Consider the following 70,138-nt stretch of genomic DNA (forward strand, 5'->3'; position numbering starts at 1 on the left):
GGCGACCCCTCTGATACTGTGAAAATGTTGTGCCTTGTTTCCGGTCTGAGTTTGTCTAGCTCCAACTTCCATCTGTTGGGTCTGGATACACCTTTGTTTGCTAGACTGAAGAGTGCATTATCAGAACTTTGTTCCCCATTGTAATGGACTGGGCAGTGGGTTGTCTGGCCTAGTGTCACTGCTGGGCTGGGGTCCACACATGAAGGATGGTAGTTGGTGAGCAGGATCAGAGGAATTGCTAGAGCCATGTTCAAAAGCAAGAATGGGGGTCAGAATCAGGCTGGGATCAGAGACTGGAGATCAAAGCTAATACCAGGCTGGAGTGAGGGTCAGGCTGGGGTCAGAGACTGGAGATCAGGAAACAACCTGAGGTCTGGAGTGAGAGCAGGCCTGACATCTGTGTAGTTACCCAGACAACTTCTGGGGCACCTTCCAGGGTTAAATAGTGCGCTTGACCAATCAGAGGGCCGCAGGGTACTATCACTCTGGGTCCTTTGGACGGTACTTCCTGTGGTGCCTACTCACTGCAGTGCTCCCAGGAGGTGGCACTGCATGCCCTGCCAGTGGTGCCGTGGGAGTGTCGGCCCTCCCAGGCTTTGCAGCTCCAGGTTCTAGGGCATGGATCCTTATGCCCATGTGGGATCAAATCTCTCTTTTACCGTCTCTCTGTTCAGCTAAACAGATTCTCTCATGATTGGGGTGTTGTCTAACCCTGCAATTGTTCTTGTGCCTCTCCACTGGACCCTCCTTCTCTGAAGGCCAGGACATGGAATTGAAGCTGCTTTGGTGGCACTCATGGATGATCTCCCGCTATCAAGGGGTGAGAACAGACATCCATGCTCATCCTGCAGCACCTTTCTGCACCACTCGACCCTTTCACATGTGCTATTCTGACAGCTGAAGGCCAGACCGGACCATCAAATCACCTGGACTGGCCTCCTTATAGCACAACCCATTACATTTCACTCAGTTAGACCTGTACTGAGCCTGATAATCTGGGTTTGGCTGAAGCCTCTTCTAGAAAGACATCCCATCTGTATCTGAAGGCCCTGCACTGTAAAAAAGATATGGGGAGATTGGAGAAAGTTCAGAGGAGAGCAACCAGAATGTTTGGAAAACATGAGCTATAGACAAAGATTGAAAGAACTGGGTGTGTTCCATGTAGAGATGATAAGACTGAGAGGGGATAGAACTGCCTTCAGATATGTCAAGGGCTGCTCTAAAGAGGATGGGGATGAGTTGTGCTGCATGTCCGGCGGTAGTGAAGGAGATGTAGGTAGGAAATTAGTGACTAAGATATCTAACTCTAAGATAGCTCGGCACTGGAACAGGTTACCCAGGGAGGCTGTGGAATCATCATTGTTGGAGATTTTTAAGAAGTCAGACAAACATCTCTGGTGCTCCATCGAGGGCTGGAAAATGCACCCGTCCCCTTGGTAATTGCTTCCAGTGGTTACTCACCTTCACACTTAAAATACTGCCCTACCAGTGTCCTGCCTGAGAGAAGTGGGAGAGGTCACGGGGATGGTGCTATAATGGTGTGACGCTTTCTGAGAGGGACACACCCAAGGTGTAGTGGTGGGAAACTGTCCCTCTCCTGTCAGCCCCCTCAATTGTACAATCCCCCAAGGACTGACTCTTTCTCCATCCTATTCAACATCAACATGCAGCCACTGGGCTAAGTGGAGATGGCCCACAGCTCTGCCTGGCCTTCATAGGAGCAGACCACTCTCACAGGCTGAGAGGTAACTGGCCCTATTGCCCCTTCATCCATCTCAATAGACCCTCCCCTTAAACCTCTAGCCCTCAACTCCCTTGGGGTGAGATCCTGCAATGCTCTCCTTCCAGATGTGCAATTCCCTCAGCAGATCTGACGTCAGCGCCAATTCTGCTGTCTTGTTCGCTCTGGTGGCCAGGACTGGCTTAAGTTCGTCAAGCTAAGTACCATTGGTTCAGAACAAAAGCATCCTCACAGCAAGAAGATATCTTACAAAAGAACATATGTCTGATAGGCAGGTCTGAGCTCATGAGGTGTCACTCTCCTTCCACCCGGAGATCCTGGCATATCTAAAATCCTTCCAGATCACTTACAGGGCCTGGTTCTGTTGGTGAAAGTATCTGGTCTTTCAGTTCTTGGATGGGGTTTCTCTGCCTGGATCCAGAACTGTTATCTTATCCAGGTTCAAGTCCTCTGTCTGCTAGGCCTTGGGACCAGGTCAGACCAGTCTGGGGGTTGTTTCCCCAGCGGGTGACATGTCTAAAGATTTCTTATCTGCCTAGGGATTTGCATTAATTATGTCCATTGCCATTAGTTCCTGCAGGGAGCATTCTTATCTCACCCATTGCATCAGGAATACAATCGCGAGTTGACCAGAAAGCTATATTGGTTATTTATACTGTAGTCCTTGATTTGTTCATAGTCTCTGTCTAAACCTGGGCAAATGATAGTTGGGATTTTTTAAGTTTAATGGCCAAACTGGAAAACAAGAAAAAATATTCTGTATTTCTCAGCAAAATGAAACACCAAAAAATGACAATTTGGGCAGAAAGAACTGTTTCTTTCTGGGTGCTTTGAATGCCTTTTTTGATTTTGGCTAAATCTGGCTAAATTTGAAAACAAAAGGTCCTTTGGAAAGGAGAAGTTGAAATATTTCATACTGGGGACACTGGGGCATTCTTTATCCCTATTTTGTGTGGGGTTTTTTTTGGTAGAGTTCTTTATTAAATCTGGCTACATCTTGAAACAAAATGTTGTTTCCAAATGGGAAGCCAAAATATTTTGGTTATGGGTGATTTTTACCCTTTTTGGGCGGTATTTTGAGAGGTGAAATTGGTTAAATTTGAAAACAAACCTTCATTTGGAAACCAAAAGTCAGAATATTTCATTTTCGGGTGGTTTTGACCCCTTTTTGTGCTTGGTTTTTTGGTTCAATCTAGCTGAATTTCTGTCCGAAATGTCATTTCCAAATGAAAAAGCCGCAGTATTTTGTTTGGGAAATATTGAAAGGAAATCTTTGGCATTGTTTGGAATTCTCCACATTGGCAAGGAGCTTGCCTGAAAAATGTATTTTGGGGACAAATAAATTGTTTGTGGGAAATAATCCACCCGGCCCTGCCTCGGTCGTATTGCAATAGAAGAGTCTCTGAGTACCCCGTGCGTCTGTAGCATTGCAGTGTTGTAGTCATCACAGTCAAGATGGCTGTGCTCTGGGAGGACGGATCAGCTCCTGGAGGAAGAATAGCTGAATCTGAGGAAGATGGGGTGAAGCTGTGGGAGAGTGGAAAGCATATGGAGTGGTTTGAAGCCACTGTGCTGTCTGTTTTGGTTCAAGTTGCAGACCCACTATTAGTCAGGTCTGAGATGCAGCTGTCTCTGGGGTGGGGGGTGGGGGATGTTTATACAGGGGCTCCTTGCCTGGTACTGACATATGCCACCTTTGGAGCGGGGCAGAGAAAAGCCATTGAGTTGAGGTGATGGCGCTGCTTTGCTCTGTCAATAAAAACATAAGCATGATCTTTTCCTATTTATTCATAATTACACTTAAAATTTTCTATCCCTGGCTCTGGGAGCGGAGTGGTGTCTAGTGGTTACAGCAGGGGGGCTGGAAGCCAGGACTCCTGGGTTCTTTGGGAGGTAAGTGGGGTCCAGCATTTTAGAGCAGGATGTTGGCTGGGACTCTGGACTTCTGGCTTCATCTCCCCCACCCGCCCCTTCCCCCTTCCCGTGGGAGTTGGGGCAGGACTCCTGGGCTCTACCCCATCAGCGATCCCTTCCAGAATAGGTGGAGCAGATAATTCCTTTGCCAGGTGATCTGGGAAAGGGCGGGGAGCTGGCTGTGTGGGAAGATGTTGATGTCTTGGTGACATATCTGGCATTTCTCTCTGTCTGCGGCTTCCCCGGGATGGGGAGCCCATAGCCCGGAGAGATAGAGGATCCCAGGACGGAGGAGAGAAAAGAGTGACAGAGAGGAGAGAATCTCAGACAAAGGTATCAGGGAAATAGGGTATGCGTGAGGATGGGATGGGAATCTACTGGAAGCTGGGCTGAGCTGAGACAGTGAGAACAAAGGAATGAGAATAAAAGAGTGGGGGTTCTTGGGGGCAGGGACTGCCTCTCACTGTGTGTCTGCGCAGTGCCCGGGGAGACGGGGACCCTGATCCTGGCCTGAGGGGGGTGGAGGGGCGTCTGCACAGGGCCCGGGGAGACGGGGACCCTGATCCTGGCCTGAGGGGGGTGGAGGGACATCTGCGCAGGGCCCGGGGAGACAGGGACCTGATCTTGGCCTGAGGGGGGTGGAGGGGCGTCTGCTCAGTGTTCAGCAAAGTGCTGGGCCAGACCTCGGTCTTGGCAGGTAAAATCAGTGCAGCACCTGGAGCCATCGGGTCCCTGAACTTGGTCCAGGTCTGTAGGTATGGCCATAATAAAAAATTATTACAATAATGGGAAGAATGAATGAAACAAAGGATGAACAGAAGAAGGAGGTGAAATGAAGAGAAGAAGGGAGGTAGAAGGAGAGAAAGGAAGTTTAAATGGGAATTAATTCAGGGCTGGTCTCTGGCCTGTGCCATGCAGGAGTCAGACTAGATGACCCCAATGGTCCCTTTTGGCCTTAGAATCTAGGAATCTAAGGGCTTGTCTTGAAACGTGGGAGTGTCACAGCTGTAGCTCCTCGGTGTTGACACGACTGACGCCTACGGGAGGGGTTCTCCTGTGGACCTACTGAATTCACTTCCCAGAGAGGCGGCAGCTAGGTGGAGAGAAGATTTCTGCCCTTGACCTAGCGCTGTTTAAAGCCGGGGTTAGGTCGGATTAACTACGTCACTCAGGGGTGTGCAGCTATGCTGGTGTCCGGTCTCAGTGTAGCCCAGCCCTGGGACAGACAGAAAGAAAGAACCCAAAGAAATGAAAGCCGCTAGCTATCTCCCCAGCGGGTGGCATGCTGGTCGTGTTACCATCCCCTCCTTGTCCCCCGTGTCACTCCACACCATGCCTGTCTCCCGCCAGATGATCATTATCTCGACGCTGGTGAGCCTCCTGCACCCGGTGGTGTCGGCGTTGTCGGGGGCTGTGCTGTGGCAGGGCCTGTCACACTGGTACTTCCTGCTGGGCCTGCGCTTGCTGGCCATGTACTTTGCCAGTTCGCCGTGGGAGAGTGCACACCAGGATATGGCATGTGCCTGGAGCCCCGGCCAGGAGGCGGAGACCCGGACCTTCTGCACCTCGGTCTGCTACAACCGCCACTTCCTGGACCCCGTCAGGCCCACCTGGGGCTTCTCCTTCCTCATCGCCCTGCTCCCCATCACCATCATCAGAATGCTGTACCCCAAAGAGGATGCTCACGGCAAGGGGGGGCAGGAGATTGTGGCGTCGGCCACATGCAACAAAGCCACCGAGCACAGGTTGGCGGTAGAATCCTACATGGCTGCCAGACCCAAGATGGGAGGGGAATCCAACATGGCCACTAAATCCAACGTGGCTGCCATGGTCCGGCCAGCGGGAGATTGCAACATGGCCGCCATCCCCAAGCTGGTTGGTGCGACCAGTGTGGCTGCCAGAGACAACACAGTTGGCCTGAGTGGTGTGACTGGGTCACCGGCAGGACCCGACATGGCTGCCCAGCCGCCCTGGTGTGCCGGCGTCATCACCGTGTGCATCGCTGTGCTGCTGGCCACGGAGGTCGGATTCCTGTGGGCCCTGCTGGCCCGGCAGCTGCCCATGGTATCAGGGCCCATCTTCCCCTGCTTCCCCGGCACCCCGGCCTGCCCCCCTGTCCTTGAGTGCGCCGTGCGGGGCCAGGCCGACAAGCACATGGCTCTGGTCATCTTGGCCCTCACGGCCTCCTTCAGCATCCTGATCTGCCTAGGCTATGGGGGTGTGTGGCTAGGCCAGGCCACCTGTTGCCGTGGGAGACAGGAGCGGGAGCAGAACCCAGAGGGGGGACACCTGAGGTGTTGTGATGGGTGGGAAGAGAGGGAGATGGGGGAAGGCAGGGTGCTGAGGGGGCCCTGGGAGTGTGGGGAATGTGGGGTGGATGCCAGGACAGGGGTGAATGGGGAATGGAAGGGCCGGGGAGAGGTGGACAGGGGACTGGAGAATGAGAGGGGGGACCAGGAATGGGGCATACTGGGAGGAGGGGGGAGGGGGCTGGGGAGGGGGGCAGGAGGGGAGCAGAGGTGGAGGAAGGGAATGGGGATAGAGGGGGGAATCAGCATGGGGAGTGGAGGGCTACAGGGATTGGTCTGAGGTGGAAGGAAAGGGGGTGGGTGGATGGGAGTGGAGGCAGGAGGAAATATTGTGGGACGGGCAGAGAAAAATATTCAACACGCCCTTTTTGGGGGAGAAAATCTTGTGACTAGGTACAGAGATCTGCGTCTCATCGGCCGGGAAGCACTCCAAGGTTCGTGATACTATTTTTGAAGGGCCTGAAATTATTCTAGGGAAGATACCCTGTTAGTCAGCATTATTAGGGCCAGGATTTCCAAGGCTGTTTTGGTGGCATGGGTGGGACTGGAGAAGTTTATTTGTGGGGAGTGGGGTCTAGTGGGTTAGAGCACGGGGGGCTAGGAGCCAGGACACCTGGCTTTTTTCCCCAGCTCTGGGAGGGGAGTGGGGTCTAGTGGGTTAGAGCACGGGGGGCTAGGAGCCAGGACACCTGGCTTCTTTCCCCAGCTCTGGGAGGGGAGTGGGGTCTAGTGGGTTAGAGCACGGGGGGCTGGGAGCCAGGACACCTGGGTTCTCTGGGGGTGGAGTGAGGTCTAGTGAACCTTCCTATCAGCCTGTATTGAAGCTGCAAAATTTGCCACAAGGAGCTACTCAGGCAGGTCATTTTTTCACCAGTCCTGAGTTTTTACGACCTTCCAGAGAACGAAGCACCAGGGGTTGTCATCCTGCTTGGCTGAGATCATCCCCCTTGGGGGAAGCCTTCTCCAGACAACCTGAGCCCAGCAGCCCCTCCTTCATTCCCGGAGCTCATCAGGAAGTTCTGGGCACTGTAAAGGTGTCCTCCTAAAGACGCATGAAACCGAGACTGACTTGGTGTCCCTGGCTTCCTATTGGAATAAGCAAGCCTCGCTCCACCACTGAATGGAGGCTAAAGGTCACATGGCACTAAAATCCGAATTGGTGCGGAAAAGGTGTAAACAGATCGTAGCACGATGAGGTAAATGGGCTGTAGGCTAAAGGTCACATCGGAGCGTTGGCGGGAAAGGGAGGTGGTAAACAACAATGATTGACATATAATTGTTAGTGAATAGAATGTAAACAAGTCTAAAAATAGAACGGGCCGTTCACACCTAGAAGGTGAAGAAGCGGGATGATGTCATGTGTCCAGTGCCCCCTCAGCAGTCACTTGGGTGGGGAGAGGAAGGGGCGGGGCCAGAGCTGGAGAGGAAGGGGTGGGGCCAGAGCCAGATAGGAAGGGGTGGGGCCAGATCTGGAGTGGACAGGGCGTGGCCAGAGCCTGAGAGGAAAGGGCGGGGCTAGAGCCAGAGAAGAAAGGACAGGGCCAGAGCCAGATAGGAAGGGGCGGGGTCGGAGCTGGAGAGGAAGGGGCGGGGCCGGAGGTGGAGAGGAAGGGGCGGGGCCAGAGGTGGAGAGGAAGGGGCGGGGCCAGAGGGAAGGGGCAGGGCCAGAGCTGGAGCAGAACCAGGTCCAGAACCAGAGAGGAAGGGGCGGGGCCAGAGCTGGAGAGGAAGGGGCGGGGCGAGAGCCAGAGAGGAAGGGGCAGGTCCAGAATCAGAGAGGAAAGGGTGGGGCTAGATGGAAAGGAAGGGGCAGGACTAGAGCCGGAGAGGAAGGGGCGGGGCCAGAGGGAAGGGGCGGGGCCAGAGCTGGAGCAGAACCAGGTCCAGAACCAGAGAGGAAGGGGCGGGGCCAGAGCTGAAGAGGAAGGGGCGGGTCCAGAGAGGAAGGGGCGGGGCCAGAGCGGGAAAGGAAGGGGTGGGGCTAGATGGAGAGGAAGGGGCGGGTCCAGGGAGGACGGGGCGGGGCCAGAGCGGGAGAGGAAGGGGTGGGGCTAGATGGAGAGGAAGGGGCGGGGCCAGAGGGAAGGGGCGGGGCCAGAGCTGGAGCAGAACCAGGTCCAGAACCAGAGAGGAAGGGGCGGGGCCAGAGCGGGAGAGGAAGGGGTGGGGCTAGATGGAGAGGAAGGGGCGGGTTCAGGGAGGAGGGGGCGGGTCCAGAGCGGGAGAGGAAGGGGTGGGGCTAGATGGAGAGGAAGGGGCGGGGCCAGAGGGAAGGGGCAGGGCCAGAGCTGGAGCAGAACCAGGTCCAGAACCAGAGAGGAAGGGGCGGGGCCAGAGCTGGAGAGGAAGGAGTGGGGCTAGATGGAGAGGAAGGGGCAGGACCAGAGCTGGAGAGGAAGGGGTGGGGCGAGAGCCAGAGAGGAAGGGGTGGGGCTAGATGGAGAGGAAGGGGCAGGACTAGAGCCGGAGAGGAAGGGGTGGGGCCAGAGTTGGAGAGGAAGGGGTGGGGCTAGATGGAGAGGAAGGGGCGGAGCCAGAGAGGAAGGGGTGAGGCCAGAGCGGGAGAGGAAGGGGTGGGGCTAGATGGAGAGGAAGGGGCGGGGCCAGAGGGAAGGGGCGGGGCCAGAGCTGGAGCAGAACCAGGTCCAGAACCAGAGAGGAAGGGGCGGGGCCAGAGCGGGAGAGGAAGGGGTGGGGCTAGATGGAGAGGAAGGGGCGGGTCCAGGGAGGAGGGGGCGGGTCCAGAGCGGGAGAGGAAGGGGTGGGGCTAGATGGAGAGGAAGGGGCAGGACCAGAGCTGGAGAGGAAGGGGTGGGGCGAGAGCCAGAGAGGAAGGGGTGGGGCTAGATGGAGAGGAAGGGGCAGGACTAGAGCCGGAGAGGAAGGGGTGGGGCCAGAGTTGGAGAGGAAGGGGCGGGGCCAGAGCTGGAGAGGAAGGAGTGGGGCTAGATGGAGAGGAAGGGGCAGGACCAGAGCTGGAGAGGAAGGGGTGGGGCGAGAGCCAGAGAGGAAGGGGTGGGGCTAGATGGAGAGGAAGGGGCAGGACTAGAGCCGGAGAGGAAGGGGTGGGGCCAGAGTTGGAGAGGAAGGGGTGGGGCTAGATGGAGAGGAAGGGGCGGAGCCAGAGAGGAAGGGGTGAGGCCAGAGCGGGAGAGGAAGGGGTGGGGCTAGATGGAGAGGAAGGGGCGGGGCCAGAGGGAAGGGGCGGGGCCAGAGCTGGAGCAGAACCAGGTCCAGAACCAGAGAGGAAGGGGCGGGGCCAGAGCGGGAGAGGAAGGGGTGGGGCTAGATGGAGAGGAAGGGGCGGGTCCAGGGAGGAGGGGGCGGGTCCAGAGCGGGAGAGGAAGGGGTGGGGCTAGATGGAGAGGAAGGGGCAGGACCAGAGCTGGAGAGGAAGGGGTGGGGCTAGATGGAGAGGAAGGGGCAGGACTAGAGCCGGAGAGGAAGGGGTGGGGCCAGAGTTGGAGAGGAAGGGGCGGGGCCAGAGCGGGAGAGGAAGGGGTGGGGCTAGATGGAGAGGAAGGGGCGGGGCCAGAGGGAAGGGGCAGGGCCAGAGCTGGAGCAGAACCAGGTCCAGAACCAGAGAGGAAGGGGCGGGGCCAGAGCTGGAGAGGAAGGGGTGGGGCTAGATGGAGAGGAAGGGGCGGAGCCAGAGAGGAAGGGGTGAGGCCAGAGTCTCTCCCCAGCTGGGCTGGGACATGCCAGGCACCTGGCTACACTGCGGGGAGCAGCGACTGAGAGTGGCTCTGTCACGCGCCCTAACCTGGGCTGGCTGCCAGGGCCGGCGACCAACCGTGTGGGGTGGCGGAGCCGGCGCAGCGGGTGGACAGAGCCCCTTGCACCCACAGGTAATGTGGGGCGAGGGGAGCATGGGGGCCCAGGCCTGGGGGTGGGGCAAGGAGGAGACCCATGGGGAAGTCACGTGCCCTCCCTTTAGCTGGTGCCCCCCAGTGTGGGGCCGCACCCAACGCTCCGTGTGTGAAGATGGGTCGGAGGGAAGGGTATAAAAGTGAGTGTCTGGCCATGGGGGGTTGGCGGGTGTGGGGCTGCAGAGTTGGGCGGGTCAGTGCGGCAGAGCAGACAGACTGGGGGGTTCGTGAGGCGCACCGCCGGGGAGACGGGGCGGGGGGCCGAGCGGGCAGCACACTGAGTGAGCCTGTCGGTTAGAGCTGTAGTTTGGACACAGTACAGGGCAATGTTAGCGTGTCTGTGTGTGTACCTGGGGTCATGAAGTGGTGTGTGTGTGTGGGGGGGTGGGGTTGTGAGAGGGATTTCGATGTGTAACACTTAATGAACAGTTAAGCACTGCTGTCACCGACCTGTGAACAACTCATCACCGTAAGCAGGGCACATCACTTCACCAGCGGCAGAAGTGCCCTAAAAGTGAGGGGGGGCATGTCACAGGCACCAGAACCTGCCTCCACACTACCCCTTCCCCCGAGACCCCTTCTCCCCAAGGCCCCACCCCCCACTTACACCTCTCCAGCCCTTCCCCCCGTTGGTCCACCCTGTTGCTGATAAGAAGTGGGAGGGCATAGCCCCTGCATCACCGAGTATCATTTCAAACAGTATATGGGAATGTGGCTTGAAGTACTTTAACTTGTAAGGGATTTGTGCTTAGAGTGTTATTGTGTCAGGAGTTGTTACTTGGAGCAATAAAAAGGGGCCCTGTTTTGGAAAGAGTACTGCGCAATCACTTATGGAGGGGTGTATCCGTGTCCTCCAGGTATTCCTTAGCCACCCTGCAGCCCCAGACCTCAGGGAGAACAGATTAAGAGGGCAATAGGTGGTGTATTCATTTCTGGGGGCAGCCCAAAGCCTGATTTATGGGGTAACATGTGGAAGCTAATATCCTAGCCCCCAGCACAGCCTGATTCGTAAATGTTAAGGTCAGACGGGACCCCTGTGACCACCTCGTCTGTCCTCCTGTATAACCCAGACCATAGTACTGCCCTGAATTAATTCCTTTTGGAAGTAGAGCTAATAGAAAAATGTTCCATCTAGATTTAAAAATGGCCAGTGATGAACTATTCACTTCGCCCATCATGGGTGGTGCATGAGCCCCCCCTTTGGAAAGGCTACCCATGTGATCCTGCTCCTTCCACCTGAGGCCCGGCTGCCCCTACCACCCCCCATTTGCCGGAGGGCCCTCTCCCCCCCATGGCTGGAGGAGCCCCTGCTGAACTGACCTGAGCTGCTGGCCAGCCCCAGCACTGGGTCATCCCTCAGCCCCAGTGCTGGCCCCAGTGCCTCGTTGCCTGCCAGCCGGCCCCCACCACCTACTGACCTCCGGCCGGAGCTGAGCTCCCACTGGCTTTTGGGGAGAGGGCAGAGTGTGGGTCAGCCAGCCTTCCCTGGCCTATTATACCCTTCGTCTATGGTTATACCAATGGTTAAGTCCTCTCACTGTTAAAACTTTGTGCCTTATTTCTAGTCTGAATTTCTCTAGCTCCAACTTCCAGCTGTTGGATTTGGACACATCTTTGGGTGCTAGATTGAAGAATTCATTATCAAAGCTTTGTTGCTGTTTCTAAGGAACCAGGGCGTAGGTGGTCTGGCCTAGTGTCACTGCTGGGCAGGGGTCCACACATCAAGGACAGTAGTCGTTGAGCAGGAGTTGGACGAATCACTAGCACTGGGTTTAAAAGCAAGAATCAGGGTCAGAGTCAGAGTCAGGCTGGGGTCAGAGAGCGGAGGTCAGAAGTAACGCCAGGCTGGAGTCAGAGAGCGGAGGTCAGAAGTAACGCCACGCTGGAGTCAGAGAGCGGAGGTCAGAAGTAACGCCAGGCTGGGGTCAGAGAGCGGAGGTCAGAAGTAACGCCAGGCTGGGGTCGGAGAGCGGAGGTCAGAAGTAACGCCAGGCTGGGGTCGGAGAGCGGAGGTCAGAAGTAACGCCAGGCTGGGGTCGGAGAGCGGAGGTCAGAAGTAACGCCAGGCTGGGGTCAGAGGATGGAGACCAGGAAGCATGGCGAGCTTTGGAGTCTCAGCAGGCCAGACATCTGTGTAGTTATACAGACAACCTCCTGGGGCACCCTCCAGGGATAAATAGTGCGCTTGACCAATTAGAGGGCCGCAGGGTACTGTCACTCTGGGTCCTTTGGGCGATACTTCCTGTGGTGCCTACTCACTGCAGTGCTCTCTGGAGGTGGCACTGCATGCCCTGCCAGTGGTGCCGTGGGAGTGTCGGCCCTCCCAGGCTTTGCAGCTCCAGGTTCTAGTGCAGGGGTGGGCAAAGTCCGGCCCGTGGGCCGGATCCGGCCCCTCACAGCTTTGGATCCAGTCCACGGGATGGTCACCCCTGTGGCACCGCAGGCCCCGCGCCGCTCCCAGAAGCGGACGGCACCACGTCCCTGCGGCCCCTGGGGAAGGGGGGGCAGAGGGCTCTGCGCGCCTTTGGGTATCTCCCCTGAAGCTCCCATTGGCCGGGAACGGGGAACCACGGCCAATGGGAGCTTCAGGGGAGGTACCCACAGGCATGCGGAGCTCTCTGCGCCCCTTCCCGCAGGGGACGCAGGGATGTGGTGCCGGCTGCTTCCCAGCGAGGGGGCAGGGCAGAGAGGCAGGGAGCCTGGCCTGGCCCTGGTGCGCACCGCTGCCACCCCGGAGCCGCTCCAGGTAAGAAGTGCCGGGCCAGAGCCCACACCCCGAATCCCTCCTGCACCCCGCATCCCAACTGCTTACCCTCCTGCACCCCAACCCCCTGCCCTGAGCCCCCTCGTACACCCTGGAACCCCTCCTCTTACCCAACCCCTTGCCCATAGCCCCTTCCTGCACACCACACCCCCTCCCACATCTACACTCTCTCCTGCACCCCAACCCCCTGCCCCAGCCCTACATTCATGGCCCTGCAAGCAATTTCCCCATCCCAATGTGGCCCTCGGGCCAAAAAATTTGCTCACCCCTGTTCTAGTGCATGGATCCTTATGCCCATGTGGGATCAAACCAGCCTTTTACCGTCTCTCTGTTCAGCTAAACAGATTGAGCTCCCGGCATCTTTCACGATCAGGGGTGTTGTCTTAACCCTGCAATCATTCTCATGCCTCTCCACTGAACCCTCTCCTTCTCTGAAGGCCAGGACATGGAATTGAAGCTGCTTTGGTGGCACTCATGGATGATCTCCCGCTATCAAGGGGTGAGAACAGACATCCATGCTCATCCTGCTGGATCTTTCTGCACCACTCGACCCTTTCACATGTGCTATCCTGACAGCTGAAGGCCAGACCGGACCATCAAATCACCTGGACTGGCCTCCTTATAGCACAACCCATTACATTTCACTCAGTTAGACCAGTACTGAGCCTGATAATCTGGGTTTGGCTGAAGCGTCTTCTAGAAAGACATCCCATCTGTATCCGAAGGCCCTGCACTTGAAGAAAGATGTGGAGAGATTGGAGAAAGTTCAGAGGAGAGCAACCAGAATGTTTGGAAAACATGAGCTGTAGACAAAGATTGAAAGAACTGGGTGTGTTCGGTGTAGAGATGATAAGACTGAGAGGGGATAGAACTGCCTTCAAATATGTCAAGGGCTGCTCTAAAGAGGGTGGAGATGAGTTGTGCTGCATGTCTTCTGATGGGAGGAGAAGAAGAAATTAGCTTAGTTTGCAGCGAGGGAGATGTAGGTAGGAAATTAGGAAATTGTGCCCTCTGCAGGTCAGTCTCTAGAGGTTTCCCCTCCGGCTCTTAGTGATTTTCAGCTCTCAGAGATTGTTAGCTCCTAGTGGAGGAACTTCATTGCGGAAGCAGGCTGGGCAGAAACTCTGTCCTGCAATAATTGATTTGAGCTCTAGTGAGCACTTAGCAAAACAAAAGACTCCTAAAGGAGCCCTACTTAACTACTTAACATCCGAAGAAGTGGGCTGTAGTCCACGAAAGCTTATGCTCTAATAAATCTGTTAGTCTCTAAGGTGCCACAAGTACTCCTGTTCCTTCTACTTAACTCTGTATTTGAACAGTGGGGAGGGGCAGGTTTAACCATGCCTGGGGCTCTGAGATAGCGCCCACATATCCTGGCAGAGACACCTGTCCCCCTCCCCTCTTACTTTCACAGTGGTCTGCATCCAAGCCCCCGGCTTAGTGAGTTCATTTCAGTTGGTGACCCCCTCAATCAGGACATTCTAAGCACAGTTCTCCTCCCCTTTACTCCGACAATAAAGAGACAATTTCACTCCCCTGGCGTTCAGTACTAAAGTGATTTGTAGCCCAACCCCAGCCAAAGTTGATCACTTTGGGCAACACAGTTCGGTCTGCGGCATACATAGGCAGAATAGGTGTGTTCATGTAACAGTCTGGTCCTGAAGCTTTTTCCCCTCCTCAGCTAGCTATCAGGGAGAGCTATTCAGCTCCTGCTTATACAGGTGCCCCTTTCCCAGTGCTGACATGCAGCCACCTCTGGGGTGGGGCAGAGGGATGCCATTGAATTGAGTGTACAGCCTCACTTTGCTCTGTCAATAAAAACATAGGCATAATTTTTTCCTATTTGTTCATAATTCAATTTAAGATTTTCTATCCCTAGCTCTGGGAGGGGAGTGGGACCTAGTGGGTTACAACAGGGGGACTGGGAGCGAGGACTCCTGGGTGCTATCCCTGGTTGTGGAAGGGGAGTGGGATATAGTGGATCGGAGCAGAGTTGGCTGAGATCTGGACTTCTGGCTTTTACTTGCACTGTGGGAGTCGGGACAAGACTCCTGGGCTCTGTCCCAGCAGTGATCCCTCCAGAATAGGTGGAGCAGAGATAATCCCTTTGCCAGCTGATCTGGGAAAGGGCGGGGAGCTGGCTGTGTGGGAAGATGTTGATGGTTTGATGATAGCTCTGGCATTTCTCTCAGGCTGTGGCTTCCCCTTCTCAGGCTGCTTTACTCGATGTACGCTGGTCCTGCGAGTAGAATCTCAGCTCCCCCCACCCTGGGGTTTGGATTCCATAGCCCGGCGAGAGAGAGGATCCCAGGACGAAGGAGAGAAAAGAGTGACAGAGAGTGAGAGAGGAGAGAATCTCAGCCAAAGGTATCAGGGAAATGGGGTGTGCGTGAAAGGGGATGGGAATCTACTGGAAGCTGGACTGAGCTGAGACAGAGAGCATGAGGAAATGAGAAAAAAAGAGTGGGGGTTCTTGGGGTCAGGGACTGCCTCTCACTGTGCGTCTGCACAGAGCCCGGGGAGACGGGGACCCTGATCTTGGCCTGAGGGGGGTGGAGGGGCGTCTGCACAGGGCCCGGGGAGACGGGGACCCTGATCTTGGCCTGAGGGGGTGGAGGGCGTCTGCGCAGTGCTCAGCACAATGCTGGGCCAGATCTCGGTTTAGGGAGGGAAAATTGGTGCAGAATCTGGAGCCATCGGGTCCCGATCTCGGTCCAGGTCTGTAGGTGTGGCCTACAAAAATTATTACAATAATGGGAAGAATGAATGAAACAAAGGAAAGGAAGAAGAAGGCAAATTGAAGAGAAGAAGGGAGGGAGAAGGAGAGAAAAGAAGTTTAAATGGGAATTAATTCACAGCTGGACTCTGGCCTGTGGCATACAGGAGTCAAACTAGATGACCCCAATGGTCCCTTCTGAACTTAGAATCTAGGAATCTAAGGGCTTGTCTTGAAATGCGGAAGTGTCACAGCTGTAGCTCCTCGGTGTTGACATGACTGACGCCTACAGGAGGGGTTCTCCTGTAGACCTAGTGAATCCACTTCCCTGAGAGGCGGCAGCTAGGTGGAGAGAAGATTTCTGGCTTTGACCTAGTGCTGTTTACGTCAGGGGTTAGGTCGGGTTAACTACGGCACTCAGAGGTGTGCGGCTATGCTGGTGTCAGGTCTCAGTGTAGCCCAGCCCTGGGAAGGAAAGAAAGAAAGAAAGAACCCAAAGGAATGAAAGCTCGCTAGCTACCTCTGCTGCAGGGGGCATGTGGGTTGTGTTGTCATCCCCTCCTTGTCCCCCGTGTCACTCCACACCATGCCTGTCTCCCGCCAGATGATCATTATCTCGACGCTGGTGAGCCTCCTGCAACCGGTGCTGACGGCGTTGTCGGGGGCTGTGCTGTGGCAGGGCCTGGAGCACTGGTACTTCCTGCTGGGCCTGCGCTTGCTGGCCATGTACTTTGCCAGTTCGCCGTGGGAGAGTGCACACCAGGATATGGCATGTGCCTGGAGCCCCGGCCAGGAGGCGGAGACCCGGACCTTCTGCACCTCGGTCTGCTACAACCGCCACTTCCTGGACCCCGTCAGGCCCACCTGGGGCTTCTCCTTCCTCATCGCCCTGCTCCCCATCACCATCATCAGAATGCTGTACCCCAAAGAGGATCCTCACGGCAAGGGGGGGCAAGAGGTCACAGTGAGGGCCACATGCAACAAAGCCACCGAGCACAGGTTGGCGGTAGAATCCTGCATGGCTGCCAGACCCAAGATGGGAGGGGAATCCAACATGGCCACTAAATCCAACGTGGCTGCCATGGTCTGGCCAGCGGGAGATTCCAACATGGCCGCCATCCCCAAGCTGGTTGGTGCAACCAATGTGGCTGCCAGAGACAACACGGTTGGCATCAGTGCTGTGACCAGGTTGTCAGCAGGACCCGACATGGCCACCCGGCCGCTCTGGCATGCTGGAGTCTTCACCATGTGCATCGCTGTGCTGCTGGCTACCGAGATTGGCTTCTTGTGGGCCTTGCTGGCCCGGCAGTTGCCCATGGTGTCAGGAGTTTTCTTCCGCTGCTTCCCCAGTACCCCGGCCTGTCCCCCTGCCCTCGAGTGCGCCGTGCGGGGCCAGGCCGACAAGCACATGGCTCTGGTCATCCTGGCCCTCACAACTTGTGTCAGCATCCTGATCTGCCTAGGCTATGGGGGCGTGTGGCTAGGCCGGGCCACCTGTTGCCATGGGAGACAGGAGCGGGAGTGTGCCCCGTAGGTGGGATGCATGAGGGAGGGGAGTATGTGCTGTGATGGGTGTCAAGAGGGTGAGATGGGGGAAGGCAGGGTGCTGAGGGGGGACTGGGAGAGTGGGGAGTGGGATGCCGGGCCGGGCGTGAAGGGGGAACGGAAGGACTGGGGAGAGGTGGACAGGGGACTAGAGGATGAGAGGGGGGACCAGGAATGGAGCCTCCTGGGAGGAGAAGGGAGGGGGCTGGGTAGGGGGGCAGAGGTGTAGGAAGGGAGTAGGGATGGAGGGGGGAATGGGTGTGGGGACTGGGGGGCTACAAGGATTGGTCTGAGGTGGAAGGAAAGGGGGTGGGTGGATGGGAGTGGAGGCAGGGGGAAATATTGTGGGACGGGCAGAGAAAAATATTCAACAAGCCCTTTTTGGGGGAGAAAATCTTGTGACTAGCTACAGATATCTGTGTCGTGTGGTCCGGGAAGGACTCAAAGGTTCACAATACAATTTTCGAAGGGTCTGAAATTATTCTAGGGAAAATGCTCCGTTAGCCAGGGTTACTAGGGCCAGGATTTCCAAGGCAGTTTCAGTGGCATGGGCAGGACTGGAGAAGTGTGTTTGTGGGGGGCAAGGCTGGCCCAGCCCCCCATTGGGGAGATGTGGCCGGGCCAGATGTGTCAGGTGACAGCCTGCCACATGGGGTCCTAACGCTACAGAAATGTGGCTCCCTCTGAAGAGGCTCTGTCATTATGACACCCAGCTCTGGTCAATAGCTAATGGGGTCCCCCTCTTGTACCCCGCCGAGTGCAGGTCATGAACAGTGGGGGGAATGATCCTTTGGGCTCCAGTCTCCAGAGCCCCTGCTAATCCCCTTAGTCCATGAGTATCCATGTAGGTACCTACGTACATCTTCATCTGGGTGGACTCTGCAGGATGGGAGTGTGATCTTGTGGGTTACAGCAGGGCTGCTGGGAGCCAGGACTCCTGGGTTCTCTCCCCAGCTCTGGGAGGGGAGTGCAGTCTAGTGTTTCAGAGCAGGGGGAGGGGGGAGAAGCCAGGACTCCTGGGTTCTCTGGGGGTGGAATGGAGTCTAATGAACCTTCCTATCAGCCTGTATTGGAGCTGCCAAATTTGCCCCAAGGAGCCATCCAGGGAAGTAATTTCTTCACCAGTCCTGAGTTTTTATGACCTTCCAGGGAACAAAGAAGCAGTGTTTGTCATCCTGCTGTAGGCCTGAGACCGGATTAGCGCCCCCTCTCTCCCCATATTAAAGCAGCTTTGGGTGAAACTCAGGGAGTTCACCACTAAAATTAAAAAAAAGAAAAAGAATGTTCTGCCGCTGCTAAAGCACCCCCACCTCAGGAATGTCCCTAACGAGAGTTATAACCACCAAAGTGGTGAAGTAGAGACGCCCAGGCACTGGGAAATTAGGGCGGATACAGAAAGAGACTCAACAAATGGGAAGATAAGCTCTGACCAGCGTTTTATGCTGACCCTCTGCACAAATAGAGAAGGTCACAACTAAGTTACCATTTGGGCATGAAAGAGAAAATGTAAAGAACTTGGGCAGGAAGGAGGACACGTAGGTGCCAGTGCGTAATTGGTTAAAATTTGTGTTATTTATGGGTGTGAGATATTGTGATAGGTGTAGTACATTTGAAGGAGGAAAGTAGTTTTAGCTAAATAATGTAAATGAAAAGCAATGCTCTTCGGGAACCATTTCCGGACTGCAGTTCAACATCTGGCTGCTGGAACTCTGTACGACCGTGACATGAGAGGCCTCGCTGGGAACCCCCAGATGAACGAATCCTGATTGGCCATTAGCTGAAATTTGTCTGGATATTGTGAGTGGTGCGCGTAAGAGATTTGCTTGGTATGTGTGTTCTCTATGTGTTACTAATAAATAGATGTTTTAGAGCACAATTGTGTAAAGCAAAAGGTTTTCTGGGAAAAGGTTCTGCAGATCCATAGAGCCCTGAGCCCCGAGGGAAAGGGCGGGTACTTAAATTGACCAGGTTTCTTCCTGAGCTCCATGGGTAAAAATAGGTGGCTTACACTTTGAGCTCTCGGTAGGGAAAGAGTGGGGGTGCCTAAATTGATTGGATCACACCTTAAGCCCTCGGTAGGGTACAAGCAGGGTGTCCTAAATTGACCAGATCACGCTTGTGGCCTCCGAAGGGTATGGGTGGGGTGCCCTAAATTGGGCGGGTAACAGACTGGTGGAGAATGCGGACAACCTAGGTTATTTGGGCCGAGCTGATTGAACCTTATACAGCAGTTGGACAGAATATTTGTGCCCCTTCTCTCAAGAAGGACTGCAGCCTGTTTGAGAGGATGAACACTCTAAGGAATAAGGAGAGTGAGAATCCTACGTTGAAAAGCCTGGAAGGGTGGAATTGGCAGAGGAACCAACCCTCCTTGCAAAGAGGATAGTGGACCGAGGTCCATGCCCATGGGAAGATGACCCTTTTCAAGGGAAAAATGCATTGGAACATTCATGTAAAGGGTTTGAAGCGTATTGCAATAATATGAAGTCTACCTTAAATAAAAGGGCTGTGAAAACTGCGGCTGGGTGGGTGCACTGTGGAAAGTGTCTTGCAATCTCTCAGGGTTAGTAACATCTCAGGAGAACCAGTTAGGAGACTGTGAGTTGGAATTGGGTAAAGGATCCCTTGAATCAGTATAAAGCCTCACAATGTGCCTCTGCAGCGTCCTCCTCTGCAAAGTGCTGCTGCATTAAAGGAAAAGGGAGGGGAGTCCGGTGGATAATGTTATCAACAGTCCCTGTGTATGTTGTATTCTGATAGTTCAGAGGTGAAAAGGACATCCTATCATGTAAATGAATTGTAAATGTGTGATATCTTAGTATTCATCTCTCTTTGAAATGTACTGTGAACGGTGGAGGAAGAAGTAAATGGCCTTATATTAATTCATATAGCTAAGTACTGGTGATGGATCTCCTTCAAAATCATCCTAATGACCTTTGGTTCCCTGAGGGAATCCCAACTTGTCAAAAGACTGGAAATTGGATAAAAGATCCTTGGGTCCTGATTTTCTCATCTCAGATCTGCTTAGACGTCTTCAGGGGAAGTTTGAGTCACAAGACTGAGGCCCCAGTTCTGCTGGAACACCCTGAAGATGAGATTTGGACATTAGACTCTCTGTCCGATCCTTTGGGGTTGGTAGAACCTTTTCTTTTATATGATGAAATAAGATTTACAGAAATTTTCATCATATTTAACGTGGGTACCTGGATGGAGGCCTGAGGCTGGATCACTTTAAGGGAACTGTGTTGTTTGGATTTCTGTGTAACCAGTGAGGTACTACACAAGCTGTTTTATGCTGGCTTGGTAAATCTAAGGATTGGAATATCCACCAATTTTATGGGGATTGTCTGCCCCATTCTTTGCAGTTCACCCTAACTGAGTGACCACAGCTGGCTCCCCACTAGCACCCCGGTCACGGTTGCGTAGTCGGCAGGATGCACATTACCACAGGTTTATTAGGTTTTTGGATCAGAACCACGTGCTTTTCAAAATTTAATTTTGCTATTGGAGAGTTTAAGGGTTAAAAATCAGCTCCAGTGAGTGACCCATGATCAAGATCCTGACCGACAAAGCCTGGAAGAATTGTGCTCACAGAGGGGTTTGTCTTTTGAGAAAACGGCCCAGGAGCAGGAACTGAAAAATCTGTTAATTGCCAGTGATAAGGAAGAAGAAGCAGCAGAAATGCTTGCGGTGAGACCCCAGCAGCTAGACTTGAACAACAGCAAAACTAGCTGATGTGGAAGGAGAAGTTGCTGAGAGGGAACGCCTGTGTTTGAACATGAGCAGAGACTGGCTGTTTAGGGTAAATTACAGCTTCTAAAATCACTTTTGTTAAAGCAGATCTTGTAAAAGAGGAAGATTATTTACCAAGTCAGAGTGTGAATATTGATTCTGGATTTAAGTGAAACCCAGACAGAGTCTGTTGTTGCTCAGGAAAATGTTCCTTTAGAGCAAGCCCTAGGTGAAAAGGGGAAGGGCAGAATTTCTGTGAAAAATGGGTTGTTGCGTGGAAAGATTCCTGAAGAGAAAAATCTTCAGGGTAGTTTTTGCAATCAGTTTGCTGCAACGGATGGGTGTGGACGTGATTGAATTGAGTTGACTCAGGGTGAATCACTGTCTAGAGAAAGCAACAGTTTGTTTGGGAGACTTGTTCCAGTTCCGAAGTGCCAGAGTCTTTCTGAGGTGTACAGATTCACGGACCTCGCTTTGGAATGACCCAGTGTGGATAGCTTTGAAAAGGTTTCAAAGGAAATAAAAGTGGTTAGGGAATTTAAACAGCCCTATGAGCTTAGCCATCTTGGTGGGGAGACAATGGTGTTGGGACAGGACTGTGTCCATGGTGATTCTGTGAGTGAACAGTCTGTGTCTGATTCAGAGGGAAGATTGGACAGCTGAATCCGCAGAGCAGGATGCCGGTTGTGCGGTGAATCTCTGGAGAATACCGGGAGAGCAGGTAAACACTCATCTCTAGATACTTTGGATCTGTTTTGTAGTCTCTTAGTGGACCTGACATCTGAGTCCAGGTGGAAGCAGAGGTTGGTAAGGGGAGGACAAAGATACCTTGAGTCTTACATGCTAGTGAAAATGGACGGTGTCTCTTTAAGACAGAGTCCAGCCTTGGAATTGGTAACGCTTGAGGATCTGAAAACTAGTAAACAAGCTAGTGTCTGTGTTGATGCACATTACCTGCCTGACTGGGGGGAGACAGACTCGCCTGTAGCTGTTCACAAAAAGGACACACCCAGCCAGCCAATGGATTCTGTTAAGCACAAGAGCTCGGATTCTGACCCCCCGGGACAGGAAGGGAGGGAAAAAGTTTCTTATGCTAATGGCAGCCACAGGTTAACCCTAAAATACCAACCCCCAAGGAAGTGGTTAAACTAAAAGCCTATGTTAAGGAAGACTCTAAGGTCAAGGAAATGTTGGAAAGGTTCAAAAGGGATATTGAACAAGCTGTCCTAAAGATTAGGCTGTTTGGTTCAACAAGAACACACTTTGTGTTAAAAAGCTTAATAATGTTAAGGTTTCACAGCTAATGCATAGACACATTGCTAAAACTTTCCACAGCAGAAAAACCACTAGAAGCTTGAACTGCTGTGCACAAAGGGAAACTGAGGTATAACAGCGTGACGTTGCATTCCATATGTTTTATTTAAATATGCTTACGAGTGTGACTGTGATGTAACTGGAATATGCTTTATGCAAAAGGTCTCTTGTAAGGTATCATTACAAAGGTTATAATCTACTGAATATCTTCCTCCTATTTGTATGCATATATTATTCTTGTATCTAAAGCTAGAAATATGATGTATAACTCTGAGGGCCTATTGTAGTTATGGAAAGTGGGGGCCAGTCATGGTGGTTTAGAATCTTGTTGGCTCCCATTGACCCAGACAACTGGTTGTAAATGGTTTATTTACCTGCAAAACTTCCTGTGTACGGGTGGGCCAACGCAGGAAGAATGGAAACTAGGGGTCTTACAGTGACATGTGACCATGTCACATGATACTGGGATCCATCTTAATCCTTGTACTTTTCCATTGATGAGGTGGGGGTGGGGAAAAGCACAGACAAAATATTCCCACCTTGTGCCAAAGCTGTAAAAGGGGAGTGGGGGGAGCAGGATAAAAGAGATGGCCAGTCATGAAAAAGACCCTGCTTACCACCTGAGATGTCTGCTGGATCTAACAAGGACTGTGATGGGTTGGATCACAGAAACCCCCTGGGGGCTACCAATTGATGTGCCAAGACTACTTCTGGCCCTGCTTTCCTGCCCTGACAGCTTGGGACCTCAGTGCCCTGCCTGGTTTGAGCCAGACCCGCTAGCCTGCTGCAAACCCAGACCCAGGTCTGAACCACGTCCCCTAACAGCGCAGGCTTAACTGAAAGCAACTTACAGAAGTGTTCTTGTCTGTAACACTCAGATGTCACATTCCCAATGGGGTCCAAACCCCAAATAAATCTGTTTTACCCTGTATAAAGCTTATATACGACAAAGCCTTTTTTTTCGATTTAAAGGTCTCTTTAAATTGATTTCTTTACTCCACCTCTGATGAGGGGATTAGCGCTGAAATCGGCCTTGCCGGGTCGGATTTGGGGTAGTGTGGATGCAATTTGACGATATTGGCCTACGGGAGCTATCCCACAGTGCTTCATTGTGACTGGTCTGGACAGTGCTTTCAACTCAGATGCACTGGCCAGGTAGACAGGAAAAGGCCTGCGAACTTTTGAATCTCATTTCCTGTTTGGCCAGGTGCAAGGTGCAGGTGAGTGCAGATCTTATCAGCAGAGGTGACCATGATGGAGTCCCAGGATCGCAAAAGAGCTCCAGCATGGACTGAACGGGAGGTACAGGATCTCATCGCTGTATGGGGAGACGAATCAGTGCTAGCTGAACTCCGTTCCAGTAAACGAAATGCCAAAACATTAGAAAAAGTCTCAAAGGGCATGAAGGACAGAGGCCATAACAGGGACATATACCCTGTTTCCCCGAAAATAAGACATCCTCCGAAAATAAGGCCTACTTACAGTTTTGCCTCTCGTTGTAATATAAGGCATCCCCCCGATAATAAGACCTCCCCGATAATAAGGCATCCACCGATAATAAGGCATTTTTCATTTCTGAAAAATAAGACATCCCCTGAAAATAAGACCTAGCGCATCTTTGGGAGCAAAAATTAATATAAGACACTGTCTTATTTTCGGGGAAACAGGGTAGCAGTGCCGCATGAAAATTAAGGAGCTAAGGCAAGCCTACCAAAAAACCAGAGAGGCAAACGGCCACTCCGGATCAGAGCCCCGAACATGCCGCTTCTATGATGAGCTGCATGCCATTCTAGGGGGTGCAGCCACCAGTACCCCAAACCTGTACTTTGACTCTGTCAATGGAGAATCACGCAACACGGAAGTGGGTTTTGGGGACAAGGAAGATGATGATGAAGAGATATGTTTTTCACCCTGGACCTGGAGCCAGTAATCCCCGGACCCACCCAAGGCGGGCTCCTGGACCCTGAAGGTGGAGAAGGGACCTCTGGTGAGTGTACCTTTGTAAATACTACACATGGTTTAAAAGCAAGCATGTTTAATGATTAATTTGCCCTGGCATTCACGGCCAGTACAGCTACTGGAAAAGTCTGTTAATGTGTATGGGGATGGAGTGAAAATCCTCCAGGGACATCTCCATAAAGCTCTCCTGGATGTACTGCCAAAGCCTTTGCAAAAGGTTTCTGGGGAGGGCAGCCTTATTCTGTCTGCCCTTGTCGGACACTTTACCACGCCAGACCAGTAGCACGTAGTCGGGAATCATTGCATAATAAAGCATGGCAAAGGATCAGCCACATACCCAGGTTCAATTATAACTTAGATCTTACCCAAAATACACGCTTATAGCCAATTCTTAGTAACCAAACTAAAATTTATTAAAAAAGAAAAGAGAGAGTGTTGCTTAAAAGATCAATATACAGACAGACTTGAATTCAATTCTTGAGGTTCAGATGCATAGTAGAGGTGAGCTTGTAGTTGCCAAAAGTCCTTTTAGAAATAGTCCAGAGGTTATAGTCCAATGTCCATATTCAGGGTGACTCCAGTCAGTGACTGGGGATCTCAATCCTTGTGGCTTAAAGTTTCCCCCTCTTGAAACCCAAAGCAGATCTGAGATGAAGAAGGATCATGTCCCAGGGTTCTTATACATTCCCAGCAGCCTTTCGGCCTGAGAAAACAATAGGCTTAATTCTTCTTCCAAACATCCTGGCAATTAGCACAGGGTAATTTATCCATTAAACAGTTCAGATCCAGGTTACCACAACCTTCAAAGAGACATAGAGACAATAATACTATTTACTCAAGTATCATCATCAATGTTAATATTCCCTTTTTGATCTTTGAATTAAAGTTATAGCAATAGACAAGACTTGTTTGCTTACATCACAAGCCCTGAGCAAACATCTACCCTTTTACCTCTAACAATGCAGACTTACATTTCAAAGTTCTATTCATTTACATATCTTCCTAACCAGTCCTTAAGGTTCACCCATGGGTCAGGTCAGTCTGAGTTAATTAACTCTTTCTGGCCCTGTTACCTTCCAATGAAATATTATATTACCTTCATAACGTCACACAGCAGAATGCGTGGAGGCAGACAATGTCAGAGTGCAAGAAAGCACAATATGAATGTGAGGAGTGGTGGTGGGCTGAAGAGAGTAAGTGGCGGGCTGAAGATGATAGGTGGTGTCAGCTTGCTGACAGAAGGCAAGAGTCGATGCTCAGGCCTCTGGAGGATCAAACTGATATGCTCCAGCATATGGTTGAGCTGCAGGAAAGGCAGCAGGAGCAGAGACCGTCGCTACAGCCCCTGTGTAACCAACAGCCCTCCTCCCCAAGTTCCATAGCCTCCTCACCCAGATGCCCAAGAACACGGTGGGGGGGCCTCCGGCCACCCACTCACTCCACCCCAGAGGATTGCCCAAGCAACAGAAGGCTGGCCTTCAATAAGTTTTAAAGTTTTTAAATTTTAAAATTTTAAAGTGCAGTATGGCCTTGTCCTTCCCTCCTCCCCCACCTCTCCCGGGTTACCTTGGCAGTTATCCCCCTAGTTGTGTGATGAATTAATAAAGAATGCATGAATGTGAAGCAACAATGACTTTATTGCCTCTGCAAGCGGTGATCAAAGGGGGGAGGGGAGAGTGGTTAACTTACAGGGAAGTAGAGTGAACCAAGGGGGGGGGAGTTCTATCCAAGAGAAACAAACAGAACTTTCACACCATAGCCTGGCCAGTCATGAAACTGGTTTTCAAAGCTTCTCTGATGCGTACTGCGCCCTCCTGTACTCTTCTAACTGCCCTGGTGTCTGGCTGTGTGTAATCAGCGGCCAGGCGATTTGCCTCAACCTCCCACCCCGCCATAAATGTCTCCCCCTTACTCTCACAGATATTGTGGAGCGCACAACAAGCAGCAATAACAATGGGAATATTGGTTTCGCTGAGGTCTATCCGAGTCAGTAAACTGCGCCAGTGCGCTTTTAAACGTCCAAATGCACATTCCAGCACCATTCGGCACTTGCTCAGCCTATAGTTGAACAGGTCCTGACTATTGTCCAGGCTGCCTGTGTATGGCTTCATGAGCCATGGCATTAAGGGGTAGGCTGGGTCCCCAAGGATAACTATAGGCATTTCAACATCCCCAATGGTTATTTTCTGGTCTGGGAAGAAAGTCCCTTCCTGCAGCTTTTGAAACAGACCAGAGTTCCTGAAGATGCGAGCGTCATGTACCTTTCCCGGCCATCCCACGTTGATGTTGGTGAAACGTCCCTTGTGATCCACCAGTGCTTGCAGCAGCATTGAAAAGTACCCCTTGCGGTTTATGTACTGGCTGCCCTGGTGCTCCAGTGCCAAGATAGGGATATGGGTTCCATCTATCGCCCCACCAGAGTTAGGGAATCCCATTGCAGCAAAGCCATCCACTATGCACGTTTCCCAGAGTCACTACCCTTGATAGCAGCAGCTCAGTGATTGCGTTGGTGTAGCGGGGTGGTTACCCCACTCCTGCCCTGAGGGGTTTAAAACAGCTCTGGAGAGGGCTGCAGCTCTAAAAGCTGGGCTGATTGGGGAAGCGGCTGCAGCTGGGCCACACCCCAGTCAGGCCCCAGCTGGCCTGTATAAAGAGGCTGGGAGCCAGGAGCTCAACAGTCTCTCTCTGTGTTCAGAGAGAGAAGGGCCTGGCTGCAGGGAGGTTAACCAGGTATCTGAAGTGGAGCAGGGCTGGGGAAAGGCAGAGGAGCTGGGGAGCTCCAGCCTGGATAGCCCCAGGCTGTGGCCTGGTAATAGGCCAAGGGGTACTGGGGGTTGCAGAGGGCAGCCCAGGGCTAGGCCAAGGCAGCAGGTCCAAACCCAACCTTGCTGATGATGAGTGGCCTATACTGCAGTCTGCCCCAGGGAGCGGGGGCTAGCTGGTGACTGGCAGTGGCCTTATTCTGAGGTGAGGTGGGGATAGCGGGTGGGGGTACCCTGGGGAGGGGAGAGTCTAGTACTGAGGGGTGTACTGCCAGGGGGCAGCACCCCAGATAAAAGAACGCCAGGGTCTGGGAGGGACACGGAGGCCAGAGGACAGGCGGACCACTGGCCTGCAGAGGGCGCTCCAGGAAGCTGGAAGAGCTAATTCCCAGAAGTCACCAGCAGGAGGCGCCACAGGGGTGAGTCCGCTCCTCTACAGGTGGCTACTTGGATCACAGCAACCCCCACCGTAGATTTGCCCACTCCAAATTGATTCCCGACTGACCGGTAGCTGTCTGGCGTTGCAAGCTTCCACAGGGCTATTGCCACTTGCTTCTTAATTGTGAGGGCTGCTCTCATCTTGGTATTCTGGTTCTTCAGGGCAGGGGAAAGAAAGTCACAAAGTTCCATGAAAATGCCCTTACGCATGCGAAAGTTTCACAGCTACTGGGAATCGTCCCAGACCCGCAACACGATGCGGTCCCACCAGTCTGTGCTTGTTTCCCGGGCCCAGAATCAGCATTTCACAACATGAACCTGCCCCAGTAACACCATGATGTGCATATTGCTGGGGCCCATTCTTTGCGAGAAGTCTATGTCCATGTCTATGTCCTCATCACTCTCGTCACCGCGCTGCCGTCGCCTCCTGACCTGGTTTTGCTTTGGCAGGTTCTGGCTCTGCATATACTCCAGGATAATGCGCGTGGTGTATACAGTGCTCATAATTGCCGTGGTGATCTGAGCGGGCTCCATGATCCCAGTGCTATGGCATCTCGGCTGAAAAAAGGTGCGAAACGATTGTCTGCTCTGACGGAGGGAGTGGTGACTGATGACATGGCTTACAGGGAATTAAAGTCCACAAAGGGGGTGGCTTTGCATCAAGGAGAAACACAAACAACTGTCACACAGAATGGCCCCCTCAAGGATTGAACTCAAAACCCTGGGTTTAGCAGGCCGTTGATTCAGGGAGGGAGGGAGGAAGCAAATGAATACAAAACAAATTGGGTCTATTTCTTGTTTGGATCCACTCCATCTATCTTTTACATCTTTAGGGTGGCAGCAGATGGTGCAGTTTGACTGCTAGTCATCGTCATCTCCTGGGTGCTTGGCAGAAGATGGGAATGACCTGGTGTCACAGAGTGTGGGGGGACACAAGGCCTTGCACCCCTGGCTTTATGTGATTCACCATGACTCTCAGCCAGCCAGTAAAGCAGAAGGTTTATTTAGAGGACAGGAACACAGTCCAGAACAGGTCTTGCAGGCACAGACAACAGGACCCCCCCCAATTAGGTGCATCTTGGGGTCCCAGGGGCACCACAGCCCCATTGGGGGTGGCAGAGCCCCATCTGGGCTCCCTCCATTACACCAGCCAGCTCCTGAAACTCTCTCTAGCGTCTCCCTCAGCCTCTCCCCGGCTCCTCCCCCAGCCTTTGTCCAGTTTCCCGGGCAGAGGTGTCACCTGGCCCCAACCCCCCTCCTGGGTTCTCACATTACATGCTCTGGTATCTTCCCTCAAGGCCAGTCTCCCATCCCCCAATGCAGACCGTCCTAGCCACACTCCCCACTCAGCATTCAAAGACCACATTAAGAACAGTCCCAGTTCGTCACACCTGGCTGAGTCACTCCCACGTCTGCCCAGGCACCCCTGACTGACCTCACCGAGGTCAGACGATGGCTACCAGTCGTAATGCACCGTCTGCTGCCAAAAGGCAATGAGCTGCAGCTGTGTAGCAATGCAGTCCCACGTCTGCCAGCACCCAGGAGACATACGGTGACGGTGAGCTGTACGGGCTCCATGCTTGCCATGGTGTGGCGTCTGCACGGGTAACCCAGGAAAAAAGGGGCAAAACGATTGTCTGCCGTTGCTTTCATGGAGGGGGGGGCTGACGACATGTACCCAGAATCACCCGCGACACTGTTTTTGCCCCATCAGGCATTGGGATCTCAACCCAGAATTCCAATGGGCGGCGGAGACTGCAGGAACTGTGGGATAGCTACCCACAGCTACCCACAGTGCAACGTTCCGGAAGTTGATGCTAGCCTGTGGACACAGTCCACTGACTTAATGCACTTAGAGCATTTTTTGTGGGGTCACACACAATCGACTCTATAAAAACGATTTCTGAAAAACTGACTTCTATAAATTCAACCTAATTTCGTAGTGTAGACATACCCCTAGATTTGCGTGTTTTATTTTATTTCACTTGGTAATTCAATTTGATCTGTCTGCTACTACTTTAGAACTACTTAAATCCTACTTTCTGTATTTAATAAAATCACTTTTTACTTATTAATTAATCCAGAGTATGTATTAATACCTGGGGGCGGGGAGGGGGATGAAACAGCTGTGCATATCTCTCTATCAGTGTTATAGAGGGCGAACAATTTATGAGTAAAGCTTATACAGGGTAAAACGGAATTATTTGGGGTTTAGACCCCATTGGAACACTTCTGTAAGCTGCTTTCAGTTAAGTCTGCAGCTTTGGGGCACGTAATTCAGACCCTGGGTCGGTGTTGGAGCAGACGGGCGTGTCTGGCTCAACAAGACAGGGTGCTGGAGTCCCAAGCTGGCAGGGAAAGCAGAGGAGAGCAACCAAAATGTTTGGAAAACATGAGCTGTAAAGAAAGATTGAAAGAACTGGGTGTGTTCCGTGTAGAGAGAATAAGACTGGGATGGGATAGAACTGCCTTCAAATTTGTCAAGGGCTGCTCTAAAGATGATGGTGATGAGTTTGTGCTGCATGTCCGGCGGTAGCGAGGGAGATGTAGGTAGGAAATTAGTGAAAACTTTCTAACTCTAAGATAGCTCGGCACTGGAACAGGTTACCCAGGGAGGCTGTGGAATCCTCATCATTGGAGGTTTTCAAGACGTTAGACAAACAGCTGTTGTGCTCCACTGAGGACTGGAAAATGCACCCGTCCCCTTGATAATTGCTTCCAGTGGTTACTCACCTTCAGGCTTAAAATATTGCCCTACCAGTGTCCTGCCTGAGAGAAGTGGCAGAGATCACGGGGATGGTGCTACAATGATGTGACACCTTCTGAGAGGGACACACCCAAGGCATAGTGATGGGAAACTGTCCATCTCCTGCCACACCCCTCAACTGACAAGGACTGACTCTTTCTCCATCCTATTCAACATCGACATGCAGCCACTGGGCCAAGTGGAGATGGCCCACAGCTCTACATGGACTTCATAGGAGCAGACCACTCTCACAGGCTGAGAGGTAACTGGCCCTATTGCCCCTTCATCCATCTCAATAGACCCTCCCCTTAGACCTCTAGCCCTCAACTCCCTTGGGGTGAGATCCTGCAATGCTCTTCTTCCAGACCTGCAATTCCCTCAGCAGATCCTGCCGTTCTGTTCATTCTGGTGGCCAGGATTGGCTTAAGCTTGTCAAGCAAAATACCATGATTTAAACAGAAAAAAATGTTTCTTTTTGGGTGCGTTTAAGCTCTTTTGATTTTCGTTAAATCCGGATAAATTTCAAATCAAATGTTTTTCTTTGAAATGCAAAGTTGAAATATTTATTTTTGCGAGGGCTGGGGGGCGGGTTAATTGGCTTTTTTGTGCATTTTTTGTCATATTGTTTTGTCAAATCTGGCTTCATCGTGAAATAAAATGTGGTTTCAAAATAGGAAGTCAAAGTGTTTTGGTTATGAATGGTTTTATCCCTGTTGTTTTTACTTTGGTGGGGAAGGGGCTAATTGGTAAACTTTGAAAGTTAACCTTCACTTGGAAACCAAAGGTCAAAATATTTCATTTTGGGGTGTTTTTGACTCTGTTTTGTTCTTGTTTTTTTCTTTTGGTTCAATCTACCTGAATTTCTACCTGAAACGTCATTTCAAAACAAAAAAGCCACAACGTTTTGTTTTGAAAATATTGAAAGGAAACCTTCAGCGTTTTTCAGAATTCTCTGAATATGTGAAGAGCTTCAATTGCCCACAAGTGCATTTTTTTCTGGTAATAAATTGTTTGTGGGAAGTAATCCACCCGGCCCTGCCTCGGTCGTATTGCACTAGAAGAGTCTCTGAGTACCCAGTGCGTCTTTAGCATTGCGGTGTTGCAGTCATTACTGACAAGGTGGCTGTGCTCTGGGACGAGATCAGCTCACAGATGAAGAATAGCTAAATCTGAGCAAGATGGGGTGAAGCTGTGGGAGAATGGAAAGCATATTGAGTGGTTCGAAGCCAGGGTGCTGTCTGCTTTGGTTCAAGGTGCAAAGCCAGCATAAGTCAGGTCTGACATTCAGCCATCTCTGGGGTGGAGCGTAAGGGTTGTTTATATAGGTACCCCATTCCTGGCATTGAGATGTGGCCACCACTGGGGTGGGGCAGAGGGATGCCCTTGAATTGAGTGTACAGCCTCGCTTTGCTCTGTCAATACAAACATAGGTATGATTTTTTTCCTATATGTTCATAATTACACTTAAAATTTTCTATTCCTAGCTCTGGGAGGGGAGTGGGACCTAGTGGGTTACAACAGCGGAACTGGGAGCCAGAACTCCTGGGTGCTATCCCTGGTTGTGGAAGGGGAGTGGGATCTAGTGGATCGGAGCAGGGTTGGCTGAGATTCTGGACTTCTACTTCCACCGTGGGAGTTTGGGCAGGACTCCTGGGCTCTATCCCAGCAGGGATCCCTGCCAGAATAGGTGGAGCAGATAATCCCTTTGCCAGTTGATCTAGGAAAGGGCGGGGACCCAGGTAGGTGGGAAGATGTTAATGGTTTGACGATAGCTCTGGCATTGTTCTCAGTCTGCGGCTTCCCCTTCTCTGGCTGTTTGACTCGATGTACGTTGGTCCTGCGGGTAGAATTGGCGCTCCTCTCACTCTGGGGGTTGGATCCCATAGCCTGGCGAGATAGAGGATCTGAGGACGAAGGAGAGAAAAGAGTGACAGAGAGTGAGAGAGGAGAGAATCTCACCCAAAGGTATCAGGGAAATGGGGTGTGCGTGAAGGGGGATGGGAATCTACTGGAAGCTGGACTGAACTGAGACAGTGAGAACAAGGGAATGAGAAAAAAAGACTGGGGATTCTTTGGGGTAGGGACTGCCTCTCACTGTGTGTCTGCGCAGTGCCCGGGGAGATGGGTACCCTGATCCTGGCCTGAGGGGGGTGGAGGGGCATCTGCGCAGTGCTGAGCAAAGTGCTGGGCCAGACCTTGCACTTGGTAGGGAAAATCGGTGCAGCACCTGGAGCCATTGGGGCCCTGAACTTGGTCCAGGTCTGTAGGTGTAGCCAAAAATATCCATAATAAATAATTATTACAATAATGGGAAGAATGAGGACGAAGGTGAAATGAAGAGAAGAAGGGAGGGAGAAGGAGAAAAAGGAAGTTTAAATGGGAATTAATTCAGGGCTGGTCTCTGGCCTGTGCCATACAGGAGTCAGACTACATGACGCCAATGGTCCCTTCTGAACTAGGAATCTAAGGGCTTGTCTTGAAACGTGGGAGTGCCACAGCTGTAGCTTCTCCGTGTTGACATGACTGACACCTACGGGAGGGGTTCTCCTGTCATCGTAATTAATCCACCGCCCCGACAGGAAGTATCTCAGTTGACGGAACAATTCTGCCATTGACCTAGCGCTGTTTACACCAGAGGTTAGGTCAGCTTAACTACGTCACTCAGGGGTGTGCGGCTATGCTGGTGTCAGTTCTCAGTGTAGCCCAGCCCTGGGACAGGAAGGAAGAAAGAAAGAAAGAACCCAAAGGAATGAAAGCTCGCTAGCTACCTCTGCCGCAGGGGGCATGTGGGTTGTGTTGTTCCCCTCCTTGTGTCCTGTGTCACTCCATGCCTGTGTCCTGGCAGATGTTGGACATCATCTCGACGCTATTGAACCTACTGCAATCAGTGCTGTCGGCGTTGTCGGAGGCTGAGCTGTGGCAAGGCATGGAGCACTGGTACTTCCTGCTGGGCCTGCGCTTGCTGGCCATGTACTTTGCCAGTTCGCCGTGGGAGAGTGCACACCAGGATATGGCATGTGCCTGGAGCCCCGGCCAGGAGGCGGAGACCCGGACCTTCTGCACCTCGGTCTGCTACAACCGCCACTTCCTGGACCCTGTCAGGCCCACCTGGGGCTTCTCCTTCCTCGTTGCCCTGCTCCCCATCACCATCATCAGAATGCTGTACCCCAAAGAGGATTATCAGGGAAATGGGGGACAGGAGGTTGCGGCGTCGGCCACATGCAACAGGGCCACCAAGCACAGGTTGGTGGTAGAATCGCATGTGGCTACGAGAGCCAAGCTGGTGGAAGAATCCAACATGGCCACTAAATCCAACATGGCTGCCATAGTCCGGCCGGTGGGAGACTACAACCTGGCTGCCAACCCCAAGCTGGTTGGCGCTACCAATGTGGCTGCCAGATCGAACACGATTGGCATCAGTGGTGTGACCAGTTCGCCAGCAGGACTGAATATGGCCACCCGGCCGCTCTGGCATGCTGGAGTCTTCACCGTGTGCATCGTTGCACTGCTGGCTACTGAAATTGGCTTCCTGTGGGCCTTGCTGGCCCGGCAGTTGCCCACGGTGTCAGGAGTTTTCTTCCGCTGCTTCCCCAGTACCCCGGCCTGTCCCCCTGCCCTCGAGTGCGCCGTGCGGGGCCAGCCTGACAAGCACATGGCTCTGGTCATTCTGGCCCTCACAGCCTGTGTCAGCATCCTGATCTGCCTAGGCTATGGCGGCGTGTGGGTAGGCCAGGCCACCTGTTGCCATGGGAGACAGGAGCGGGAGTGTGCCCCGGAGGTGGGACGCATGAGGGAGGGGAGTATGTGCTGTGATGGGTGTCAAGAGGGGGAGATTGGGGAAGGCAGAGTGCTGAGGGGGGACTGGGAGAGTGGGGAGTGGGATGCCGGGACCAGGTGAACGGGGAACAGAAGGAGTGGGGAGAAGTGGGACTAGAGGATGAGAGGGGAGACCAGGAATGGAGCCTCCTGGGAGGAGAGGGGAGGGGGCTGGGTAGGAGGGTAGGAGGGGGGCAGAGGTGTAGGAAGGGAGTAGGGATGGAGGGGGGAATGGGTGTGGGGACTGGGGGTCTACAGGGATTGGTCTGAGGTGGAAGGAAAGGGGTTGGGAGATGGGAGTGGAGGCAGGGGGCAATACTAGGGAACGGGGAGAGAAAAAATTTCAACATGCCCTTTTTGGGGGAGAAAAACTTGTGACTAGCTACAGAGATCTGCGTCTCGTTGGCTGGGAAGGGCTTGAAGGTTCGCGATACAATTTTCTAAATGCCTGAAATTATTCCAGGGAAGACGCCCCGTTAGCCAGGGTTACTAGGGCCAGGATTTCCACGGCTGTTTTGGTGGCATAGGCGGGACTGGAGAAGTGTGTTTGTGGGGGGCAAGACTGGCCCAGCCCCCTATTGGGGAGACGTGGCCAGGCCAGATTTGTTGGGTGACAGCCTGCCACATGGGGTCCTAATGCTACAGAAATATGGCTCCCTCCGAAGCAGCTCTGTCATTATGACACCCAGCTCTGGTGAATAGCTAATGGGGTCCCGCATATGCACCCCGCCGAGTGCAGGTCATGAACTGTGGGGGGAATGATCCTTTGGGCTCCGGTCTCCAGAGCCCCTGCTAATCCCCTTAGTCCAGTCCGAGTATCCATGTAGGTACCTACCTACATCTTCATCTGAGTGGACTCTGCAGGATGGGAGTGTGATCTTGTGAGTTACAGCAGGGCGGCTGGGAGCCAGGACTCCTGGGTTCTCTCCCCAGCTCTGGGAGGGGAGTGCGGTCTAGTGTTTCAGAATGTCGGGGGGAAGCCAGGACTTCTGGGTTCTCTGGGGGTGGAATGGAGTCTAATGAACCTTCCTATCAGCCTGTATTGGAGCTGCCATATTTGCCCCAAGGAGCCACCCAGAGAGGTAATTTCTTCACCAGTCCTGAGTTTTTATGACCTTCCAGGGAACAAAGAAGCAGTGTTTGTCATCCTGCTGTAGGCCTGAGACCGGATTAGCGCCCCCTCTCTCCCCATATTAAAGCAGCTTTGGGTGAAACTCAGGGAGTTCACCACTAAAATTAAAAAAAGAAAAAGAAAAAGAAAAAGAATGTTCTGCTGCTGCTAAAGCACCCCCACCTCAGGAATGTCCCTAACGAGAGTTATAACCATCAAAGTGGTGAAGTAGAGACGCCCAGGCACTGGGAAATTAGGGAGGATACAGAAAGAGACTCAACAAATGGGAAGATAAGCTCTGACCAGCGTTTTATGCTGACCCTCTGCACAAATAGAGAAGGTCACAACTAAGTTACCATTTGGGCATGAAAGAGAAAATGTAAAGAACTTGGGCAGGAAGGAGGACACGTAGGTGCCAGTGCGTAATTGGTTAAAATTTGTGTTATTTATGGGTGTGAGATATTGTGATAGGTGTAGTAAATTTGAAGGAGGAAAGTAGTTTTAGCTAAATAATGTAAATGAAAAGTAATGCTCTTCGGGAACCATTTCCGGACTGCAGTTCAACATCTGGCTGCTGGAACTCTGAACCCCCTCTGCACGACCGTGACATGCAGAGGCCTCGCTGGGAACCCCCAGATGAATGAATCCTGACTGGCCATCGGCTGAAATTTGTCTGGATAATGGGAGTGGTGCGCATAAGAGATTTGCTTGGTTTGTGTGTTCTGTGTGTGTTGCTAATAAATAGATGTTTAGAGCACAACTGTGTAAGTCTTTTGCTGGGAAAAGGTTCCGCAGACCCGTAGAGCCCTAAGCCCCAAGGGAAAGGGTTAGCGTTAGGGTTGACCAGGTTTCTTCCAGAGCCCCATGGGTAAAAATAGGTGGCTTACACTCAGAACGCTCGGTAGGGAAAGGGTGGGGTTGCCTAAGTTGATTGGTTTGTGGCTTGAGCCCTCAATAGGGTATAGGCGGGGTGCCCTAAATTGACCAGATAACGCCTTGAGCCCTTGGAAGGGTATAGGCAGAGTGTCCTAAATTGACCAGGTCACAGTTTCAGCCCTCAGAAGGGTATAGGCGGGGTGCCCTGAATTGAACGGGTAACAGACTGGTGGAGAATGCGGGCAATCTAGGTCCTTTGGACTGAACTGATTGAGCCCTAAACAGCAGTTGGACAGAATATTTGTGCCCCTTCTCTCAAGAAGGACTGCAGCCTGCTTGACAGAATGAACACTTTACAGCAGGGGTGGGCAAACTTTTTGTCCCAAGGGCCATGTCTGGTATGGAAATTGTATGGCGGGCCATGAGTGCTCACAGAATTGGGGATTGGGATGCAGGAAGGTGTGAGGGTTCCAGCTGGGGATGCGGGCTCTGGGGTGATGTTGGGGATTAGGAGTTCGGGGTGCGGGAGAATGCTCCCAGCTGGGACCGAGGGGTTCGGAGAGCGGGACGCGGATCAGGGCTGGGGCAGGGGGTTGGGGCCTGGGAGCAGGTCAGGGGGGCAGGCTCTGGGAGGCGCTTACCTAAAGTAGCTCCCAGAAACAGCGGCATGTCCTTGCTCCAGCTCCTATGTGGAGGTGCGGCCAAGCGGCTCTGCGTGCTGCCCTGTGTGCAGGCACTGCCCCTTCAACTCCCATTGGCTGTGGTTCTCAACCAATGGGAATTGTGGAGGCGACGCTTGGGGTGGGGGCAGTGTTTGGAGCCCCCTGGCTGCCCATATGCATAGGAGCTGCAGTGGGATGTGCCGTTGCTTCCGGGAGCCATGCTTAGTGGGGCAAAACCCCGACCCTACTCCCTGGCTGGAGTGCTGGAGCAGGGCAAGCCCCAGACCCTGCTTCCTGGCGGGAGCTCGAGTGCCGGATTAAAATGTCTGGAGGGCTGGATGTGGCCCCTGGGCCATAATTTGCCCACCCCTGCTGTAGGGAATAGGAGAGAAGGAATCAAGAGTTGAAAAGCCAGGAAGGGTGGAATTGGCAGAGGAACCAATCCTCCTTGCAAAGTGGGTAGCGGACCGAAGTCCATGCTCATGGGAAGATGACCCTTTTCAAGGGAAAAATGCATTGGAACATGCATGTAAAGGGTTTGAAGCGTATTGCAGTAATATGAAGTCTAACTTAAATAAAAGGGCTGTGAAAACTGCGGCTGGGTGGGTGCACTGTGGAAGATGTCTTGCAATCTCTCAGGGTTAGTAACATCTCAGGAGAACCAGTTAGGAGACTGTGAGTTGGAATTGGGTAAAGGATCCCTTGAATCAGTATAAAGCCTCACAATGTGCCTTTGCAGCGTCCTCCTCTGCAAAGTGCTGCTGCATTAAAGGAAAAGGGAGGGGAGTCTGGTGGACAATGTTATCAACAGTCCCTGTCTATGCTGTATTCTGATAGTTCAGAGGTCCAAAGGACATCTGTCAGGGTTCCTTCTCCACTCTGAAGCCTAGGGTACAGATGTGGGGACCCGCATGAAAGCCCCCTAAGTTTATTTCTACAAGCTTAGGTTAAAACCTGGTACGCTGCCACCACCAAGTGATTTAACAAGAAACAGGGAAAGGACCACTTGGAGTTCCTCTTCCCCCAAAATATCCCCCCAAGCCCTTACACCCCCTTTCCTGGGGAGGCTTGAGAATAATATCCTAACCAATTGGTTACAAAGTGATCAAAAACCCTAACCCCTGGGTCTTTGGACAATGGAAAAATCAGTCAGGTTCTTAAAAGAAGGATTTTATTAAAAATAAAAGGTAAAAATCATTTCTGTAAAATCAGGACGGAAAATAACTTTACAGGGTAATCAGATTCAAAGAGCCCAGAGGAACCCCCTCTAGCCTTAGTTCAAAGTTACAACAAAACAGAGATAAACTTCCCTCTAGCAAAGGTAAAATTCACAAGTTGAGAAAACAAAGATAAACTAACATGCCTTGCCTGGCTGTTACCTGCAAGTCTGAAATATGAGAGACTTGTTCGGAAAGATTTGGAGAACATGGATTGATGTCTGATTCCTCTTAGTCCCAAGAGCGAACACACCCAAAAACAAAGAGCACAAACAAAAGACTTCTCCCCCGCCCAAGATTTGAAAGTATCTTGTCCCCTTATTGGTCCTTTGGGTCAGGCGTCAGCCAGGTTACCTGAGCTTCTTAACCCTTTACAGGTAAAAGGATTTTGGTGTCTCTGGCCAGGAGGGAGTTTATAGTATTGTACACAGGAGGGTTGATACCCTTCCCTTTATAGTTAGGACAACATCCTATCATATAAACGAATTGTAAACTGGTGATGATTCCCATTAACCAGGACAATTGTCTGCAGATGGCTGTATTTTACCTGTAAGTCTTCCTGTATATGTGTGTGCTGGCAAGTGGGTAATGAAATCTTGCAGTGACATGTGATCATGTCACCTGAACTGGAATCCATCCAACCTGGTGCTTTTCCATTGAGAAGGAGGGGGTGGGAACCCAGAGTGGGACAAAGGATTCCCGCCTTATGGAAAAGCTATATAAGTGGGTGGAAGAGAACAAAGGGGGAACCATCATGAGGAATCCCTGAGCTACCACCTGAGCTGGAACAAGGGCTGTACCAGGGAAAGAACTGTGTCCGGACTAGGAAGGCATCCAGTCTGTGAAAGAAACTTATTGAAACATCTCTGAGGGTGAGATTTTATCTGTACTCAGTTGTATTACTGTACGGTAGTAGGCTTAGGTTTGCATATTTATTTTATTTCACTTGGTTATTTACTTGGTTCTGTCTGTTACTACTTGGAACTACTTAGGTCCTACTTTCTGTGTTTAATAAAATCACTTTTTACTTCTCAATTAACCCAGAGTATGTATTAATACCTGGGGGGGGCGGGGGGGAACAGCTGTGCATATCTCTCTATCAGTGTTATAGAGGGCAAACAATTTACGAGTTTACCCTGTATAAGCTTTATACAGGGTAAAATGGATTTATTTGGGTTTATACCCCATTGGAAGTTGGGCATCTGAGTGTTAAAGACAGGAACACTTCTGTAAGCTGCCTTCAGTTAAGTCTGCAGCTTTGGGGCACGTAATTCAGACCCTGGGTCGGTGTTGGAGCAGACGGGCGTGTCTGGCTCAACAAGACAGGGTGCTGGAGCCCCAAGCTGGCAGGGAAAGCAGGGGCAGAAGTAATCTTGGCACATCAGTTGGCAGTTTCCAAGGGGGTTTCAGTGATCCAACCCATCACAGGGTGTATCTGTGTCTTCCAAGTATTCCTTAGCCACCCTGCAGACTCATACCTAAGGGAGAACAGATTAAGGGGGCATTAAGTGGGCTGTTCTGGGGGCACCCCAAAACCTGTTTTGGGGGTAACATGTGGAAACTAATATCCTAGTCCCCAGCACAGCCTGAAACATGAATTTTTAAGTGAGGTGGGACCCCTGTGACCACTTTGTGTGATCTCCTGTATAACCCAGGCCGCAGGACTACCCTGACTTAATTCCTCTTGGAACTAGAGCTTTTAGAAAACCTTCCCTCTAGATTTAAAAATGGCCAGTGATGAAATTTCCACCACCTCCATTGGCAGGTAACTCCAATGGTTAATTCCCCTCATTGTTAAAACTTTGTGCCTTATTTCCAATCTGAATTTGTCTAGCTCCAACCTCCAGCTGTTGGATCTGGACACCTTTGGTTGCTAAATTGAAGAGTGCATTATCACAGCTTTTTTTCCCATTGTAAGGGACTAGGGCCTGGGTTGTCTGGCTTAGTGGTCACTGCTGGGCTGGGGTCCACACGTCAAGGATGGTAGTCAGTGAGCAGGGATCAGAGGAATCACCAGAGCCAGGTTCAAAAACAAGAATCAGGGTCAGAGTCAGGCTGGGGTCAGAGACTGGAGATCAGGAGACAATGTGAGGTCTGGAGTGAGAGCAGACCAGACATCTGTGTAGTTACCCAGACAACGTGCTGGGGCACCATCCAGGGTTAAAGAGTGTGGCTGACCAATCAGAGGGCCGCAGGGTACTATCACTCTGGGTCCTTTGGGCGGTACTTCCTGTGGTGCCTACTCACTGCAGTGCTCCCAGGAGGTGGCTCTGCATGCCCTGCCAGTGGTGCCGTGGGAGTGTCGGCCCTCCCAGGCTTTGCAGCTCCAGGTTCTAGGACATGGATCCTTATGCCCATGTGGGATCAAATCTCCCTTTTACCGTCTCTCTGTTCAGCTAAACAGATTGAGCTCCTGGAGTCTCTCATGATCGGGGTGTTGTCTAACCCTGCAATTGTTCTTGAGCCTCTCCACTGAACTCTCCTTCTCTGAAGGCCAGGACATGGAATTGAAGCTGCTTTGGTGGCACTCATGGATGATCTCCCGATATCAAGGGGTGAGAACAGACATCCATGCTGATCCTGCTGGACCTTTATGCACCACTCGACCCGGTCAAATGTGCCATTCTTACAGCTTAAGGCGAGACCAGACCATCAGATCACCTAGTCTGGCCTCCTTATAGCACAACCCATTACATTTCACTCAGTTAGACCTGTACTGAGCCTGATAATTTGGTTTCAGCTGAAATGTCTTCTAGAAAGACGTCCCATCTGTATCTGAAGGCCTTGCACTCTAAGAAAGATGTGGAGAGATTGGAGAAAGTTCAGAGGAGAGCAACCAAAATGTTTGGAAAACATGAGCTATAGACAAAGATTGAAAGAACTGGGTGTGCTCCATGTAGGGGGGAGAAGACTGAGAGGGGATAGAACTGCCATCAAATATCTCAAGGGCTGCTCTAAAGATCATGGTGACGAGTTGTGCTACATGTCTGCCAGTGGGAGGAGAAGACGAAATTGGCTTTGTTTGCAGTGAGGGAGATATAGGTTGGAAATTAGTGAAAACTTTCTAACTCTAAGATAGCTCGACACTGGAAGAGGTTACCCAGGGAGGCTGTGGAATCTCCATTACTGGAGGTTTTCAAGAAGTTAGACAAACAGCACTCATGCTCCACTGAGGGCTGGAAAATGCACCCCTCCCCTTGATAATTGCTTCCAGTGGTTACTCACCTTCAGGCTTAAAATACTGCCCTACCAGTGTCCTGCCTGAGAGAAGTGGCAGAGATCACGGGGATGGTGCTACAATGATGTGACACCTTCTGAGAGGGATACACCCAAGGTGTAGTGATGGGAAACTGTCCCTCTCCTGTCAGCCCTCTCAACTGTACAATCCCCCAAGAACTGACTCTTTCTCCATCCTATTCAACATCGACATGCAGCCACTGGGCCAAGTGGAGATGGCCCACAGCTCTGCCTGGCCTTCATAGGAGCAGACCACTCTCACAGAATGAGACTATTGCCCCTTCATCCATCTCAACGGACCCTCCCCTTAGACCTCTAGCCCTTGACTCCCTTGGGGGGAGATCCTGCAATGCTCTTCTTCCAGACCTGCAATTCCCTCAGCAGATCCTGCCATCCTGTTCGTTCTGGTGGCCAGGACTGGCTTAAGCTTGTCAAGTGAAATACCATGTTTTGGGCAGAAGAAACTGTTTCTTTTTGTGTGCGTTTAAGCTCTTTTGATTTTTGTTACATCCAGATAAATTTCAAATCAAAAGGTTTTTGAAATGCAAAGTTGAAATATTTGTTTTTGCAAGAGCTTGGCGGGGCGGTTAACTGGCTTTTTTGTGCATTTTTGTCATTTTTGGGTCAAATCTGCCTTCATCTTGAAACAAAATGTGGTTTCAAAATAGGAAGTCAAAGTGTTTTGGTTATGAGTGGTTTTATCCCTTTTTTTATTTTGGTGGGGAATGGGTTAATTGGTTAACTTAGAAAATTAACCTTCACTTGGAAACCAAAAGTCAGAATATTTCATTTTGGGGTGTTTTTGACTCTTTTTGTGCTTGTTTTTTTCTTTTGGTTCAATCTACCTGAATTTCTACCTGAAACATCATTTCAAAATGAAAAAGCAACAATGTTTTGTTTTGAAAATACTGAAAGGAAACCTTCAGCGTTTTTCAGAATTCTCTAAATTTGTGAAGAGCTTCAATTGCCCACAAGTGCATTTTTTTCTGGCAATAAATTGTTTGTGGGAAATAATCCACCCGGCCCTGCCTCGGTCATATTGCACTAGAAGAGTCTCTGAGTACCCCGTGTGTCTGTGGCATTGCGGTGTTGCAGTCATTACCGACAAGGTGGCTGTGCTCTGGGACGAGATGAGCTCACAGACAAAGAATAGCTAAATGTGAGCAAGATGGGGTGAAGCTGTGGGAGGTCTGTGTGACGAACTGGGCCTGGTCTCACTGTGGTCTGTGAATGCTGACAGGGGAGTGTGGCTGGGATAGTCTGCATTGGAGGATGGGAGACGGCCCGAGGGTGCATACCTGAGTGTGTAACATGAGAACCCAGGAAGGGGTTGAAGGCCAGGTGACTCCTTAGCCCGGGAAACTGAACAAAGGCTGTGGGAGGGGTCACTGAAGGGAGAGTGCTGGAAGCGAGCTGGAGAGATGGCTGGGAGGCAGAGATGGCTCTGACCCCCCCAAAGGGGGGTGGGCTGGGATGCCCTGGGACCCCAAGCTGGACCTAACTGAGGGGGGGCCCTGTTGTCTGTGCCTGCAAGACCTGTCTTGGACTGTATTCCTGTCATCCAAATAAACCTTCTGCTTTACTGGCTGGCTGAGAGTCATGGTGAATCGCAGGGAGCCGGGGGTGCAGGGCCCTGAGTCCCCCAATACTCCGCGACAACTGGTGGCAGAGGTGGGATCTACTGCACCCCGTGGACGGCGCTTCCTGCAGTAAGTGACTGGGGAGCAGTAAAACGAAGGGGGATTGACGGGGACCAGGCCTGCTGAAGAGTGAGAGAGAGACGGTTATTACCCCTGGGAGTGTGTGACCAGCGAGAAGGACTTTTGCAGTAACAGGGTCCCCCGGGGGGATCGCAGTGAGTGGTCCCAGGGGCAGAGGAGTCTGCAGCTCGACCCTGGCAGAGAGGTGGTGACCTCGAGAAGGGCTGGCACACTAGGGGGCCCCCTGGGAACTGTGGGGAGCTGTGAGCACACAGGCCGGTGAGTGGCCAGCAGGAAGATGTATGCCAAGCGGCTTAAGAGCGACCTGGTGGAGCTGTGCAAGCAGAGGGGGCTGTGCATTGGGAGGCTCACCAAAGAACAGCTCATTGCCCGGCTGGAGGCGGAAGATTGCACGAATGAACTGATCCCTGTGTCTCAGGGAAGCAGCCTGGCAAATGCAGCGCAGGCACCAGTGTCTGTCCCAGCTGGGAGTGGTCAGCCGGCTGCTGAGGGCTTCCCGAGACCCCTCCTTCCTATGCCTAGGGGAAGGGTGGGGAGGAGCCCAGCAAATACCGAAGGCGCCGTGACCCTCCCGGCCAGCACGGAATCCTCCCGGCGAAGCTCGCCGGCCAGCAGAGGATCCTCCCAGCGACGTTCGGCATCCGGGGAGCGGAATTGGCTGGAATGGGAGAAAGAGCTAAAACTGAGAGAGCTGGAGGATCGTGAACAACAGAGACAGCATGAACGGGAGGAGAAAGAGAGACAGAGACAGGAGAATGAGAGACAGCGTCAGCATGAACGGGAGGAGAAAGAGAGACAGCATCAGCATGACCTGGAACTGGCGAGACTGAAGGGCAGCGAACCCCCGGCTGCGGTGAGTGAGGGGGGACCCAGGACTGCACGGAGCTTTGATAAATGCATCCTGGCCCCACGCAAGGAGGGGGAGGACATGGATGACTTCCTGGAGGCCTTTGAGACGGCCTGCGAGCTGCACCGGGTTGATCCCGCGGACAGACTCCGGGTCCTTACCCCCTTACTGGACCCCAAAGCCGTGGCATTGTACCGCCAACTGGAAGAGGCAGAGAAAGGGGACTACGAACTATTCAAAAAGGCCCTGCTACGTGAGTTTGGGCTGACTCCTGAGATGTACCGGGAAAGGTTCCGGAGTCAGGATAAAACCCCTGAGATCTCATATCTGCAACTAGCCGCCCGCATGGAAGGATACGCCAGCAAGTGGGCTGATGGGGCCCAGACGAAGGAGGACCTGGTCAAACTGCTGGTACTGGAGCAACTGTATGAGCGGTGCCCATCCGACCTGAGGCTGTGGTTGGTGGACAGAAAGCCAGAGAACCCGCGACATGCAGGCCGGCTGGCCGATGAGTTTGTAAAGAGCCGGTCAGGAGATAAAAGGGAGGAGTCCCAAAGGAGCAGTCCCACCACAACGCAGAGAGAGAGTCACCATGGGACCTCCCCGTGGGAAAATACAGGAAAACCCCATCAGAGGGGAACATCCGGCGTCAGGACCATCCGTCCCACTCAAGGGGACCCATGGGACATGGGCTGCTACCACTGTGGCCAAAAAGGCCACATACGGGCCCAGTGCCCCAGGCTCAGGGACAGGCTGAGCAGACCGAACCCACAGAGGGTTGACTGGGTAGAGACCCAGCCCGGCGAAAGGCAGCATTCCCAGGGAAGGGGGGCTGGCAGAGTACCACCTGCTAAGGAGGGAGGAGAGCTCCAGGCCAGCTCCTCTAGGGGGCTGGATGCTCCAGATTCAGGGTTTTTGGTTTATACGGTAGGCGCGGGGCTGTCCCTCCGGAGAGAGTACCTTGTTCCCCTGGAGGTAGATGGGAGGAAGGTCAGTGGATACTGGGATACGGGCGCAGAGGTGACGCTGGCCCGGCCCGAGGTGGTGGCCCCAGATCAGGTGGTGCCCAACACCTACCTGACCCTGACGGGGGTGGGCGGAACACCAGTCAAAGTGCCCGTGGCAAGGGTACACCTGAAGTGGGGGGCCAAGGAGGGCCCCAAGGATGTGGGGGTACACCCGTATTTGCCCACTGAGGTATTGATGGGGGGGACCTGGAGAACTGGCCAAGCAACCCCCAAAGGGCACTGGTTGTGACCCGCAGTCAGAGCCGGCGAGGGGCACTGCGCCCTGGCCTTGGGGGGGGTGCCTTGCCTGAGGCGCAGGACCCTAACCTGGTGGGGAGGGAACGCCCAGGGACACGGCTCAGGGAGGCTGCAGCTTCAGACCCAGCGGGCGAGAAAGAGCAGGTGGCCATCCCTGTCCCAGCTGCTGAGTTCCAGGCCGAGTTACAGAGAGATCCCTCCTTGCGGAAGATAAGGGACCTGGCCGACCTCAATGCGGTACAGACCATGGGACGAGGTGGCCGGAAAAGGTTCCTGTGGGAGAAGGGGTTCCTGTACCGAGAATGGGCTCCCCCAGGGAAAATGGAGTCAGGGGGGATCAGGAGGCAGCTGGTGGTACCCCAGAAGTATCGCCGCCAGCTGCTGTGCCGGGCCCATGACATTCCCCTCTCAGGGCACCAGGGAACCTGGCGTACCCAGCAGAGGCTGCTACGGAGCTTTTACTGGCCTGGGGTCTTTGTTACTGTCCGACAGTACTGCGGATCCTGTGACCCCTGTCAGAGGGGGAGGAAGGCCTGGGACAAGGGGAAAACAGCTTTAGGACCCTTGCCCAGCATAGAGGATCCTTTCCGGAGGGTGGCCAAGGTTAAAAGGGCGGCTCTAAACCAAGAGAGCCCAAAGCACAGACCTCCAGACTGGAGCGCTGGGAGAAGGCCACAGCCCAGTTGGAGCCCCAGAGGTATGGGGGTGGGAAAAGGGCGCAGGCCGCATAAACCTTCCCACATGCGAACTGCGAGTGCCATCAAGCACCCCCGACCTAAGGGGGGGCGTGAAACTGAAGGGGCCTGGTGTAATTCTCACCAAGGAATGGGAGAGATGCGGGGGCATCCATGGGAACGGGGGTAGGTTCGAACTTCCCCGGGTCACTGGCTAAAGTGACCCCGCTCAGTTTGGTCTCAAAGGGGGGAGATGTGACAAACTGGGACTGTTCTTACTGTGGTCTGTGAATGCTGACAGGGGAGTGTGGCTGGGATAGTCTGCATTGGAGGATGGGAGACGGCCCGAGGGCGCATACCTGAGTGTGTAACATGAGAACCCAGGAAGGGGTTGAAGGCCAGGTGACTCCTTAGCCCGGGAAACTGAACAAAGGCTGTGGGAGGGGTCGCTGAAGGGAGAGTGCTGGAAGCGAGCTGGAGAGATGGCTGGGAGGCAGAGATGGCTCTGACCCCCCCAAAGGGGGGTGGGCTGGGATGCCCTGGGACCCTAAGCTGGACCTAACTGAGGGGGGCCCTGTTGTCTGTGTCTGCAAGACCTGTCTTGGACTGTATTCCTGTCATCCAAATAAACCTTCTGCTTTACTGGCTGGCTGAGAGTCATGGTGAATCGCAGGGAGCCGGGGGTGCAGGGCCCTGAGTCCCCCAATACTCCGCGACAGTCTGACATTCAGCCATCTCTGGGGTGGAGCATCAGGGCTGTTTATACAGGTACCCCATTCCTGGCATTGAGATGTGGCCACCCCTGGGGTGGGGCGGAGGGATGTCATTGAATTGAGTGTACAGCTTCACTTTGCTCTGTCAATACAAACATAGGTATGATTTTTTATTTATCCATAATTACACTTAAAATTTTCTATCCCTAGCTCTGGGAGGGGAGTGCGACCTAGTGGGTTACAACAGCGGGACTGGGAGCCAGAACTCCCGGGTGCTATCCCTGGTTGTGGAAGGGGAGTGGGGTCTAGTGGATCGGAGCAGGGTTGGCTGAGATTCTGGACTTCTACTTCCACTGTGGGAGTTTGGGCAGGATTCCTGGGCTCTATCCCATCAGTGATCCCTGCCAGAATAGGTGGAGCAGATAATCCCTTTGCCAGATGATCTAGGAAAGGGCGGGGACCCAGGTAGGTGGGAAGATGTTAATGGTTTGACGATAGCTCTGGCATTGTTCTCAGTCTGCGGCTTCCCCTTCTCTGGCTGTTTGACTCGATGTACGCTGGTCCTGCGGGTAGAATTGGAGCTCCCCTCACCCTGGGGTTTGGATCCCATAGCCCGGCGAGAGAGAGGATCCCAGGACGAAGGAGAGAAAAAAGTGACAGAGAGTGAGAGAGGAGAGAATCTCAGTCAAAGGTATCAGGGAAATGGGGTGTGCGTGAAAGGGGATGGGAATCTACCGGAAGCTGGGCTGAGCTGAGACTGAGAGCATGAGGGAATGAGAAAAAAAGAGTTGGGCTGCTTGTGGTCAGGGACTGCCTCTCACTGTTCGTCTGCGCAGTGCCCGGGGAGATGGGGACCCTGATCTTGGCCTGAGGGGGGTGGAGGGGCATCTGTGCAGTGCTAAGCAGAGTGCTGGGCCAGACCTTGGACTTCGTAGGGAAAATCGGTGCAGCACCTGGAGCCATCGGGGCCCTGAACTTGGTCCAGGTCTGTAGGTGTAGCCAAAAATATTCATAATAAATAGTTATTACAATAATGGGAAGAATGAGGACGAAGGCGAAATGAAGAGAAGAAGGGAGGGAGAAGGAGAGAAAGGAAGTTTAAATGGGAATTAATTCAGGGCTGGTCTCTGGCCTGTGCCATACAGGAGTCATTCTAGATGACGCCAATGGTCCCTTCTGGACTTAGAATCTAGGAATCTAAGGGCTTGTCTTGAAATGCGGGAGTGTCACAGCTGTAGCTCCTTCGTGTTGACATGACTGATGCCTACGGGAGGGGTTCTCCTGTCATCGTAATTAATCCACCGCCCCGACAGGAAGTCGGAACAATTGACGGAACAATTCTGCCATTGACCTAGCGCTGTTTACACCAGAGGTTAGGTCAGCTTAACTACGTCACTCAGGGGTGTGCGGCTATGCTGGTGTCAGTTCTCAGTGTAGCCCAGCCCTGGGACAGAAAGAAAGTAAGAAAGAAAGAAAGAAAGAAAGAAAGCTCGCTAGCTACCTCTGCCGCAGGGGGCATGTGGGTTGTGTTGTCATCTCCTCCTTGTCCCCTGTGTCACTCCATGCCTGTCTCCCAGCAGATGTTGGACATCATCTCGACGCTGGTGAACCTGCTGCAACCGGTGCTTTCAGCGTTGTCGGGGGCTGTGCTGTGGCAGAGCCTGGAGCACTGGTACTTCCTGCTGGGCCTGCGCTTGCTGGCCATGTACTTTGCCAGTTCATCATGGGAGAGTGCACACCAGGATATGGCATGTGCCTGGAGCCCCGGGGAGGAGGCGGAGACCCGGACCTTCTGCACCTCGGTCTGCTACAACCGCCATTTCCTGGACCCTGTCAGGCCCACCTGGGGCTTCTCCTTCCTCATTGCCCTGCTCCCCATCACCATCATCAGAATGCTGTACCCCAAAGAGGATTATCAGGGAAAGGGGGGCCAGGAGGTTGCGGTGTCGGCCACATGCAACAGGGCCACCAAGCACAGGTTGGTGGTAGAATCGCATGTGGCTACGAGAGCCAAGCTGGTGGGGGAACCCGACATGGTCACTAAATCCAACATGGCTGCCATAGTCCGGCCGGTGGGAGACTACAACCTGGCTGCCAACCCCAAGCTGGTTGGTGCGACCAATGTGGCTGCCAGATCGAACACGATTGGCATCAGTGGTGTGACCAGTTCGCCAGCAGGACTGAATATGGCCACCCGGCCGCTCTGGCATGCTGGAGTCTTCACCGTGTGCATCGCTGCACTCCTGACTACTGAGATTGGCTTCCTGTGGGCCTTGCTGGCCCGGCAGTTGCCCACGGTGTCAGGAGTTTTCTTCCGCTGCTTCCCCAGTACCCCGGCCTGTCCCCCTGCCCTCGAGTGCGCCGTGCGGGGCCAGCCCGACAAGCACATGGCTCTGGTTATGTTGGCCCTCACGGCCTGCATCAGCATCAAGGTCTGCCTAGGCTATGGGGGCGTGTGGGTAGGCAAGGCCACCTGTTGCCATGGGAGACAGGAGGGGGAGCAGGCCTTGGAGGTGGGATGCATGAGGGAGGGGAGTATGTGCTGTGATGGATGTGAAGATGGGGAGATGGGGGAAGGCAGGGTGCTGAGGGGTGACTGGGAGAGTGGGGAGTGGGATGCCAGGATGGGGATGAATTGGGAATGGAAGGGCCGGGGAGAGGTGGACAAGGAACTGGAGGTTGAAAGGGGGGATGAGGAATGGAGCCAACTGTGAGGAGAGGGGAGGGGTCTGGGTAGGGGGGCAGGTGGGCAGCAGAGGTGGAGGAAGGGAGTAGGGATGGTGGGGGGAATGGGCGTGGGGACTGGGGGTCTACAGGGATTGGTCTGAGGTGGAAGGAAAGGGGTTGGGAGATGGGAATGGAGGCAGGGGCAATATTGGGGAATGGGTAGAGAAAAATTTACAACATACCCTTTTTGGGGGAGAAAAGCTTGTGACTAGCTACAGAGATCTGCGTCTCATTGGCTGGGAAGGGCTTGAAGCTTTGCGATACCATTTTGTAAATGCCTGAAATTATTCCAGGGAAGACGCCCCCGTTAGCCAGGGTTACTAGGGCCAAGATTTTCACGGCTGTTTCGGTGGCATGGGCAGGACTGGAGAAGTGTGTTTGTGGGGGGCAAGATTGTCCCAGCCTCCCATTGGGGAGACATGGCCAGGCCAGATTTGTCAGGTGACAGCCTGCCAAATGGGGTCCTAATGCTACAGAAATATGGCTCCCTCCGAAGCAGCTCTGTCATTATGACACCCAGCTCTGGTCAATAGCTAATGGGGTCCCCCATATGCACCCCGCCGAGTGGAGGTCATGAACAGTGTGGGGGAATGATTGTTTGGGCTCCGGTCTCCAGATCCCCTGCTATCCCCTTAGCTCAGTCCGAGTATCCATGTAGGTACCTACCTACATCTTCATCTGGGTGGACTCTGCAGGATGGGAGTGTGATCTGTGCGTTACAGCAGAATGTTCTGCTGCTGATCAAGCACCCCCACCTCAGGAATGTCCCTAACGAGAGTTATAACCACCAAAGTGGTGAAGTAGAGATGCCCAGGCACTGGGAAAATAGGGAGGATATGGAAAGAGACTCAACAAATGGGAAGATAAGCTCTGACCAGCGTTTTATGTTGACCATCTGTACAAATAGAGAAGGTCACAACTAAGTTACCATTTGGACATGAAAGAGAAAATATAAAGAAATTGGGGAGGAAGGAGGACACATAGGTGACAGTGCATAATTGGTTAAAATGTTTGTTATTCATGGGTGTGAGATATTGTGAGAAGTGTAGTAAATTCAAAGGAAGTTTTAGCTAAATAATGTAAATGAAAAACAATGTTCTTTGGGAACCATTTCCGGACTGCAGTTCAACATCTGGCTGCTGGAACTCTGACCCCTCTGCTCGACTGTGACATGCAGAGGCCTCGCTGGGAACCCCCAGATGAATGAATCCTGACTGGCCATCGGCTGAAATGTGTCTGGATATTGGGAGTGGTGCGTGTAAGAGATTTGCTTGGTATGTGTGTTCTCTATGTGTTGCTAATAAATAGATGTTTAGAGCACAACTGTGTAAGTTTTTTGCTGGGAAAAGTTTCCACAGACGCGTAGAGCTCTGAGCCCCAAGGGAAAGGGTTAGCGTTAGGGTTGACCAGGTTTCTTCCAGAGCCCCATGGGTAAAAATAGGTGGCTTACACTCAGAGCCCTCAATAGGGTATAGGCGGGGTGTCCTAAATTGACCAGATCACGCCTTGAGCCTTGGAAGGGTATAGGCAGGGTTCCCTAAATTGACCAGGTCACACTTTCAGTCCTCGGAAGGGTATAGGCGGGGTGCCCTGAATTGAGCGGGTAATGGACTGGTGGAGAATGCGGGCATCCGAGGTCATTTGGACTAAACTGATTGAGCCTTAAACAGCAGTTGGACAGAATATTTGTGCCCCTTCTGTCAAGAAGGACTGTAGCCCAAGGTATGGAAATTGTATGGCGGGCCATGATGCTCATGAAATTGGAGATTGGGGTGCAGGAGGGTGTGAGGGTTCCAGCTGGGGATGTGGGCTCTGGAGTAGGGATGGGGATTAGGAGTTCGGGGTCAGGGAGAGTGCTCCCGGCTGGGACCGAGGGGTTCGGAGAGCGGGAAGGGGATCAGGGCTGGGGCAGGGAGTTGGGGCCTGGAAGCGGGCCGGGGGGGCAGGCTCCGGGTGGCGCTTACCTAAAGTAGCTCCCAGAAACAGAGGCATGTCCCTGCTCCAGCTGCTATGTGGAGGTGCGGCCAAGCGGCTCTGTGTGCTGCCCTGTGTGCAGGCATCACCCCTGCAACTCCCATTGGCTGTGGTTCCCATTGGGGAACATGCATGTAAAGGGTTTGAACCGTATTGCAATAATATGAAGTCTACCTTAAATAAAAGGGCTGTGAAAACTGCGGCTGGGTGGGTGCACTGTGGACAGTGTCTTGTAATCTCTCAAGGTTAGTAACATCTCAGGAGAACCAGTTAGGAGACTGTGAGTTGGAATTGGGTAAAGGATCCCTTGAATCAGTATAAAGCCTCACAATGTGCCTTTGCAGCGTCCTCCTCTGCAAAGTGCTGCTGCATTAAAGGAAAAGGGAGGGGAGTCTGGTGGACAATGTTATCAACAGTCCCTGTCTATGCTGTATTCTGATAGTTCAGAGCTCAAAAGGACATCCTATCATGTAAATGAATTGTAAACAGATGATATCTCAGTATTCATCTCTCTTTGAAATGTACTGTGAACGGTGGAGGAAGAAGTAAATGGCCTTATATTAATTCATATAGCTAAGTACCAGTGATGGACCTCCTTCAAAGTCATCCTAATGACCTTTTGTTCCCTGAGGAACTCCATCTTGTCAAAAGACTGGAAATTGGATAAAAGATCCTTGGGTCCTGATTTTCTCATCTCAGATCTGCTTAGACGTCTTCAGGGGAAGTTTGAGTCACAAGACTGAGGCCCCAGTTCTGAAGATGAGATTTGGACATTAGACTCTGTGTCCGATCCTTTGGGGTTGGTAGAACCTTTTCTTTTATATGATGAAATAAGATTTACAGAAATGTTCATCATATTTAACGTGGGTACCTGGATGGAGGCCTGAGGCTGGATCACTCTAAGGGAACTGTGTTGTTTGGATTTCTGTGTAACCAGTAAGGTAATAAAGAAGCTGTTTTATGCTGGTTGGTAAATCTAAGGATTGGAATATCCACCAATTTTATGGGGATTTTCTGCCCCATTCTTTGCAGTTCACCCTAACTGAGTGACCACAGCTGGCTCCCCACTAGCACCCCGGTCACGGTTGTGTAGTCGGCAGGATGCACATTACCACAGGTTTATTAGGTTTTTGGATCAGAACCACGTGCTTTTCAAAGTTTAATTTTGCTATTGGAGAGTTTAAGGGTTAAAAATCAGCTCCAGTGAGTGACCCATGATCAGGATCCTGACCGACAAAGCCTGGAAGAATTGTGCTCACAGGGGGGTTTGTCTTTTGAGAAAACGGCCCCGGAGCAGGAACTGAAAAATCTGTTAATTGCCAGTGATAAGGAAGAAGAAGCAGCAGAAATGCTTGCGGTGAGACACCAGCAGCTAGACTTGAACAACAGCAAAACTAGCTGATGTGGAAGGAGAAGTTGCTGAGAGGGAACGCCTGTGTTTGAACATGAACAGAGACTGGCAGAGAGTCGATTGCAGGAACTCGAAGCGAAGGCAAAAGTGGACAGACTTAAGCTCCAACTCAAGAGAATAAAGGAGCAACAGGAACTGTCTCATTCTGGAAAGCCAGATCCTCTCAACACCAGAGATGGGGATAGAATCTCTCCAGTTTGTAACAATGTTGGTATGTTGTTTGACTCTAAGCCGTTGTCTGTGTGTAACCAAATTTACCCCAACACTGCCACCTTTTATGTAACTGCTTTTACTGTGAGCTTGGGTGACGGTAACCCCATCACTTGTGCAGAGAACGTAAACGTCAATGGGAAAAGCTGTTTAGGGTAAATTACAGCTTCTAACATCACTTTTGTTAAAGCAGATCTTGTAAAAGAGGAAGATTATTTACCAAGTCAGAGTGTGAATATTGTAATCCTCTAGGAGTTGACTGTAATTGTGCCTTTAGCCAGCATCCATATTGAATGGAATGGTGTTAAACATGAAGTTATAGCTGCTGTCAAAAAGTTGTTCCTAAGGATCTTTTATTTGGGGCTGATATTAAAGCTTTGTTCAGTCAAGTTGATGCCATAAACCAGTCACAGGACAGAAATAATCCTGAGCCTGTGTCTACCAGGGGCAAGGATTTGCCTATGGAGGGTTTCTCCAAAGGTTTGTCGGAGGAAGATGGCTGTTTGTCTGTGCAGAGAAGCAGTGCATACGTGGGAGAAATTCCCGAGTGTCTGTCTGGGATCTCAGAAGTGAGTCTGGCATTAGATAAGGCTCAGGAAGATGTTTCTCTGGAGCATGTTAAAGTTGGTGATCAGGTTAAAGCCCTAATTGAGGAAAGAAGGGGGACAGTCGGGTGAGTGATAAATTGTTGGCTAGTAAAGCTTGGGAAAGTCAGCCTGACCCAGGTAAAAGTGATGTGCTTAAAGTAGCTCAGTGTAAAAAGACACCATTTGTGGAAACAGCCGTTTATCTGTTAGGGGAGGGGAAGGCAAAGAAAGTTTAGATGAGCATAGGCATCTTCTGAGCTGATGGCTTTGTCTAATCAGCAGTGTGGGAAGGCAAGGTTAGGGGAACGTGAGTATCCCTACACCTTCCCTGTTACCAGTGCGGAGAATTGTGACAGTGAAGGAAACATTCCTGTGTCTGTCCAGGGTAATCAGTTGACCCAGAGCTGATTCTGGATGCAATGAAAGCCCAGGAAGGAAGTGGTCCTGAATTTGTGTCTGCTAGGGATGATGACATTTTAACTAGGATGCAGCCAGTTTATGTCATTAATAGCTCCCAGATTCTGGTGCTTCTATTTTGTACAGCAAACGATTCTGGTGGTTCTATTTTGCCTGTTGCTAGTATGTTGCTGGGTAAAGATATGACAACCTGGTCCGGTCAGGGTGATATCATAGCCAGGGCACAAGAAAAGCATGAAGGTGATTTGACCATGTTACCCACTGGCAGCGTGGAAACTTGTAACAAAGAAGAGAATGCTTCTAATCTTGTGACTATGAAATCTAGCAGTTTACCTGGAAGGGGGTTTTGTGAAAATCCTCCTAATGGGACAGAGATGATTCTGGATTTAAGTGAAACCCAGAAAGAGTCTGTTGTTGCTCAGGAAAATGTTCCTTTAGAGCAAGCCCTAGGTGAAAAGGGGAAGGGCAGAATTTCTGTGAAAAATGGGTTGTTGCGTGGAAAGATTCCTGAAGAGAAAAATCTTCAGGGTAGTTTTTGCAATCAGTTTGCTGCAACGGATGGGTGTGGACGTGATTGAATTGAGTTGACTCAGGGTGAATCACTGTCTAGAGAAAGCAACAGTTTGTTTGGGAGACTTGTTCCAGTTCCGAAGTGCCAGAGTCTTTCTGAGGTGTATAGATTCACGGACCTCGCTTTGGAATGACCCAGTGTGGATAGCTTTGAAAAGGTTTCAAAGGAAATAAAAGTGGTTAGGGAATTTAAACAGCCCTATGAGCTTAGCCATCTTGGTGGGGAGAGAATGGTGTTGGGACAGGACTGTGTCCATGGTGATTCTGTGAGTGAACAGTCTGTGTCTGATTCAGAGGGAAGATTGGACAGCTGAATCCGCAGAGCAGGATGCCGGTTGTGCAGTGAATCTCTGGAGAATACCGGGAGAGCAGGTAAACACTCATCTCTAGATACTTTGGATCTGTTTTGTAGTCTCTTAGTGGACCTGACATCTGAGTCCAGGTGGAAGCAGAGGTTGGTAAGGGGAGGACAAAGATACCTTGAGTCTTACATGCTAGTGAAAATGGACGGTGTCTCTTTAAGACAGAGTCCAGCCTTGGAATTGGTAACGCTTGAGGATCTGAAAACTAGTAAACAAGCTAGTGTCTGTGTTGATGCACATTACCTGCCTGACTGGGGGGAGACAGACTCGCCTGTAGCTGTTCACAAAAAGGACACACCCAGCCAGCCAATGGATTCTGTTAAGCACAAGAGCTCGGATTCTGACCCCCCAGGACAGGAAGGGAGGGAAAAAGTTTCTTATGCTAATGGCAGCCACAGGTTAACCCTAAAATACCCAAACCCCCAAGGAAGTGGTTAAACTAAAAGCCTATGTTAAGGAAGACCCTGCACTTAGGACAGAAGAATCCCATGCACTGCTACAGACTAGGGACCGAATGGCTAGGTAGCAGTTCTGCAGAAAAGGACCTGGGGTTACAGTGGATGAGAAGCTGGATATGAGTCAACAGTGTGCCCTTGTTGCCAAGAAGGCTAACGGCATTTTGGGCTGTATAAGTAGGGGCATTGCCAGCAGATCGAGGGACGTGATTGTTCCCCTCTATTCGACATTGGTGAGGCCTCATCTGGAGTACTGTGTCCAGTTTTGGGCCCCACACTACAAGAAGGATGTGGAAAAATTGGAAAGAGTCCAGTGGAGGGCAACAAAAATGATTAGGGGTCTGGAGCACATGACTTATGAGGAGAGGCTGAGGGAACTGGGATTGTTTAGTCTGCAGAAGAGAAGAATGAGGGGGGATTTGATAGCTGCTTTCAACTACCTGAAGGGGGGTTCCAAAGAGGATGGAGCTCGGCTGTTCTCAGTGGTGGCAGATGACAGAACAAGGAGTAATGGTCTCAAGTTGCAGTTGGGGAGGTTTAGGTTGGATATTAGGAAAAAAAATTTCACTAGGAGGATGGTGAAGCACTGAAATGAGTTACCTAGGGAGGTGGTTGGAATCTCTTTCCTTAAGGGTATTTACAGTCAGGCTTGACAAAGCCCTGGCTGGGATGATTTAGTTGGGAATTGGTCCTGCTTTGAGCAGGGGGTTGGACTAGATGACCTTCTGAGGTCTCTTCCAATCAATTCTATGATTCTATGAATCTGGCACCCTGGGGTCTATCCCCACTCACCCCTGGGAAGCCCCCTATGCCTCTCCGCTTCACCAGCGCCAGTCCATGCTGCCGCTGCTTCTCCTGCAGCTCTTTCTTGGGCTCTCGCTGTCTCTCACGGTCCTCTCGCTCTCTCGGACTCAGCTCCAATCTCATCCATCTCCGATCCCCTGATGGGGAACCCGACCGTGAAGACCCCCATGTGGTTGGGGACCAGACTCTCGGGGATGCCTGGCTACCACTCCAGCTGTTCCCAGATCCTCTTGTAGCCCCATCTGGGTCAGGAATCTGCTCCTTAGAGCAGTCTTTGTCCTCCAGCTGCAGGATGAACTGGGCCTTGGTGAACTTCCCAATGCGTAACCCTCTCTTTTTGCACAGGATTAAAATGTCCCTCTTGAGGAGATGGTGATAGGCCATCACTCTGCTGTTCCCAAGTTGCTTTGGACTCAGAGGCCTGTGTGCTCTCAGCTCCCCGATGGTTTCCAGGAACACCCCCCAGTGTGCCAGCCTTTCTTGAGGTCACCACCTCTTTGCCAGAGACGAGCTGCAGACTCCTCCGCCCCTGGGACTGCTCGCTGCAATCCCCAGGGAAACCCTGTTACTGCAAAAGTCCTTCTCGCTAGTCACACACTCCCAGGGGTTAAGCATAGCTCCTTTGCCCCCTGAAACCACCCCTCTCTGAGCCTTCAGCATGCCTGATCCTTGTCAATCCCCCTTCATTTTACTGCTCCCCAGTCACTTACTGCAAGAAGTGCCATTCACAGGGTGCAGTACATCCCACCACTGCCACCAGTTGTCACGGAGTCCCCGCGTGATGCTCTGGAACTGTACAATCCCCCAAGGACTGACTCTTTCTCCATCCTATTCAACATTGACATGCAGACACTAGGCCAAGTGGAGATGGCCCACAGCTCTACCTGGCCTTCATAGGAGCAGACCATTCTCACAGGCTGAGAGGTAACTGGCCCTATTGTCCCTTCATCCATCTCAATAGACCCTCCCCTTAGACCTCTAGAACTCAACTCCCTTGAGATCCTGCAATGCTCTTCTTCCAGACCTGCAATTCCCTCAGAGATCCTGCCATCCTGTTTGTTCTGGTGGCCAGGATTGGCTTAAGCTTGTCAAGCAAAATACCATGATTTGGATAGAAGAAACTGTTTCTTTTTGGGTGCCTTTAAGCTCTTTTGATTTTTGTTAAATCCGGATAAATTTCAAATCAAATGTTTTTTTGAAATGCAAAGTTGATTTACTTTTTTTGCGAGAGCTGGGGGTGGTGATGGGTTAATTGGCTTTTTTGTGCATTTTTTTGTCATATTGTTTTGTCAGATCTGGCTTCATCTTGAAACAAAATGTGGTTTCAAAATAGGAAGTCAAAGTGTTTTGGTTATGAGTGGTTTTATCCCTGTTGTTTTTATTTTGGTGGGGAAGGGGTTAATTGGTTAACTTTGAAAAATAACCTTCACTTGGAAACCAAAAGTCAGAATATTTCATTTTGGGGTGTTTTTGACTCTGTTTTGTGCTTGTTTTTTTCTTTTGGTTCAATCTACCTGAATTTCTACCTGAAAAGCCATTTCAAAACGAAAAAGCCACAAATTTTTGTTTTGAAAATATTGAAAGAAAACCTTCAGCGTTTTTCAGAATTCTCTGAATATGTGAAGAGCTTCAATTGCCCACAAGTGCATTTTTTTCTGGTAGTAAATTGTTTGTGGGAAATAATCCACCCGGCCTTGCCTCGGTCGTATTGCACTAGAAGAGTCTCTGATTACCCCGTGTGTCTGTGGCATTGCGGTGTTGCAGTCATTACCGACAAGGTGGCTGTGCTCTGGGACGAGATCAGCTCACAGGCAAAGAATAGCTAAATCTGAGCAAGATGGGGTGAAGCTGTGGGAGAATGGAAAGCATATCAAGTGGTTCGAAGCCACGGTGCTGTCTGCTTTGGTTCAAGGTGCAAAGCCAGCATAAGTCAGGTCTGACATTCAGCCATCTTTGGGGTGGAGCGTCAGGGCTGTTTATACAGGTACCCCATTCCTGGCATTGAGATGTGGCCACCCCTGGGGTGGGACAGAGGGATGCCATTGAATTGAGTGTACAGCCTCACTTTGCTCTGTCAATACAAACATAGGTATTGGTTTTTTTATTTATTCATAATTACACTTAAAATTTTCTATCCCTAGCTCTGGGAGGGGAGTGTGGCCTAGTGGGTTACAACAGGGGGACTGGGAGCCAGGACTCCTGGGTTCTATCCCTGGTTGTGGAAGGGGAGTGGGGTCTCGTGGATAGGAGCAGGGTTGGCTGAGATTCTGGACTTCTACTTCCACCGTGGGAGTTTGGGCAGGACTCCTGGGCTCTATCCCAGCAGTGATCCCTGCCAGAATAGGTGGAGCAGATAATCCCTTTGCCAGTTGATCTAGGAAAGGGCGGGGACCCAGGTAGGTGGGAAGATGTTAATGGTTTGACCATAGCTCTGGCATTGTTCTCAGTCTGCAGCTTCCCCTTCTCTGTCTGTTTGACTCGATGTATGCTGGTCCTGTCAGTAGAATCTCAGCTCCCCCCACCCTGGGATTTGGATCCCATAGCCCGGCGAGAGAGAGGATCCCAGGACGAAGGAGAGAAAAGAGTGACAGAGAGTGAGAGAGGAGAGAATCTCACCCAAAGGTATCAGGGAAATGGGCTGTGCGTGAAGGGGGATGGGAATCTACTGGAAGCTGGGCTGAGCTGAGACAGTGAGAACAAGGGAATGAGAAAAAAAGACTGGAGGGTTCTTGGGATCAGGGACTGCCTCTCACTGTGCATCTGCGCAGGGCCCGGGAAGATGGGGACCCTGATCCTGGCCTGAGGGGGGTGGAGGGGCATCTGCGCAGTGCTGAGCAAAGTGCTGGGCCAGACCTTGGACTTGGTAGGGAAAATCGGTGCAGCACCTGGAGCCATTGGGGCCCTGAACTTGGTCCAGGTCTGTAGGTGTAGCCAAAAATATCCATAATAAATAATTATTACAATAATGGGAAGAATGAGGATGAAGTAAAAATGAAGAGAAGAAGGGAGGGAGAAAGAGAGAAAGGAAGTTTAAATGGGAATTAATTCACAGCTGGACTCTGGCCTATGCCATACAGGAGTCAGACTAGATGACTACAATGGTCCCTTCTGAACTTAGTATCTAGGAATCTAAGGGCTTGTCTTGGTACGCGGGAGTGTCACAGCTTTAGCTCCTCGGTGTTGACACGACTGACACCTACGGGAGGGGTTCTCCTCTCATCATAATTAATCCACCGCCCCGACAGGAAGTATCTCAGTTGACGGAACAATTCTGCCATTGACCTAGCGCTGTTTACACCAGAGGTTATGTCAGCTTAACTACGTCACTCAGGGGTGTGCGGCTATGCTGGTGTCAGTTGTCAGTGTAGCCCAGCCCTGGGACAGAAAGAAAGAAAGAAAGAAAGAAAGAAAGAAAGAAAGAAAGAAAGAAAGAAAGAACCCAAAGGAACGAAAGCTCGCTAGCTACCTCTGCCGCAGGGGGCATGTGGGTTGTGTTGTCGTCCCCTCCTTGTCCCCCGTGTCACTCCACGCCTGTCTCCTGGCAGATGTTGGACATCATCTCGACACTGGTGAGCCTGCTGCAACCCGTGCTTTCAGTGCTGTCGGGGGCTGAGCTGTGTCAAGGCCAGTTCGCCGTGGGAGAGTGCACACCAGGATATGGCATGTGCCTGGAGCCCCGACCTTCTGCACCTTGGTCTGCTAGAACCGCCCCTTTCTGGACCATGTAAGGACCACCTGGAGCTTCTCCTTCCTCATCGCCCTGCTCCGCATCACAATCATCAGAATGCTGTACCCCAAAGAGGATTATCAGGGAAATGTGGGGCAGGAGGTCACGGCATCGGCCACATGCAGCAAAGCCACCAAGCACAGGTTGGTGGTAGAATCGCATGTGGCTACAAGAGCCAAGCTGGTGGGAGAACCTGACATGGCCACTAAATCCAACATGGCTGCCACGGTCCGGCCAGCGGGAGATTTCAACATGGCTGCCAACGCCAAGCTGGTTGGCGCAACCAATGTAGCTGCCAGATCCAACACGATTGGCATCAGTGGTGTGACCAGTTCGCCGGCAGGAACCGATATGGCCGCCCGGCCACTCTGGCATGCTGGAGTCTTCACTGTGTACATCGCTGTGCTGCTGGCTACCGAGATTGGCTTCCTGTGGGCCTTGCTGGCCTGGCAGTTGCCCATGGTGTCAGGAGTTTTCTTCCGCTGCTTCCCCAGCACCCCGGCCTGTCCCCCTGCCCTCGAGTGCGTCGTGTGGGGCCAGCCCGACAAGCACATGGCTTTGGTTATGTTGGCTGTCACAACCTGCATCAGCATCCTGGTTTGCCTGGCCTATGGGGGCATGTGGCTATGCCAGGCGACCTGTTGTCATGGGAGACAGGAGAGGGAGCGGGCCCTGGAGGTGGTACACATGAGGGATGGGTGTATGTGCTGTGATGGGTGTCAAGAGGGGGAGATGGGGGAAGGCAGGGTGCTGAGTGGGGAGTGGGATGCCGGGATGGGAGTGAACCGGGAACAGAAGGACTGGGGAGAGGTGGACAAAGGACTGGAGGATGAGACGCAGGGGACCAGGAATGGAGCCTACTGGGAGGAGAGGGGAGGAGGCTGGGTAGGGGGGCAGGAGTGGAGCAGAGGTGTAGGAAGAAGTAGGGATTGAGGGGGGAATGAGCGTGGGGAGTGGGGAGCTACAGGGATTGGTCTGAGGTGGAAGGAAAGGGGTTGGGGGATGGGAGTGGAGGCAGGGGGCAATATTGGGGGACGGGTAGAGAAAAATTTTCAACATGCCATTTTTGAAGGAGAAAATCTTGTGACTAACTACAGATATCTGTGTCTTGTGGTCCGGGAAGGACTCAAAGGTTCACAATACAATTTTCGAAGGGTCTGAAATTATTCTAGGGAAAATGCTCCGTTAGCCAGGGTTACTAGGGCCAGGATTTCCAAGGCAGTTTTAGTGGCATGGGCGGGACTGGAGAAGTGTGTTTGCGGGGGGCAAGACTGGCCCAGCCCCCCATTGGGGAGATGTGGCCAGGCTAGATGTGTCAGGTGACAGCCTGCCACATGGGGTCCTAATGTTACAGAAATGTGGCTCCCTCCGAAGAGGCTCTGACATTGTGACACCCAGCTCTGGTCAATAGCTAATGGGGTCCCCCTCATGTACCCTGCCAAGTGCAGGTCAGGAACAGTGGGTGAAATGATCCTTTGGGCTCCAGTCTCCAGAGCCCCTGCTAATCTCCTTAGTCCAGTCTGAGTATCCATGTCCAATGAGGGCAGCGGGAAGTGGCGGCCAGGACGTCCCTTGGCCCGCACTGCTTCCCACAGCCCCCACTGTCCTGGAGCGTTGAACCGCTGTTAGTTGGAACCACACATCGGCCGAACCTGCGGACGTGGCAGGTAAACAAACCGGCCCGGCCCGCCAGGGTGCTTACCCTGGCGAGCCACGTGCCAAAGGTTGCCGATCCCTGATGTAAATTAATTGTAAACATGGGATATCTCAGTATTCATCTCTCTTTGAAATGTACTGTGAAGGGTGGAGGAACAAGCAAATGGCCTTATGTTAATTAGTATAGCTAAGTACTGGTGATGGACCTCCTTCAAAGTCATCCTAATTACCTTTTGTTCCCTGAGGAAGTCCAACTTGTCAAAAGACATGAAATTGTACAAAAAATCCTTGGGTCCTGATTTTGTCATCTCAGATCTGCTTAGACTTCATCAGGGGACGTCTGAGTTGCAAGACTGAGGTCCCAGTTCTGCTGGTGTAAGCAGAGTCAGGATGAGCTCTATCCTGACATCTGGTGGTGAATTATGGCGAGTTGTGGAAAAGAACTTCAGGGGCTGATCTTGATTGCATAGGCACACCCACCCTGCCTAGCATGAGCCCACCGTAGCCCCAAATGGTCACTTTGGCTGCTGTGGGATCCCCAGTTTCTCTGTTATTGGGGCAGGAAGAATAAAGTGTTGTTACCCTGATTATGTGAATCAATGACAATGAAACTGTTTTATGACAGAGGGACTCGCCATCAACTAAGTAGCACTCGCTAGACAAGGGACATGGGTTCCAAAACCCAGTGAATTGTGAGAGGCTGAGGACAGGTATTTGTATCTGATGGTATTGGCCCCTCTTTGAGGGCCTGAAATACCAATTGCTGCTGCTGCTGCTGCTGCTTCTTCTTCCCCCCTCTATTGTGGAATATCAGAGCTAATTTTAATTCTATTAGGAGTCTAGTTACAGGCTGCTGAGATGAATTCACTTTGGACCAATGGTGCACTAGCACTGAGGCTCCCCTACTACAAGCTGAAATCACTAAAAAGTTAAAATTACTGAGTGTTGGGGGTGGGCTGAAGATATGTTGTAGAGCAGAGTAGTTTGTGGGATGACTAGAGCAGCTCATGGGACAGCTGGTGGAGTGGAGCAGTTTGCAGAACAGCTGGAGCGGCTCACGGTAAAGGCTGCAGCAGAACCCCATGGAATGGCGGGGCTGTTGGCCTCGGACCATGTAAGGTGCCCCTTAACACCGCTGTGCCTCCCCATCCCCTCCCCCTGGGCTGGGAGGTAAAACTCTGCAGATAAACTTTTGAACTCTGGGGCCGCACTGACCAGGGACAGAGACTTTTGGGTTGTTGGACTTTTGGGTGATTTTTGCTTTGCTGGACTCAAGAGACTTTTGGGGTGTTGGACTTTTGGGACTTTGGGTCTTTGCTCATGGTTTGTGTTATGAATCCTGTTTGTGGTGTTTTCCCAACATAATGCCACATTGTTTCCCTCCTTTATTAAAAGGATTTTGCTACACTCAGACTCTGTGCTTGCGAGTGGGGAAGTATTGCCTCTTAGAGGTGCCCGGGGGGTGGTATGTAATTGTCCCAGGTCACTGGGTGGGGGATCGAGCCGGTTTTGCATTGTGTTATTGAAACGGAACCCCTAGATACTGAACCTGGCCCTTGTTGCTGCCAACTCAGACGGGCAGAAGCGTTACACTGGTATGCCCTGAATATGAGATTTGAACATTGGACTATGACCTATGAACTGAATTCTAAAGGAACTCTTTGCAACTACGAAGCTCACCATCTCTGCTATGAATCTGCACCTCAATGAATTTAACTCATGTCTGTGTGTATATTGATCTTTTAACCAGACTCTCTCTTTTGTTTTTTAATAAATTTTAGTTTAGTTTATAAGAATTGTCTGTAGCGTGTATTCATTAACCTGGGAGGTGATGTGTCCGATCCTTTGGGATTGGTAGAACCTTTTCTTTTATATGATGAAATAAGATTTACAGAAATCAGCATATTTGACGTGGGTACCTGGATGGAGGCCTGAGCCTGGATCACTTTAAGGGCACTGTGTTGTTTGGATTTCTGAGTAACCAGTAAGGTAATAAAGAAGCTGTTTTATGCTGGTTTGGTAAATCTAAGGATTGCAATATCCACCAGCTTTATGGGGATTGTCTGCCCCATTCTTTGCAGTTCACCCTAATTGAGTGACCACAGCTGGCTCCCCATTAGGACCCCGGTCACAGTGACGTAGTCACATTACTACAGGTTAATTGGGTTTTTGGATCAGAACCACACGCTTGTCAAAATTTAATTTTCATATTGGAGAGTTTAAGGATTAAAAATGAGTTACAGTTTTTTAAATTATTATATGGAGATATACCTATCTCATAGAACTGGAAGGGACCTTGAAAGGTCATTGAGTCCAGTCCCCTGACTTCACAGCAGGACCAAGTACCATCCCTGCCAGATTTTTGCCCTAGATCCCTAAATGGCCCCCTTGAGGATTGCACTCACAAGCCTGGGTTTAGCAGACCAATGCTCAAACCACTGAGTGATCCCTCCCCCATGATCAAGATCCTGACAGAGAAAGCCTGGAAGAATTGTGCTCACAGAGGTGGGTCGCAAGCTGTCAGTCTCCACCCCAAACCCCGTTTTGCCTCCAGAATTTAAAAGGTGTTAAATATATAAACAATTGTTTTTAATTTATATGGGGGGGAGTCGCACTCAGAGGCTTTCTATGTGAAAGGGGTCACCAGTAGAAAACTTTGAGAACCACTGTTTTACCCAGAATCCATATTGAATGGAATGGTGTTAAACATGAAGTTATAGCTGCTGTCAAAAAGTTGTTGCCTAAGGATCTTTTATTTGGGGATGATATTAAAGCTTTGTTCAGTCAAGTTGATGCCATAAACCAGTCACAGGACAGAAATAATCCTGACCCTGTGTCTACCAGGGGCAAGGATTTGCCTGTGGAGGGTTTCTCCAAAGGTTTGTCGGAGGAAGATGGCTGTTTGTCTGTGCAGAGAAGCAGTGCATACGTGGGAGAAATTCCCGAGTGTCTGTCTGGGATCTCAGAAGTGAGTCTGGCATTAGATAAGGCTCAGGAAGAGGTTTCTCTGGAGCATATTAAAGTTGGTGATCAGGTTAAAGCCCTAATTGAGGAAAGAAGGGGGACAGTCGGGTGAGTGATAAATTGTTGGCTAGTAAAGCCTGGGAAAGTCAGCCTGACCCAGGTAAAAGTGATGTGCTTAAAGTAGCTCAGTGTAAAAAGACACCATTTGTGGAAACAGCCGTTAATCTGTTAGGGGAGGGGAAGGCAAAGAAAGTTTAGATGAGCATAGGCAGCCTTCTGAGCTGATGGTATCATTTGGTCTCATTTCAAACAGTGTAAGGCAATGTGGCTTGAAGTGTCTAACTTATTGTAAGGGATTTGTGTTTAGATTGTTATTGTATCCAGAGTTGTTACTTGTGACTTGAGGTGCCTGGGGCAGCCCACACTGGAAATGCCAAGGTCAGGGCAGGCTGCAAAAACAGAGCAGATTCTCCCCAAACTGGTGGGTAACACTGAAGTTAGACTCACCAACCCGTCACAAGCTGAGTTCCTGATCCCCCACACTGGTTATCGAGAAGCTGAAAAAAGCAATCACACAGCCCCCTTTACTGCATTCCAGTTCTCTGGCTCCCAACCAGCACCTAGGTCCAGTCCAGCGAGAAGTTATCTAAAAACTCTGCTCACTCTACAAAATGTTCTTCTGACCCTAGGGCCAGCCATATTGCCAGGTCAATATTAGTTTGGCTCTTACTCAAAATACCAACCTGCCGGCCAATCCTTTAGTCTGTAAAACTAAAGGTTTATTAGAAAAGAAAAGAACAGGAAGAAAGTTGTTAAATGGTAAAGCCCTCAGATACATACCTAAGACTTCAAAGTCCATAGATCAAGTTCTTAGCAGTATTGGTGAGTTTGCTGGCTGGAAAGTCCCTCTAGAAGACATCCAAAGCTTGGATGGGTCATTCAGTCCTTTATTTAGTGCTTTAATTTGTAGAAAAGTTCCTCCAGAGGTAAGAAGCAGGATTGAGATAAACTGGAGATGGTGCAGCTGCCTTTTTATATCCTTTACCATGTGGCTTGTCCATCCTCCATCCCAAACACAAGCTCACAGCATGTGGGCCTGGAAAAGCTTTTGGAGTCCCCTGTCCCTACATGTCCTGCTGACTCATAGGTGTAACTCCTGGCTTCTCTCAATGGGTTCATGGTACAGCAGATTGCCTTTAATAGGCTGGATAGTGCCGATGCCAGTCTGTCTGGGGATGTCACCCTGATACACAGCACAAATTGGACATCCAACTATACCACACATATTATAACTCACAATACCAAGATGATATGTAGATAGAAACGTGAGTATCATATTTAGTGAATTATAACTTCTCCACTGATACCTTACAGGGCATATCTGGTAAGATTCATTGCAATTTTATAATATTGCTATCAATAATATCATAATAAAGTGTCTCACATATTCCATACAGGGTCACACTTGTATCAATAAAAAGGTGACCTGTTTTGGAAAGAGTACTGCGTGTGACAATCATGTATCAGAGCGGTGTATCCGTGTCTTCCAAGTATTCCTTAGCCACCCTGCAAACCCATACCTAAGGGAGAACAGATTAAGGGGGAATTAGGTGGGTTATTCTGGGGGCACCCAAAAACCTGTTTTTGGGGTAACATGTGGAAGCTAATATCCTAGCCCCCAGCACAGCCTGATACATAAATTTTTAGGTGAGATGGGACCTCTGTGACCACTTTGTGTGACCTCCTGTATAACCCAGGCCGCAGGACTACCCTGAATTAATTCCTCTTGGAACTAGAGCTTTTAGAAAACCTTTCCTCTAGATTTAAAAATGGCCAGTGATGAAATATCCACCACCCCCATTGGCAGGTGTAACAAAGTGGGGGATTTTCTTGTTTTTCCTTGTTTTTTCAATGGTTTGCATGCAGAGGGAGTGGGACTCAGTGTCCCTGGGTGTTACTAGTTTAACAAGGTGAGGGGAGAGGGAGTTTGTTGTTACAGAGGACCAGCGAGGGAATTTGGGACCCCAGCCGATGGCCTGGAGGATGGACACCCCAGCGACTGGTGACCTGACGACCCGGAGACCCAGCTCAGGAGTTGCATCTGGTTCTGGCCAGTGGGAGGACAATGAGCTGTGGGGAGAGGACCCCGGTGACCGGACCAGCCCGTTCCAGCCAGAGGGGGCCAGAGGACAGAAGCGAGGAGATGAGGCCCAGGCGTCCCGGTTTACAACCCTGTTTACCTGGCGAGAAGACAATGGACAGAGGCAGGGCTTGGGGCTGGTGATATCAGATGCCCAGCTGGGAAGCAGGGGGGCTCTGGGCTGGAGAGGGGGAGCAGGCAGAGCCCACCTGGATGCAGAGAGACTGGGATGTGCTGGGCTGAGGGAGGCCAGGCCTGAGGCCCTGAGAGTTTCCTGTGTTGTGTTCAATGCTCAATAAACCCTCCTGTTTTATGCTGGCTGAGAGTCACTCCAGTCTAGAGAACAGGGTTGCATCAACCCCTTCGGGGGGTGGAGGCCCCGGGGGTTCCAGAGCGAGTAGACTCCCTGAGGGGGCCCACGGCAGAGACAGACGTGCTAAGGCTCAGAGAGGTGCGGCTCCAGGAGGTGGAGGGGCCTGGCCCCGGGAGAGAGTGGACCCCCGAGAAGGGCTGTCGCACTGAAAGGGGCACCCCCCCATGGACCGCACGGGGCCAAGATCTGTGAGTCCGTGACAACGTGGTGTCAGCAGTGGGATGTTTCGCGGAGGCACCCTGTAGACGTTGGCTGCGGGCGCAGGCGCTTTGCAGTGAGTGGCTGCCAGCGGTAGAACGAGGGTATTGAACGGAACCAGCCTGGAAATGGCCTAGAACCAGCTCCGTAAGAGCGACCTGGCCCGTCTCTGCAGGGAGAGGGGGCTGAGCGTGGGCGGCTCACTAAGGAGCGGCTGATTGCTCAGCTGGTAGAGAATGACCCGTCTGAGGTGCAGGCTCCAGACCCCAAGGGGGCTCCCGGGGTGCCCGGAGAGCCAGGGAGTAGCCGGGGGGGGCAGTCTGTGTAGCAACTGGGAGTGTGTCAGACCCGACTCCCCAGTCAGTACAGGGAGACCCCAGTTGGGTTCCTCTCTAGCGGAGTTGCGAAAACTGGAGCTGGAGCTGAAAGCGAAGGAGCTGGGCCAAGAGAGCCTGCCGGGGGGTAAGTGGAGAAGGGCCCCGAGATGCCGGTGTTGGGGGGAGTCTAGACACCAAACTGCTGCCCCAGTTCAAGGGGGGGCGGATATTGATGCCTACCTCACAGCCTTTGAGAAGCCTTGTGATCTGAACCAGATTGACCCCGCAGACTGGGTTCGCTGTCTGACCCCCCCCTGCTGAGTCCCAAAGCCATAGAAGCATTCAGCCAAATGGATGGTGTTGAGACGGGGGACTACGACCTGTTCAAACAGGCTTTGCTGCTGAAGTTTGAACTGACCCCCGAGGCGTACAAGAAACGATTCCGGGGTGTGTGCAAGGCCTCAGGTGTCACCTACAAGGAGGTCACCAACCTGCTGGGGGAATATCTCCGCAAGTGGGGGAAGGGCACAGGGGCCACTACCGCAGAGGACGTGTATAACCTGGTAGGGTTGGAGCAGCTGTATGACATCTGCCCTCCGGACCTTAAGATGTGGCTAGTGGACCGGAAGGTCAAAGATCTGCGCAGTGCAGGGGCACTGGCAGATGAGTTTGTGGACAGCAGATCGGGGGCAGGAGGGAGACCCACATTGGGGACTCAGAAGGGGAGTCACCCAGAGACCTCTCAAAGGTGGGACTCCAGGAAGCCCAACTCAGGTGTGCCCGGGAATGCCAGGCCGGGTCAACCCCCATCATGGGACTTGAGGGACATGAGGTGTAATTACTGTGGCCAAAAGGGACACAAGGTGGCACATTGCCTGAAGATGAAGGAAATGGCAGCCAAGCAGAACCCGCGGGGTGTCAACTGGGTGGAAGCCCACTGGGAGGGGGCACTGTCGGTCCAGGGGGCTGCAGTCGAGAGGGCTGTGCCAGGGGGAGGGGACCGCCAGGCCAGGCCAGCAGGGGAAGGCAGGATCCCAGGTCCAGAGCATCCGTACCCAATCCGCCGGGTGAGCGTAGGACAGGCCCCGGGAGACAATCGCCACATCATCCCCATTGAGGTGGGGGAAGAGGTGTCCAGGGGTTCTGGGACATGGGCGCAAAGATGACGCTGGCGCGGTCCGAGGTGGTGGGCCCAGACTAGCTAGTGCCTGATGCCTACATGACCCTGAGGGGAGTGTTCGGGCCCCCCGTTTTAAGGTGCCTGTAGCGAGGATACACCTGAAATGGGGGGCTAAGGAGGGACCCAAAGAGGTCGGGGAGCACGATCACCTGCCTACCGAGGTGCTAATGGGTAATGACTTGGGGAACTGGCCGGATGGCACTCAGAGCGCCCTGGTCCTTACCCGGAGCCGGAGCCAGAGCCAGTGTGGGGATGTGGGACCTCCCAAAGGGGGGGACTGAAGCACTGAGGGTAGGGCTCGACAGGGCTGGGCCGGAGCCTCCATCGCAAAGGGGGAAAACTGCGGCGCCACCAGCCAGGGCTGTATCCTCCGACCCAGCAGCTGAATTCCAGATGGAGCTACCAGGTGGATCCCTCCTTGGAGATGGCCCACAGTTCTGCCTGGCCTTCATAGGAGCAGACCACTCTCACAGGCTGAGAGGTAACTGGCCCTATTGCCCCATCATCCATCTCAATAGACCCTCCCCTTAAACCTCTAGCCCTCAGCTCCCGTGGGGTGAGATCCTGCAATGCTCTTCTTCCAGACCTGCAATTCCCTCAGCAGATCTTGCCGTCCTGTTCATTCTGGTGGCCAGCACTGGCTTAAACTTGTGTGATGGAGCAGGGAGCAGGGTGGATTTGACCTGGGAATGTAGCCTGGGAGTTACATTGAGGTACCTGAGCTGTAACCTGAGCCAGGAAGGGGGGTGGGAGACTTGACATCTTCTGCCCGGGAGACAGAACAAAGGAGAGGAGGAGCAGAGGGGAGGGGGGAGAGAGCTGCTGGAGGGATTTGGGAGTTTTCAGTTTCGGGCTGGGAGATGCAACGCAGGGAACCCCAAGCTGGGGTCTAAGCTCCCTGCACTCCCCAAAAGGACTTGACTGAGGAGTCCTGGTTGTATCTACAAGCTCTGCTGTAGACTGTGTTCCTGTTGTCCAATAAAGCTTCCGTTTTCCTGGCTGGCTAAGAGTCATGGTGCATCGCAGGAAGCCGGGGGTACAGGGCCGTGAGTCCCCCCACACTCCGTGACAACTGGTGGCAGTGATGGGATCTACTGCACCCCATGGACGGCGCTTCCTGCAGTAAGTGACTGGGGAGCAGTGAAACAAAGGGGGATCGACGGGGACCAGGTGGGCTGAAGAGTCAGAGAGAGACGGTTTCAGGGGGCGATTAACTCCTGGGAGTGTGTGACCAGCGAGAAGGACTGTTGCAGTAACAGGGTCCACCGGGGGATCGCAGCGAGCGGTCCTAGGGGCGGAGGAGTCTGCAGCTCGACCCTGGCAGAGAGGTGGTGACCTGAAGAGGGGCTGGCACACTAGGGGTCCCCCGGGAACGGTGGAAAGCGGAGAGCACAGGCCGGTGAGTGGCCAGCAGGAAGATGTATGCTAAACGCCTTAAGAGCGACCTGGTGGAGCTGTGCAAGCAGAGGGGGCTGCGCATTGGGAGGTCCACCAAAGAACAGCTCATTGCCCAGCTGGAGGAGAGGGATCGCTTGGATGAACCGAGCCCTGTCCCTGAGAGAAGCCACCGGCGGATGCAGCGTGGGCCCCGGGACCTGACATGGCTGGGAGGGAGCAGACTGCGGCCGAGGACATCCCGAGACCCTGCCTACCTATACCTAGGGGAGGGGTTGGGGGAAGCCCAGCGAATACCGAGGGCACCCTGACCCCGGCGGCCAGCAGGGGATCGTCCCGGCGGAGCTCCCCGTCCCGGGAGCGGATGCGGCTGGAATGTGAATGGTAGATAAGACAGGAAGAGCTCGAGTTAAGGCAGCAAGAACTGAAGCAGGAGCGGGAAGAGAAGGAGAAACAACGTCAGCAGGAGCTGGAACTGGCCAGGCTGAGGAGCAGTGGGGCCCCGGCTGCGGGGAGCGAGGGAGGACCCAAGACTGCAAAGAGCTTTGATAAGTGCTTCCTGGCCCAGCGTAAGGAGGGGAAGGACTTGGATACCTTCCTGACGGCCTTTGAGAATACCTGCGAGCTGCTCCAGGTTGACCCTGCAGAGAGGCTCCAGTTTCTCATTCCCTCACTGGACCCCACAGCCAGGGAGGTGTACAGCCGACTGAAAGGGGCGGAGAC

The 70,138-nt window shown here is 52.1% G+C and overlaps 2 protein-coding genes across 2 annotated transcripts; both read left to right on the forward strand.

The window, feature by feature from the left end:
* The first annotated feature begins 6,371 nt into the window (after positions 1-6,371).
* LOC128836030 (uncharacterized) lies at positions 6,372-16,899 on the forward strand. Its single transcript, XM_054026031.1, has 4 exons — positions 6,372-6,398; positions 6,839-7,160; positions 14,811-14,964; positions 15,918-16,899. Exon 4 carries the CDS (start codon positions 15,918-15,920, stop codon positions 16,845-16,847), a length of 930 nt encoding a protein of 309 aa, XP_053882006.1. The 5' UTR covers positions 6,372-6,398; positions 6,839-7,160; positions 14,811-14,964; the 3' UTR covers positions 16,848-16,899.
* Positions 16,900-17,198: 299 nt separating this feature from the next.
* On the forward strand, positions 17,199-48,662 carry LOC128835509 (uncharacterized). The gene is made up of 3 exons (XM_054025035.1): positions 17,199-20,660; positions 21,234-21,311; positions 47,529-48,662. The coding sequence occupies exons 1-3, from the start codon at positions 20,637-20,639 to the stop codon at positions 48,660-48,662; spliced, it is 1,236 nt and encodes a 411-aa protein (XP_053881010.1). The 5' UTR covers positions 17,199-20,636.
* The last annotated feature ends 21,476 nt before the right edge of the window (positions 48,663-70,138 follow it).

The sequence above is a fragment of the Malaclemys terrapin genome, chromosome 4, assembly GCF_027887155.1.
Source record: "Malaclemys terrapin pileata isolate rMalTer1 chromosome 4, rMalTer1.hap1, whole genome shotgun sequence".
Lineage (NCBI taxonomy): Eukaryota > Metazoa > Chordata > Testudines > Emydidae > Malaclemys > Malaclemys terrapin.

Bases quoted from the DNA above. Each gene is read 5' to 3' on its own strand.
- LOC128836030 (XM_054026031.1), top strand. From the start codon at position 15,918: ATGATCATTATCTCGACGCTGGTGAGCCTCCTGCAACCGGTGCTGACG.
- LOC128835509 (XM_054025035.1), top strand. From the start codon at position 20,637: ATGAGCAGAGACTGGCTGTTTAGG. The intron at 20,661-21,233 runs GTAAATTACAGC...TGTCTGATTCAG, and splicing joins GCAGAGACTGGCTGTTTAGG to AGGGAAGATTGGACAGCTGA. The intron at 21,312-47,528 runs GTAAACACTCAT...GTCTCCCAGCAG, and splicing joins GGAGAATACCGGGAGAGCAG to ATGTTGGACATCATCTCGAC.